Source organism: Panthera pardus, unplaced genomic scaffold (assembly GCF_024362965.1).
Source record: "Panthera pardus isolate Hobbes unplaced genomic scaffold, ASM2436296v1 HiC_scaffold_13, whole genome shotgun sequence".
NCBI classification, from domain to species: Eukaryota; Metazoa; Chordata; class Mammalia; order Carnivora; family Felidae; genus Panthera; species Panthera pardus.
The window spans coordinates 201,684,109-201,754,009 of record NW_026526688.1 but is presented as its reverse complement, the minus strand read 5'-3'; the positions used below and the strand labels follow the sequence as shown (position 1 = coordinate 201,754,009).

The window sequence follows — 69,901 nt, the reverse complement described above, 5'->3', positions numbered from 1 at the left end:
CCTTTCGAAACTTCCTTTATCTCAACTCCCCCAAGATATACGCTGGCGATCATAGTCCAAGCTTCTGGCCCCTGATGCACATCTGAAGGGTCTCACGAGTGAGGTTTTACTAAACGGTAATAAATGGCGTTTTCCTATCAACAGCCGGCCCCTCAAGGTCCCGGAAACCTCGCTTCCAAAATTCCTTAGAGACTTACTCTATCCCTGACCCCCTCCCAACCCGAAGGTATCTGATCAGTCACCCGTCACGACCCCAGGGCAGCTCTTCCTGCCCGCGGGTCCCATCCCCGGGCTTTCATAAAATCACCTTTTTGCACCCAAGACGTCTTCGAGAGTTCCTTCTTGGGTGTCAGCTCCCAACCTCCCCACCCTCACCCCAAAACTTCATCCACCTGAACAGCTTTCCTTAGTTTGTTTTTAAACTCCAACCAACATAATGAATGAACAGTGGTGTAGCAGTCTCAGATTCACACGGTAACGAGGCAACAATTCTATGCAGCACTCGATGCTCGTCAACATAAGCGTCTTCTTGGGGAGCCTGGGTGGCTTGGTCGGTTAAGCATCCGACTTCGGCTCAGGTCACGATCTCGCGGTCCGTGAGTTCGAGCCCCGCGTCGGGCTCTGTGCTGACAGCTCAGAGCCCGGAGCCTGTTTCAGATTCTGTGTCTCCCTCTCTCTCTGCCCCTCCCCTGTTCACGCTCTGACTCTCTCTGTCTCAAAAATAAATAAACGTTAAAAAATTAAAAACAAAACAAAACAAAACAAAAACATAAGCGTCTTCTTAACACCATCGCCTATTTTCCTCGTGCCCCGTTCACCTCCCCCCGGCAACCATCTCTTTGTTCTCTATAGTTAAGAGTCTGGTTTTTTGTCTCATTTTTTCTTTGTTCATCTGTTGTGTTTCTTAAATTCCACATGTGAGTGAAATCATAGGGTATTTGTCTTTCTCGGACTTATTTCGCCTTGCACGCTGCTCTCCAGGTCCATCCATGTTGTTGCAGATGGCAGGATGTCATCCTTTTTCATGGCTAAATAATATTCCCTTGTACCCGTATGCCACATCTTCTTTATCCATTCATCTCTCTATGGACACACGGGCTGCTTCCATGGCTTGGCTACTGTAGATAAAGCTGCTATGAACTATGGGTACGCATAAATACCCATAGTGGAATTACTGGATCATGGGTCAGTTCTATTTATAACCTGTTGAGGGCCCTCCACACTGTCCTCCAGAGTGGCTGCACCAGTTTACGTTCCCGCCAACTGTGCACGAGGGTTCCCCTTTCTCCGCATCCTCACCAACACTTGTTGTCTCGTGTGTTGTCAATTTTAGCCATTCCGACAGGTGTAAGGTGGTATCTCATTGTTTTTGATTTGTATTTCCCTGATGACGAGTGATGTCGAGCACCCTTCCTGGGTCTCTTGGCCATCTGGATGTCTTCTTTGGGGAAATGCCTCTTCGTGTCTTCTTCTGCCCATGTTTTAATTTGTTAAAAAATGATTATTTGTTTTTTGGGTGTTGAGAGTTGTATCCGTTCTTTATGTACTTTGGATACTAACCCTTTATCAGAAATGTCATCTGCAAATATCTTCTCCCATTCTGTAGGTTGCCTTTTTGTTTTTTGTGGTTTCCTTCGCTGGGCAGAAGCTTTTTATTTTGATGTAGTCCCAGCAGTGTGAACAGAGACAGAGGTCACATACCTCGCCAGGGGTCCCACACCACAAGCAATGCCACCTGGGGTTGGAACCCGTCCCCACAGTGAGAGCACAGGGCCGCTCTGTGGAGCCAGTCCCCCTCCCGTCTGGCCCACCCGCTCCTCGTATCCGCCTGACGCGGTTCCCAAACATCTGGTTTGCATCAAGCACTGCCCTCGATTCCTCCAGCAGCCCACTGGGAGAGGAACGCTCTGGGCCGTCTCACAAGCTGGCTCTCGGTGCTGCCCAGCCACAAGCAACCTGTGTCCCTGAGTGAGCCATTCACCTCTGAGCGGGGATGCGAGCTGGGCCGGATGCCCCTGTCCTGCCTGCCCGGCATCCAGTCCACAGTCCATGCCACAGACTTCACCCTGAGGACTCCTCCTCCCGACTGGCCACCACCTGGCTGAGATATGGGTCAGGGCCCCCCCCCTTCCCCGCCTCGCAGAGGGGGCACACAAGACCCAAGCCAGGCTACCACCGCCCTGTCCCTGGACCGTACTCCTGGGTCTACTGGGCACGGCGCATTCACGGTGCCATGGCCCCAGAAGTCACGCTGCCTCGTTCCACCTCCCTGGGCCCTGCTCCAGCCCCACCCTCCCACCCTCTTCAAAGTCTGGATCCCGGGCCTCTCCTTGGCTTCCGTTAATGGCTTCATATGCTCCCAGCACATTCTTCTTTGGCTTCAGTTGTCCAGAGCAGGCTTCAGTACTTTGATCCTCTCTGGATCTCAATTCCAGGTAATCTCCCCGCTCAACAACGTCCAATGCCTCCCCAGGGCCCACAGCTCAGACCCCACCCTTCAATTCCTCAGTCTGGGATCCCAGGCCCCCCTTGATTGCTCAAGCCCCGTTGCCCAGGACGCGTCTTCACACACCTGACTGCACAGACTCGCCTCTTTCCTGTTCCCACCGCGAGAACTTCCGTCAGGACCTTCCAAATGCAGTCCACCTCCAGAGATGGTGCCGTCTCAACCAGCACCCGGGGAGGGTGGGACCAGGGGCGAGCGGCTGGTGAGACTGAGCGAAGCAAGAGCTGGGACTTGGCCCCAGACAGTGAATGCGAAGCCTGTGCGTTAGCCACTAACCTCTACTGACTCCCCACGCCCACCCCCGTCTCCTGGTCGCCTGTGGCCACAGAGGGAGCTTCAGCTGCGTGGCCCGGGACTCCCTGTCGCCGGCCACGGAGGGGCCTTTGGGTGGTGCTGGTGCCCACAGCCTACCTCTGCTTGATCGATCACCCAGCTCCCTGCTTCTCTTCTGTGTCTCCATGGCCACGTCTTTCACTCACCTCTCCAGAAAACACAGGAGTTTTCAGGGCTGGCTGCGAGGTCCCTTCTCCTTCAGGCCCACAAGCGCATGGACCACACGGAACTCACCGTGGTTTTTCTCACTTGCCCTGTTCTTTCTCTTGTTTGCTTTACCCTCCTACAATCTGCCAGTGTCAAATTTTGTCCACATTTTTCTTTTTTTTCTTAAGTTTATTTATTTATTTTGAGAGAGAGAGAGAGAGAGAGAGAGAGAGAGAGAGAGAGAGAATCCCAAGCAGGCTCTGTGCTGTCGGCTCGAACCCACGAACCGTCAGATCATGACCTGAGCCGAAATCAAGAGTCGGACGCTTCACTGACTGAGCCCCCCAGGCGCCCTGCCCACACTCTTTTCAAGCTCGTGTCGCGTGGCCCCCATGTATCAGCAGCACAGGAAGTCTTGTCTCCTTCTGCCCTCATACCTTGGCTGTGGAGAGACTCCTTGAGAGATTAAGGCTTATTCTCCCGTTTTCTTCTTTCCTTTTCGTATTTTGCTTTTCCTGCATAAGCTGCTTTCACTGTGTTTGGCCAGTGACTGGGTTAGAGTAATCCGTGGGTGGCGGGACAGACCTTGGCTCTCATGCTCCTGGGAGTCCGGCCGACGGGGGGAGGGGTGGGGGGGGGACTGGCCCTGCACAGTCACTCGGGGCCCCGGGCTTGGGGACCCTGTGTGTCAGCACCCAGCTGGTGGAGAGGAAGAAGCGGCCCCTGCACCCCACCCCCACCCCCAGTCCCAGGGGCCACGGAACTGGATCCTGCTGGGCCATCTCGCCAGGTCACTGGGTTTCGGGGAAGGGGCACGGAGACCCGTGGCACAATCCGCCCAGGACCGGTCTCTCCCTGCAGGCCTCTCTTCCCACGGGTCCCCCACCCCTTCAGCAGGGATCCAAAATGCTCTCACAGATTAAGGCTTCCCTCCCGGATGGCACAGGCCACCCGTTCCTGAGACCCTCTCTCAGCCCTCATTCCTGTCTCCTTCTAGAAGGCAGGAGGCTTTGTCAACAGCGTCTGTTTCCCAGCCCATCCCCCACAGGAGGGCGGTCTGTCCACCGTTGTCACTGAAGCAGGGCGAATGAGCACTGATGCCCACTGCTCCTGATACCCCCCCTCCAGGGGCGCGTCCTCGGAGGGTCCCCACCGGGGGCACCCGGGGCAGGCAGGATGTTACCTCAATGATGGAAAGAGCCCCTCCTCCCTCTGGCTCATCGCAGGGAGGACTCGCCCCCATTCAGTTCAGCCTTGGGGACGGATGGGCCTGGGGCACGTGGCTTCCCTCCGGAGCCCCGGCCTCCTACCTGTGACACCACCTGCGGGGCACTGCCCGGCACCGACAAGGCCTGGGTGGCCGGCTGAGCAGGTCACAGGTCGGGTCGCTGAGTTGCTTCCGTTCGGTTATCAGAGATGCTCACGGCACGAAGCAGGGCACAGCCTCGGGATTGCTGTGTCCCCCGTGCCCGGTGCAGGGGCAGATGGGGGCTGCGTGACAAAGGGGCGGGGCCTGGCGGGGAGAGGAGGGCCCCACTGCCAAGCGAAGCCACCCCGGCCGCCAGCAAGCTGCTCTTCTCCCGTCTCTCTCCCCTCTGAGGACGCACTTGAGGCGCATTCTCGGAGAAGCAGGATAGTCGCTAAGCCCCGTCCACCAGGGGAAAGAAAGCGGGTGAAGCCTCCTGTGTGGTTCTTCTGTGCACTCGCCAGGGAGGGACCTGAGCCGTCCCCGGCTCGTCCTTCGGCTCATCCGAGCGGAATCTGGGAGACTCACCTTCTCTGGGGCCCCCTGTGCCGCCCGGCCCTGCCCACGCCGACCCGGACGAGGGGCACTCGTGTGTCCAGAAGACGGAGAAAAGTCCACGGGACATCCTCTCAGGGAAGGTTCCTTTTGTGATCGATGCTGTGGTGGTGGAACTGTCCCCCCAAAAAAGATACGTCCACATCTTTACCCCCATCTGTGACTGGACCTATTTAGAAACAGGGTCCTTGGGGGCACCTGGGGGGTTCAGCTGGCTAAGGTCCGGATCTGGATCTCGGCTCAGGTCATGATCTCACAGTTCATGGGATCGAGCCCCACATCAGGCTCAGCACAGAGCCTGCTTGGGATCGTGTCTCCCTCTCTCTGCCCCTACCCCACTTATCCTCTCTCTCTCTCAAAAAAAAAAAAAGAAAGAAAGAAATAGCGTCTTTGCAGTTGTCATCAGGCTAGGATGAGGTCATTAATTCAACGCAGCTGGTGTCCTTGTAAGAAAAGGAAAAGGCGCACAGACCCTTTCCTTTCCAGACTGCAGAGGAGAAGCCGGGTGAAGACAGAAGGAGACGGAGAACCGTGGCCACGAGCCCAGGGACGCCTGGAGCCCCAGGAGCTGGGAGAGGCGGCAGGGACCCTCCCTGGGGGCCCCAGGAGGGAGCCCGCGCCGCCCACACCTCCACTGAACGCTTGCACGTTCCAGGCAGTGAGAGTAAATGTCTGTGTGCAGCTTCGAGGTGTCCAACCCAGGACACCGGCCCAGACGCTGAACCTGGGGAGTGGGGAGGCTGAGGGGGGCCTGGGGGGTCTGTCCTGCTGCACGTGGGATGCCTGGAGGAGAGGGCCGATCCCGGGTGGGCGTGGGGCCCGGGGGATGGGCAGGGCGATCTGCCCAGGGGATGCCACGCGCATTCCTGCTCCTCCTTCCTTTCTGGAATGTTCCACAAAGATCTACCTCCCACCTCCCTCAAAGGAAAATGTTAACTCATCAATTACCTGTTGAACGCCTACTGTGTGCCAGGGGCTGGGTCATCGTGCCTGTCCTTGGAGGCTTACAGCTCTGCTCGGAGCGGGTCTAGCAAAGACTCACACACGCACGCGGAAAACCGTGACGGTGACAAGGGTGCCCGTGAGGCCACCACAAGTCCATCCACGGGGAGAAGCAAGGGCTGAGTAGAGGATAAGGAAGCTGAGGGCTGGCTTTGAGGGCAAAATCAGAGGAGGGGGGACAGGCAGGAACCCTGAGCCACCGCCCCAGGTCCTGTAGGACAGAATAGAAGTAGAACCCAGCTCTGTTCGACTGTAACCCACAGAATCCTGTCTCCTGAAGGAAGGAGTGAATGAATGAATGAATGAATGGATATCTCTCCTGGTTTCCCTGGTAGGTCAAGGACAGTGTGAGCCATTGGAAACTGCATGATTCTTAAACAAGGAAGGGAAGAAGGAAGGAAGGAAGGGAGGGAGGGAGAGAGGGAGGGAGGGAGTAAGGAAGGAAGGAAGGAAGGAAGGAAGGAAGAAGGGAAAGGGGGAGGGGAAGGGGAGAGGGAGGGGAGAAAAGGAGGGAGGGAAGGGGGAAGGAGGAGGAGGAGGGAGGGAGGGAGGGAAGGAAGGAGGGGGAAGGGGGAGGGGAAAGGGGAAGGGGAGAGGGAGGGGAGAAAAGGAGGGAGGAAAGGGGGAAGAGGGAGGAGGAGGAGGAAGGAAGGAAGGGAGGGAGGAAGGAAGGAGGGGGGAAGGGGGAGGGGAAAGGGGAAGGGGAGAGGGAGGGGAGAAAAGGAGGGAGGGAAGGGGGAAGGGGGAGGAGGAGGGAGGGAAGGAAGGAAGGGAGGAAGGAAGGAAGGAGGGGGAAGGGGGAGGGGAAAGGGGAAGGGGAGAGGGAGGGGAGAAAAGGAGGGAGGGAAGGGGGAAGGGGGAGGAGGAGGGAGGGAAGGAAGGAAGGGAGGAAGGAAGGAAGGAAGGAGGGGGAAGGGGGAGGGGAAAGGGGAAGGGGAGAGGGAGGGGAGAAAAGGAGGGAGGAAAGGGGGAAGAGGGAGGAGGAGGAGGAAGGAAGGAAGGGAGGGAGGAAGGAAGGAGGGGGGAAGGGGGAGGGGAAAGGGGAAGGGGAGAGGGAGGGGAGAAAAGGAGGGAGGGAAGGGGGAAGGGGGAGGAGGAGGGAGGGAAGGAAGGAAGGGAGGAAGGAAGGAAGGAGGGGGAAGGGGGAGGGGAAAGGGGAAGGGGAGAGGGAGGGGAGAAAAGGAGGGAGGGAAGGGGGAAGGGGGAGGAGGAGGGAGGGAAGGAAGGAAGGGAGGAAGGAAGGAAGGAGGGGGAAGGGGGAGGGGAAAGGGGAAGGGGAGAGGGAGGGGAGAAAAGGAGGGAGGGAAGGGGAAGGGGGAGGAGGAGGGAGGGAAGGAAGGAAGGGAGGAAGGAAGGAAGGAAGGAGGGGGAAGGGGGAGGGGAAAGGGGAAGGGGAGAGGGAGGGGAGAAAAGGAGGGAGGGAAGGGGGAAGGGGGAGGAGGAGGGAGGGAAGGAAGGAAGGGAGGGAGGAAGGAAGGAGGGGGAAGGGGGAGGGGAAAGGGGAAGGGGAGAGGGAGGGGTGAAAAGGAGGGAGGGAAGGGCGGAGGGAGTTGTCCTTGTTCCTTGCACACCTGCACGTGAGCAGGGACAACGTGGCTGTGCTGCACTGTTCTCCCACCCCCCCCCCGTCTACCCCCCCACTGCCCCCACCCATCCGGGGAGCTTCAGGCTGACCTGAGGGGAGGAGGGCAGTAGGCGGTCGACAGGCGAGACCCCGACTTCTCGGAGATCTCTGGGGCAAAGAGCGGGGAAGGCAGAGTGTGGCGATGCGGCTTGTAGACGGAGCTCTGCCACCGCGAGTCACTTCCTTGGCTTCTCTGAGCCTGGTTTTCCGAGAGCTCCTCCCTAAAGATGCAGCACCTGGGGGGCGACGGGGACAGACAGAAACGGCTGTGAGTGCCATGTGGGCGTGGAGGCAGGAGGGAGGGGGGAGGAGAGGAGGGGCTCCAGGGGAGGGGTGGGGTAGCAGAGACTATCTCCCTCCGGGAAGAGTCAGAAGCCTGTCGCAGAGGCACCTGCAGGCTGCCAGGTGAAAGAGGGGAGCGGGCAGGCGGGGAGTTTTCAGTCCCTGGGGTTGGGCACCCAGCGAAGGGCGCTAAGGGAGAAGCCGGGGGGCACAGGGCCGGGCGCATCAGGCGCTGGGCCTCCATCTGTGCCGGCCGGGTGGCCTGTTTCCTGCCGTCTCTGGGACCACAGCGGCCGCCACACTAATGGCGGGGCTGTGGGACCCACGGGCACCCAAAGCTTCCTCTCCGATCAGGGGAACTGAAGTCCCCAGAGCACGGGACAAAGCTGGTTGCTCTGTGTCCCATCCTGGCACCGCCTCGGCCTGCACTCAGCATAGCTCCACGGAACGTGCAGCAATCCGGCGAACCGAGCCCCTGGCCTTCGGCCCAGAAGACTGAGGAGGGGACCCCTGAGAGCCAGAAAGCCCCCGAGACGTCATAAAGAGGAAGGAGCTTGGAGCCTGACACCGCAGGGCTGTTTCTGACCCCCCAGGCCCGCCCCGGAGCTGCACACACGTGGATCTGATGTCGACAGCGTGCCAGGACTCTGGGAACTCAGCTGAGTGCGGACCACCTCTCGGGGCCCAGACTGGCCACTGGGTGGTGCACACGGGACAAACCACCGCAAAGGCTGGAAATGGACGTTAAACCTGGACCCAGGACGGCTGGTGGAAACTCTGGGCTGGACCCAGCTGGATCCGTTTCCCGTTACCACAAAAATATGGACATTCCTCACAGTGTTTAAACAGGACCCAGAGTCGTATAACATAATATCCTAAATGTCCAGGATACAATCCAGAAGTACTTGGCATACAAAGAACCAGGAAAACTTCACCTTGCCTGGGAAAAGACCACCATCAGACACGAACGCCAACATGACTCAGATGTCAGAACTGTCTGATGAAAACCTTAATGCAGCATCATAAAAATAATCCAAGAAGAATGCGTCAACGCTACTGAAATGAAAGAAAGGATTTTTTAAAAATTCCAGCCAAGAAACACAAAATGTAAAGAAGAACCAAATGAGAAATTTAGAGCTGAAAAAGGCAGGAGCGGAAATTAAAAACTCATTGCAGGAGCTCAATGGCCAGATGGAAATGACAGAAGAAAAAGCGATTGAATTTGAAGAGGGAGCAGCAGAAATTATCCCGTACGAACAAAAGAGAACAAAAGAGCTGAAAAATGATTGTGTCTCATGATTAAAAACACTCACACACACACTCAGCAAACTGGGAACAGGAGGGAAAACTTCCTGCACCCAATCAAGGAGGACCAGAGAACACCCACGGCTGCCGTCACGCTCCGCGGTACAAGGCTGGGTGCCTCCCTGAATTCAGGAGCGAGGCCACTTCTGTTCAGCGTTGTACAGGGGCTCTAACCAGGGGAGTCAGACAAGAAAAGGAAATTACAGGCTCCCAGATCGTAAAGGAAGAGGTAACATCTCAATTTACATGTGACATGAACTTCTATAGGTAAAATGCAAGTGAGGGCAAGATGCAAGTGAGGGCAGAGCTACATAAATGGAAAGACCTTGTGTGTCCGTGGACTGGAGGTGTTCCTATTTTTTTTTTAATTTTGTTTAATGTTTATTTATTTCTGAGACAGAGAAAGACAGAGCATGAACGAGGGAGGGCCAGAGAGAAGGGGGACGCAGAATCCGAAGCAGGCTCCAGGCTCCGAGCCGTCAGCACAGAGCCCGACGCGGGGCTTGAACTCATGGACTGTGAGATCATGACCTGAGCCGAAGTGGGACGCTTAACCGACTGAGCCACCCAGGAGCCCCTGGAGAGGTTCCTATTTTGTTAGGGCAGCAATATCCCCCGGAAGGAGCTATAGCTTCCGTGCAGTCCCTGTCAAAATTCCAATTGCCTGGCCTTGCAGAAATGGAGGCCCTGATTCTCAAACGCATCTGGAATGCAAAGGGAGCTCAAAAGGCCAAACCCGCCCCAGGAAAAGGAGGGGAAGCTGGAGGAGGCACACTCCTGACTTCGAATCCTGCTACTGAGCTCGCTTCACCAGGACAGGGAGCTGCGGGTGTCAGGGTGAACACTGTAGTGTGTCGGGCCGATGCACTACAATTCAGAGCCCAGAGATACAGCCAGACAGCTGCGGCCGACCGATTTTCTACAGGGGTGGCGAGGCCACCCGATGCGGAAAGAACAGTCTTTTTAATACGCGGTGGTGGGCAACTAGACATCTGTATGCAAAACACCACAAATCTGTACCCCTACCTCACACCATACGTAAAAATGAACCCAAAATTAATTCAAAGACTTTAACGTAAGAGCTAAAACCGTAAAACCCTTGGGAGGAAACCACACGTAGAAGACTTTGTGACCGTGGACTTGACATCAGTTTCGTAGATATGGAACCAAAAGCACGAGCCATAAAAGAAAGAACAGATCATTTGGACTTCATCAAAGTTAAAAACTTCTGCTGTAAAGGACATTCTCAAGAAAGTGGGGAAAAAACACACACAGAATGGGACAAACTATTTGCAAATGATGTATCTGATACGAGTCCGGTGTCTGGATCCTAACAATGAAAAGACCAATAATCCAATTTTAACACGTGAGGGATCTGAATAGAGACTTCTCCAGAGGAGACGCACGGATGGCCAGGAAGCACACAAGAAGGGGGTCCACATCCCTCGTCACCAGGGACACGCGGATCCAAACCACAGGGAGACACGTCCCCACACCCACTAGCACAGCTATCATCGAAAACAGAACGTGGCAGAGACTAATAAAGTATTCTCTAAATAACGAGAAAACAGAACGTAGTAAGTGTTGGCGAGGATGCAGAGAAATCGGAACCCGGTGGGGGGTGTAAAACGGTGCAGCCACTGTGGGAGACGGTCCCTCAAAAAGTCAAAAACGGAGTTACCGTGTGACCCGGAAATGACACCCCTACACGTAATTTAGTTCAAGGAGACTTGCAAACACGGGTTCACAGAGACACTGGCACCCAGATGTTCACCACCGCGTCCTTCACGGCAGCCAGAAGGGGACACGAGGCCAACGCCCCCCATTGTGTGTGATGTGTCCACACAATGGAATGTTACTCAGCCACTGAAAGGACACAGCCGTGGGGACGTCTTGTGGCAGAAGCCGGACACCGCAGGCCACGGGTTACACGGTTCCCGTCCACGTGAAATGTCCACACCAGACAGATCTACAGAGACAGAAGGCTGACGGGGGGCTGCCCAATCTGGGAGAGGAGGGTGGGGGTGACGGCTCATAGGTACGGCGTTTCCTTCTGGGATGATGGGAATGTTCTGGAAGCAGACACGGGTGATGGCTACACAACACTGGGAATGTACTAAAGACTGTCACTTTAAGATGTTTAAGATCGGGGCGCCTGGGTGGCTCAGTCGGTTGAGCGTCCGACTTCGGCTCAGGTCACGACCTCCGGTTGAGCGTCCGACTTCGGCTCAGGTCACGACCTCACAGTTTGTGGGTTCGAGCCCCACGTCGGGCTCTGTGCTGACGGCTTGGAGCCTGGAGCCTGCTTTGGATTCTGTGTCTCCCCCTCTGCCCCTCCCCTGCTCGTGCTCTCTTTCTCTCAAAAATAAATAAACTTTAAAAAGCTTAAGATGGTGACTTTGATGTTATATGAATTTTGTCTCAATAAGAAAATACACTTAAAAAGGGAAAAGTAAAACAAGAAATAAGAAAATAAAAAAGGAAGGAAGTGAACAGAGAGTCGCAGATCTGCGGGGAAACAGCAGAGGGTCTAAGGATTGTGTCACCGGAGTCCGGGGAGAGGGAGTGACGGGCATCGGGAGAAACGGTGGCTGACGACTCACCCCATTTGTCACAGGACATAAACGTGAAACAAGGCGCATGACCTCGGTGGGCGAACAGAGAGACAAACAAGGCCACGTCCCATGATGTGACGAACAGGGACGGTCCCCAAGGGCCTCACGCTGCGGAAGGAAGTCACCCTCCACGGCTCACTCTTCTCGGGCGACCTTTGCTGCGGCTGCTTTGGGCCTGTGTCCTGTCTTGTTCCGCCCACACGACGTCCCGAAGAAGCAGCCGTGGGGGGCGCGTCAGGGCCGGGGACAGGCGCCCAAGCGCGGCCTGAGGGGCTTCTCCGGGCGGCCGGCTGCTGAGCTTGGACAAATCTACATACGTGTTACAACCCACAACACCACACGCCAAAGAGCCAACGGCCTGTAGAGAATTGTAAAAACAAAGCAAATAAACTTAAAAACAGGAGTTTTGGAAAAACCTGGACTCAGAGGAAAGGCGTCCGGGGGCCTCGGATCAAGAAAAGGTGGAGAATCATCCTTGTTCGTATTTTGTTCTCGTAAGTCATTTACACACGCACGGGACTGCATGGCTCGCGGAACCCGGCGTTCACGCCCACTGGGCCAGATGAGTGCACATCAGCTCGCGGAGAGCAGGGTCCCTGACACGCAGCCACACACACACACGCGTGTGCACTCACACACCCAGTCACAACTCACCCCCGCACACACTGGCCACCCAGACACTAGCACACTCACTCGCACACACACTCATGGGCCTGCCCTCGCACACACTAGCATGCTCATACATGCAGTCACACGCTCACACATGCACGCACACTCAAACACACACACGTGCACGCACACTCACTCACACACGTTTACACGCACACTCATGCATGCACACGTGCACTCACACGCACACACTCGCATGCACTCTCACATGTGCACGCACACTCGTGCACTCACACATGCTCACACACACACGCACACGAGGCCATCCCGGCAGGGCTCGTTTCCCGCCTCCCAAGCTCACGTCTGCCCGCACAGGCTCGTCTGCCGGGACAACGTCACTTCTGGGGCCGTGGCTGCAGAAGGGCCCGGCCCAGGGAGGGGGGTGGGGTGCTGAGATGGGGCATTCCAGCCCCGGCCCCCACGGCCACAGGCTCTCTCCGTGCCTCAGTTTCCTCAGCCCCAAAAGTGAGACCAGAATGCCAAGATAGAAATGGGAGGTGTCCAGGGGCGCCTGGGTGGCTCGGTCCGTTAAGCGTCCAACTTCGGCTCAGGTCATGATCTCACGGTCCGTGAGTTCAAGCCCTGCGTCGGGCCCTGTGCTGACAGCTCAGAGCCTGGAGACTGCTGTGGATTCTGTGTCTCTCTCTCTGCCCCTCCCCTGCTCATGCTCTTCCCTATATCTCCAAAGTAAATAAACATTAAAAAAAAAAAAAATTAAAAAAAAAAAAAAAAAAGATATGGGAGGTGTCCAGACTCCAGCCCCCGGGGAACAAGCATCACCCCTCAGTGACTGTCCCCACGGCACCGCGCTCGCCCCCAGCCCGCACCCTCGCACCCCCCGGGGGCAGGGGGACGCGGCAGGGTCACTGCCCCTTAGCGTGTGTGTCTGCACGACGAGGCTGGCCTGGCACGGAGGTGAGAGCAGTGTCCTAGTTTCACGGCAGCGGCTTCTCCCCTCGCGGCGCGCAGACAAGGAAGCATCGTGCGCTGGACCGTGTCCCCGAGCCACTGGGGTGTGGGGCCTGCTGGGTGTCGCCTAGTGCACCGCCCGGGGCTCACCGAAGAACGATGCCCATCCCCAGGGCAGCCATGCAGACAGTGCCAGAGCAGGGAGAGTGACAGGCCGACTGAGGGCTGGCCCACAAGGGGGGGGGGGGGGAGCTGATTCTGGTGCAGCCCCCACTCAGGCGCCCACTCCCCCAGGCACGCCTTCCCACTGCTGACCTTGCCCCTCCCTGGAGCCCTCAGCCTCGCCCGCCCGTGAAATAAGAGCCTAGACGGGCCGACATCCCGGGAACACAAACCTTCCTTCCTCTTAAATGTGGAATATTTGAGATTCCACAGGACGCCCCATTGAACTTTTCCAGAAATATTTCCTGAGCAGCAAATTCTTGACCCTCCTTTGAAATGCGTCTTCCTTCTGCCCTGCTTTTCTGCTGCCCTTTGCCAATTCTGTGGCCCAGAAACCTCTCTGGTTCACGGGGAGGCCTACGTGCTTTCAAGCTGGGTTCCTGGAGGGCCCTCGATGAAAAGCCGTTGAGCTTTCAGCCTCTGTCTGTCCCAGGTCCTCTACGGAGACGGATTCGGAAGCTGCGGTCACCCCAGGAAACACCTTCCCCCCGGAAGCCCTCCCGATTACCACGCGACCTGGGGTCAGGGACCTGGCTAGAGACCTGAATTGCCCTCCCTCACCTCCTGCCCTGGGCCCACTCCTATTCATCCCTCAGCACCCAGCTGTGTGCTCACCGCTCCCTGGCAGCCTTCTCTGATGCCAGGCCTGTCTTTGGTGCCTCCTCTGGGCCCCCACAGCCCCTCTGCTGCCCACAGCGGAAACCACGTGGAAACACGATCCGTCAACACAGGTGGAAACCCTGCTTCTCTCTTAGCTGGGCGGCCTGACACAGGTTCCTTAGCTTCTCTTAGTTCGGTTTCCTTGTCTATAAAACAAGGCCGCAAAGTCCGTTTCAAGTGTTGAATAAGGTCATCTTTACAAGCTTCCGGGCACAGCAGAAGGGCTCCGTGAACGATCACGACCACCGCTGCAGCGTGACCGTGGGCGTGTAACTGTCTCTCTCTGCGTGGCCTTCCCCACCGGACACAGTGCGCCCTGCGGCGGGAAGCAAGTCCGAGCCGTGGGGCTGCCTGACTTTGCTGACGGGGCGGTGGCCCCGCAGCCCTGGGACAACACGAGGACACGGCTTCGCTCACCATAACGCGAAGGATTGTTGGAAGGCTTGGCCAGGAACCGGGGCTCCAGTCCACGTGGCCACCTCCTTCCTTCCAGAGCGTTCCTTCGCACAGTGGAAAATCAGTCCTGGCAGCCTCCCCCTGCTGGAGGCGAGCTCCGGGGAAGACTGCTCCAGACGGCCCCGGGAACATCTCGGCCGCATTCCGGCTGAGCGCGCTCTGCGGCCCGCGGTGGCCGCCCTGACCCCGCGGCACCGAGGCTCAGCGCGAGAGGCGGGTCTCCCGCCGGGGACACAGCCCGGCAGCTTGCACGGGGAGACACGGGCCTTTCGCTTTCTCTCCTAAAAGTCAGAACGAGAAGGTTGAAATGCTGGAAACCCTACAGTTCTGTCCACAAGACTTCCTTGGCCCTTTCTGTGTCCAGCCCTTGCTGGGGAGGGTGGGGGGTGGGAGAGGCTGGAGACCCGGCCCTGGCTCCATGCTGGGTTGCCATCCATGTCCCGGCTACAAACCCATCGCTAAGAGACGATCCAATGGTCTTGGGGGCCACGTCCAGCCAGCCACGGCGACCGGGCACAGAGCGGCCCCGATCCAGCCCCGAGAGGGTCCAGCCCCATCACCCAGCAAGCCGGGCACGGCCCCGCCCACCTGCCCTCCGCCCAACCTGCCTCTTTGTGGCAAAGCCTGGGTAGCTCATGGCAAAGAGCCCAAGCTTTGGCGACACATTGACCTTTCCATCATTCATTCGTATGTTGGTTCATTCATTCGTCCGCTCATCTCCCTGTCCCTCGGTGTCCTCGTCTGCCAAATGAGGATAATATCAGTAGCCCCCGCCCCCGCAGGGATGCGGTGTGAATTATCTCCGGGAGCGAAGAAGCCTCAATCATCATCTTTTGCCCTGAGCAAGATTGGTTGGAGCCACTGGGAGACGAAGTAGTCAGGCGGATGGGAGTGGACACAGGACAGTAGCTTTATTACTCAAAACAGAACCAAAGGCCGGATTCAGAGGGCACAGTGCGGACGTGGCACAATAACAGCCTCCTGACGGCAGCCTCTGGGGTGAGGCCACGGCCTGGCCGCTCCAACCAGCTGCCCCAAACCTGTGGGGGTGCCTGACTCTGCTGACGGGAAGGTGTCCACGTGGCGGGCACGGAGGGCACGGGGGGCGTGTGTGTTCGTGCGGCACGCTCCAGCAGGGAGGAACTCTCCTCCAGCAAGGGGCAAAGGGAGGCTTGAGTCCAGCCCCAGGAGGGTTGAGGCCAAGTCCCTCTTCGGGACACCAGCGGCGGGACGGCGCATTCCCCCACCCCCGTCCCACCCATCGAACAGGGCTGACACACCCACAGTGTTCGCACGGAGCCAGGCGTGCATCAGAAGCGCACGGTAACTACCGGCCGTGACGATTCTTACCTCCAGTACTTACCAAGCCCCGCGACGTGCCCGGAAGCCAAAGACGCAGCAGTCAGTGGAGCGGGCGCAGCCCTGTCCCCTGAGCCTCCCGCCCCCGTGCTGGGGAGGGGCGGGGGCTGCGGGACGTGGGGTCACGCGGTGACTTCCTGTGCCTCGGTCTCCCTGTGCGGTGGTTGAAAGGATGCCAGGAGATAATGCGCGACGCGAGCGCCTTCCTCCCTCGGGTGGTGCAACGCCTCAGCTCTGTTCTTTCTCAGCTCCTGTGGGACACTGTGGTCCTCAGCGCTCCCACACGAATTTGAGACCCGGTTGGTCAGTTTCCACAAACCAGCGGGCTGAGACCGCGCCTGGGATCCACCGGGTCTACGGACGACCTGGGAAAAGGGGCAACTCGACCCCTCGCCCGTCCTCAGACCTTCAACTTCTTCTAGAGATGCTCTGCTACGTTCGGTGAACCAGCCTTGCTTCTCCTCCATCAGATTTATTCCTAAGTATTTCACACTTTTTGCTGCTATTGTAAATGGTCATTTAAAAGTTGAGTTTCTGGGGCGCCTGGGGGGCTCAGTCAGTTAAACAATTCCAGCTTCGGCTCAGGTCACGATCTCGCAGTTCGTGAGTTCGAGCCCTGCGTCGGGCTCTGTGCCGACAGCTCGGAGCCTGGAGCCTGCTTCGGATTCAGGCTCGCCCTCTCTCTGCCCCTCCCCCACTCGCACTCTCTTTCAAAAATAAACGTTAGGGGCGCCTGGGTGGCGCAGTCGGTTGGGCGTCCGACTTCGGCCGGGTCACGATCTCGCGGTCCGTGGGTTCGAGCCCCGCGTCGGGCTCTGGGCTGATGGCTCGGAGCCTGGAGCCTGTTTCCGATTCTGTGTCTCCCTCTCTCTCTGCCCCTCCCCCGTTCATGCTCTGTCTCTCTCTGTCCAAAAATAAATAAAAAATGTTGAAAAAAAAAAAAAGAAGAAAAATAAACGTTAAAAAAAATAAAATAAAATCTGTTTCCAATTGTTCGTTGCCACCATATTAAAAACTCGATTTCACATACAGACCTCGTATTCATTCCACAACCTTGCTAAACTCACTATTCTAGCAGCTTCCAGACTGTTCCAGACTCCAGACTCCACCACGCTTTCTACTGATTACTGTGTTGTTTGTGAATAGAGACCATTCCAGGTCTTCATTTCCAATATGCATGGCTTTGGTTTCTCTTCATTGCCTCACTGCGCTGGCCAGCCTTCTGGCGTGATGCTAACAGAGGGGGGGAGGGTGCTGTCCCTGTTCTCGGAGGCATCAGTCCCGCTCCACCTGGGAGGACATGAACGCTGGGTGTCTGCAGGTGTCCTCGATCCCGAGGAAGTTCCCTTCGACTCCTAGTCTGCTGAGAGTTTTTGCCAAAACCAGATGTTGGATTCTATGAAAGGTGTCTTAGCTTCTATTGAGATGATCGTGTGGTTTTTCATTCCTCGCTTGTTAATGTGGTGAATTACGCTGACTGCTTTTTAAGTGGTAAGCCAACCTCGTGTTCCCGGCATAAACCTGCCTCGGTTGCGATATGTTATCCTACGTATATATTACTGGATTCAATTTTTGTTTAAGAGTTTTACTCTTATGTTCATAACAGAGATTAGCTTGTAGTTGTCTTTTCTTACAACATTTAGTTTGGGTGTCCAGGTGATGGATGAGGGGAACTCCTCACAGAAGGAGTTGAGAAATGCTTTCTCTTCCATTTCCCGGAAGAATTTGGGTAGAATTTTGTGATTTCTTCCTTAGAATTTTGGTAGAATTTTCCAATGAAACCACCGGGGCCTGAATTTTCTTTGCGCAGAAGTTTTTAACTATTAATTCAATTTTTTTTTTTTTTTTTTTTTTTTTTTGTTAATGGAAAAAGGGCTACTTGGGTTATCTTTTCCTTCTTGAATGAGCTTTGGTACTTTGTGTCTTTCAAGGAAATCTGTCCGTTTGCCCACAGCTAACTTGTTGAAATTTTGGCTGTGAGTTTCATACCATTCTGTATGTTTCCATCCAATATCTGTAGACTGTGGGCATCATCTCTCATTCCTGATACTGGTGGTATTGACAGGCTTTGCCCAAACGGAATCTCCGTCACTATACTAATAAGTGGACATGAGGACTTGGCTCTTCCAGAAGTTATTTCACAACCGTCCCGGAATCCCCTGATCTCCCGCCTTTCTTCCCCTCCCTTGACCCATCAGGCCAGCTTCCAGCCAGTCACGCGGGATGACAGTGCGAGGGAAGATCAGCCGGGGCTGCAGACCACAGAAAACAGAAGAAGGTGGCTGAAACAGATCGGCAGTTTACTGTCTCAGGTAAAAGAGGTCAGGAGGTGGGCAATCAGGAGATGTGAGGTTGGCAGAGACCCTAGATCCTCCTCTCTTTCTGCTTCAACATACTGTGGTATCTGTCTTCAGAGTCACGATCTGGCTGCTGTGGCTCCAACGAGCACATCTGCGTTCCAGCCAAGAGGGAGGGAAGAGCAGGGGTTGCCAGGGGTGCGCACCTGCTCTCCGTGCCCCTCAAGGAGCATTCCGGGAGAAGCCCTGGGGCGCTTCACTCACCCCCCTGCAGGCTGCGCCTGCAGCCCCCACGGTGCCTGCCCTTTCTTTCAGCCTGTCTGCTGGGGTCTCACCAAGCCCACCCCTTCCCCAGCTCAGCTCCACACCGGACTTCTGCGCCTCCTCCCCTTCCCGCCAGAGGAAGCCTGGCTCCTTCCCTAACCAAGGCTCATTCTCCATCACTCTGCAGATGGGGAAACTGAGGCCCCAAGGAAAGGGGCCGACCCAGGGGCACTCACAGAGTTAGTGACCCAGGAGGGCGAGCAGGCCGGCCAGAGCCCTTGCGGGCACACCCCGTCTGGCTCTCTGAACATGGCATCGGAGGGGATGACGGATGGATCCAGGACCACCCAGCGAGCCGGCTCGCGGCTACAGTGCCAGGCGCCCCTGAGCCCTCCGGAGACATGGCTGTTGTCCCACTTGTTGTGAACACCCTCTCGTTCCCTCCCCACACGTTCCTCTGCCCCGACACAGACCAGATGGAGCGCTGAGCACGGGGCTTCTGTGAAGGTGCCTTCTGTCTTCCCAGGAGGCACTGCCCCCCCAACGCTACCCACCGCCTTCCCATCTCCCAGGGTGAGGGCACCGCTGGCCCCTGGGAGGGCAGTTGGGTCCCCCCATCTCCTCTGTTGGGGGACACAGGGACAGATCATGGGACTTAAGGGCAAATGCCATGAGAGCATGGGCAGGACCCACCCACACCCATCATCAGGGCTGCAAACAACTGGAAAAAGCATTTGAGGAATGTAGAGCGACCTTCCGCCCATTTGACAGGTGGGCAGGCTGAGGCTCCCAGAACTGCCTTGTCCAGGCTGGTGTGGCCACAGGAGTCAGGTGGCCACGAAGCCAGCAGTGAGCAGAGCTGTGCCTGCCATCCGTGCCTCTGCTGCCTCCCAGCCACCCTGCCCCGTGAGAGTCCCTTCCAGGCCTCACTGTCCTCACGCCCCCTCGCTGTCCCCCCTCCTGGACCAGCTCCCCTCGCCACGGGCCCTCTGCCCCCTGATGCCCTCACAGGCCACTGAAGCCAGGAGGCTGAATTAGAGCCTTTTGCAACCAGCCAGTGCAGAGAAAGGGTCCTTTCAAGGCAAGAAGGCTCCTGAATGCAACTCAGTTCTTGGAAGTCACTTTTTCCTTCTCTGGAGCTGAGAGGAAAGCAGGTCCCCAGGCGCCGGCCCTCCCCCGCCTCCTGCCGGCAGCCTGTGCCTCCTGGAAACCCAGAGAGCCCGGGCTGCCTCCCAGGCGGGGCGTGCTGCTGACGTGGCCTCCAGCCTGGGCCACCACGGGAGAGCGTGGGGATCTTCCAAGGAGCCCAGCTGGGAAGGGACTGTTTGTGCCGAACTGCCTGGGCCCCTCCCGGCCTCCAACAGGCTGTCTCTAGGGACTTTCTGGGCAGGGGGCTGCCCCACCCCCACTCTCATTTGGCCCTTGGGTACTTGGACCCTGCAGGGCCTCCACTCCAGGGCTCCCCAACAGCCCTGCCTCCCCCGCCCTTCTTCCCCGAAAAGCCCGGGGTTGCCGCCTTGGGCACCCACCTTCTGTGGGTCAGGGCAGAAGAGGGTGACCCGGGTTACTCAGGAGTGCATGGCTCACCCCATAGCCTGTGCTCCCGTGCATGCCCCCCCTCCTGGCCACCGCCTCCCGCAACTGAAAACAGACTCGGTGTCAGTGTCGGGGACTTGAGGGCACCTGAGCAGGAAGGACCCAGAAGCCACCTGGCCCATGTGCAGCGCGCAGATGAGTATCCAGAGGCCCAAGGTCGGGGGGGGGGGTGTCCCAGCCTCACACAGCAGGTTGGTGACAGGGCTGCGACACGCCTGCCATGGCCTCCTAACCCCGGCAGGCCCCGCACTTCCCTTCCAAACAGCCTGGGTGCTGGAGGAAGGGAGACAACCTCACCGGGGTCTGGTTTCAACATGCCACGATCACCACTGGTGAGCAATGACTTTTGAAATAAATTTCTGGGTGAACCACGGCACCAGGAAACCTCCGAAACGGCCTGTGCCTGCTGGAGGCTTCTGTCCCGTCTCACCTGTCAAACGGCTTCCTGCCGTCTCCACCTCGAAAACTTGTAAACGATTCAGTGGCTGAAGACGGCACAAATGCCCTGCCCGCTGCCACCCCGGCCCCCTGCTGAAGGCCGCCTGGCAAGCAGGGCCCGTCGCTGAGGACCCCGCACTTTCCGAGGCTGTTTCTGCCTTGACGTCAGTTCTCGTCCCACACAGTAGCGGAGGGGGGCAGCTCCTCCTGTCTGCACACCGATCCTTCCCTTTGTGTTTAAAATCAGCTACAAGAGAAGCAGGAGTTTCAAGATATTGTGAGCGGAAGCGCCAGTTGTTATAAGGTTACATTGTTGCGAAGCCGGTAGAGATGCCCAGGCGGGATCACACAGTACCTAGCACCTGGCTGTCCGAGGTTCAACGGCCTCTTGTAGGGGGAAAGGACGGATGGATGGGTGGAAGGAGGGAGGGAGGGAGGGAGGGAGGGAGGGAGAGAGGAATGAGGGAAGAAGGATACATAGGCGAGTCGATGATGGACAGGTGGATGGATCTTTCTGGAGTTCACAGCCTGGGCGGGGAAGGAAACAAAAGCCAGGCCCCACTGCACAGCAGGAGTGCAGGAGGCACTTTGCTCGTTTGCATGAGCCACACAAGCCCACGATGCCGAACATGGGAGTGTTTGTGCCATGGACTCAGCCGTGATCAAAGTAGGGGGGACGGTAGAAGGAGCCTGCGTTCCGGGGTCTGAGGGGCCAGGCTGAAGCACCATGGCTGTGATTACTTCCTGTGTAACACAGCAGGTCATTTGCTTCTCCTGCTGTTTCTTTGTTTGTCTGATGGAAGTGATTGTCCTGTTTGTGATGCCATCCTGGGTGTTGAGTGAGAGAGAGAGAGAAAAGGAGGAGGCACTGAATGTGCCTCAGATGACAGCTTTATCCTCCCCCTGGGAGTACTGCAAACATGGGGGGGGGCATCAGCTCCACCCTGCCCCTTGAACCTCTGCTCTCTTCCTGGAGGGCCTCTCTCCGGTACCCCCACACCCCGTGAATCTCTCCACGCAACCCATGGACATCCTGTTCAAGGCACCCCCGGTGGACACCCAAGCCCCTCTCAATCTGCTGTTGGGGCAACGCTGTCCTGGGCCTTGAGAAAAGGAAGCAGCAAACCTCACTCCCCTTCCTCCTCACCCCCATTTCTCTCTTTGATCTCGCCAAAGTGGAAAAAAGAAAATTAACGCTACGGAAGGAATTTAAAACGATCAGCTCGGTCTGACTTCCTACATGGGCCTTCCTCGCTCAGGAACCCCCAACTGCCATGATCTTTTTGTCTTCAGAAGCAGGGTGTCCAACTGCAAGCCCCGTCCATGACCTCCGCCGCCTCTCGGGGCGCACGCCGGCATTGCTGCTGACCGCCCCCCACACACTGAGTGCCCGGAGCTGGACCCCTGGCCCCTGGGGCACTGGGGCTCTCTCCACTCCAGGCAACCCGCCTTCCCCAGCTAAGGACAAACCACCTTCCTGAGGCCAACCCCACCTGGCCAGCGTGACCCCAAACGTGCCGCGGCCCAGAGCCATTTGCAAACCATTGTCACCGTCAGGGAAAAACAGACGCAGAGATTTGTGTTTGTAAACCTCATAATAATCATAATTTTTAAATGGGCCTTTTTCTTTGATCTTCTAGCAGCTTATTTGTATTATATTTTACCAAAGTGCTGGTCCGGACCGACTGGAACCTCTTGAAAATGGCCCTTCCCCATAGATCATTTGAGCGGGCTGCTGGGAACACAAAGGGAAGTGGGCCATTCGTCCTGGGGGTCCCGCTATCTCAGGTCTGTCCCCATGTGGGGACTCGGGGTCTCTCGTTCTCAAACAGCACAAGGTTCCTTTCCCTCAGCCCAGCCCTCCCCACGCCGGACCACCCAGCTCAGGGACCTACCGGGAGGAAAACCGAGCTCATTCAGGATGCTGTCTCAGCGCAGCTCCCCTGGGCCTCGGCCCCCAGCGACCCTCCGTGCAGGCTGCGCGAAAGGCCCCGGGGGGCCAGAGGGGTGTGGAAGACCCGGCCCGTCATCTGTCCCCCCCATGGGAGGACAGTGCGCTGAGCCCCAGCAATCACATCTCTCCGGGTCTCCCCGCCAAGAAGCACCTGCCGGCGGAAGGAGGGCAGTTTGTTTACAGACAGAGGAAAGTGTCGGTGAGGCTGGCGGCCTCTCCGTGGCGTCGCGGACAGCCTGCGATGGATCCCTGGTCACTGGTCACGAGACCCCAGTCCAAACGGCCATGCCGGCCGTGCGGCCCGCGTGTCCACCTCCCAATGTGCTTCCCCACCTGCGGCGGTGGCCGCGGCCCCGGCCTCTTGTCTCTGAGACACGGTACAGTGCGACATTTCAATCACGCGGCCTTGCACACGGCAACATGCTTCGCTGCACCTCCCGAGCACTATTGGGGTGCCGGTTTCTGATTAAAGCAGGTGCGTGTCCCCCAACACACGGAGGAAACTGAGGCCCAGAGAGAGACCTGTTCTGGGCAAGATCACAGGTGTTCGTGCCAACACCGGGACCTAGGAATGCCAAGCAAGATCTCCGGTGATTCTGGCCGAGAGGCTGACGTGACACGGGCCGTAAAGCTGACCCGGAATGTGGGGGTCCCGGGCGCCGTGTCCGCTGGCCGATCAAAGGCCGGCTGGACAGGTATTTCTTGAGCTGCCGGGGTGAACCAGGCTCTGGGCTGGACTCCAGGGGTACAGCCGGACAGAACCCAAGCATCTGCTCCCAGAAGCAAAAGTGGGCACAGCCCGCATCATCCCACACTGGGGAGAGGTATTTGAGGTGAGGCTGAAGGGGGCAGGGAGCAACTTGGGGAAACAATATTGCAGAAAGACAGATACGCTGCTCCCCGAGCCACGAGCAACCCAGGAGCCCCCGCCTCCTACATGGCTCATTCCCAAAGCCACCGCCCCCTGGAAGCCTCCCTGATTCATCCCTCCCCAGGCTGGGTGTGGCACTCCCCTGGGCTCCCACAGCCCTGGCCCCGCGTCCCTAGCAGCCTGGGGGCAGCCTGGGGGCAGGGGCTGTGTCAGAAGCAGCCGCACCCAGAACAGGCAGTGGAAATGTCGTGTGCTCCCATCCCATCCATCATTTCAGAGGCCTGGGGCCAAGTGAGAACCCAGGATGCGGGTTCGCGGCCGCCCTTCCCTGGATGGCGAGCTCCCAGCGGTCAGCTTGGCAGGGCTCACGTGGACGGTCCACCAGCAGCTCCTCCGGGGCTGAGGCAGGACTGTGCCCCCAGCAGGTGCTCTGCGAGTCCGCGTGTCACACACGAAGCGAGAGCCCCCAGTGCACGTGGACAGGACGTCGCGCTGGGCTTCTGTTTTCTTACTGTGCAGCCGAGTTGGTTCGGGCGCATGTTTTTGGTCAACCTGTTAAGGATGACAAATATCAAGATGAACTGTCACGAAAGGGACACGTGCACGTGGCCACCGCCCAGGTCACAAGTACAGACCGCCGCCCCGGCCCCGCGGGCGCCCGAGAGCGCCCTGGCACCTTCCGTCTGGCGGGTGTTTCGCGAGAGTGCACTGCAGGCCAACTTGCGTCTGCCTGAGGGCTGATAAAGTTGAGCAGCTTTTCATGCGTATCGATCATCTGAATGTTCTCTTGGGAAGTGTCGTTTCAAAGTTTTTTAACCCACTTTCCTGTTTTTTAGACTCAAACGCTCGGTCAGTCGCAGGCACGGCCATTAGCTCCCGCGTGCTGGAGCCGGCTGGCTGGTTGGTTCTCTCGACGGCGGCTTTGATGGACTGACACCTCCAGCCGTCTACGGTCCAGTCGACGGCGTGGTCCTTCGTGACGCGATCGCCTGTGTGCTGGCGGGGAACCGTTAGCCGGGGTCATGAGCACCCCGTCCTGTCTCCTCCCGAGACTTGGCGTCTCTCCTTCAAGTCCGAAACTGCGATCCTTCTAGAATGGAGCCTGGGTATCTGCGGTAGACAAGGCTCACTCTCCCCACCGCTGACCCCAGCCAGCGGCCTCTCATCCACCCACACGGGTGTGGACGCTCCCACGGCTGTGTTGCCTGCCTGGGGTCCCCCCTCCCCGTGTCCGTCCTGCCGCTTAGGGACAGGTGTCGGTGCCGGGCGGAGGCCCTCCAGCGAGCTCTGCCCCCTCAGGTCGGCTGGTCTTCGTTCTCCAGGTTTCCACGGGGTTTGCAAGCACCTGCCAGGTCCCCCCGAGGAAGACCCCGCTGGGGTGTTCCTGGCAGTGCCCTCCTCCCTTCCTCCCTGCGCTTTGCAGAGGCGGTTCCGTTCCCAGCACTCCCGGTGTCCCTACCGCGGACGAGGTGTTCTGCTCCCCCCTCATGGGTAAGACAGCCGAGGTCACAGAGGACACCTTCACCTGCCGCTCACACCCAGGAGCGGGGAGGGGGCCCCACGTGCGGGCTCCTGCTCCCCCCCACCCGGCCGCTACAGCCCGTCACACCGCTTAGCCCACCAGCACCGCGCAGGGCCAACCCCAGCTGCCTGTCCCGTTAGAAACAGATGTAGATACACGCGTGTGACGATGCAGACCGCCCTGCATTCAAGCATGTGGGTGTATGCGTGTGTACATGCTTTTACCTATGGAGGAATCTATAGATACAGACACGTGTGCTGCTAGAGGTAAGCCTCTGTAGAAATGTGTAAGTTCATGTACACACATGTCTGTACATGTTTATGTAAATGTATTGATTGATCTAATAAAATTACTTTTAATTCTGTAATAAATTGTATTTAAAAATATATTCGTTACTTACGTATGCAATTCTTTACCTAACTACACGTTTATTTACAGATTTGCATATATGCACGTCTATACACACACACGTTCAAGAACCACCGGAAACAGATACACGTCAGAGACACAGTGGTCCTGCCTCCCTGACCGACCCCGACAAGGGGCCACTGTGTCAATAGGGCTTCTTCGATTCTTCATCTATGAAGTTAAAAGTGAACGTAGGTGGATGCCAGACCCCCCTCAAATTCCCGCAGTGGGTAACACAAGACAGTGAATAGCGGCCCTGCCCATCTCGCTGTTTCCAATAAAACATGAGCTTATGTTTAATAATTGTCATCAAAATTAATTTTCCTTGTACTTACGTGGTTGTGGTCAACTGGGTTCTAATAACAAATGTAGGGATAACTAAAGCCAGAAAAAAAAAAGTAAGGTATTAGAATATAAATAAGGATCACAGAACTTTTCTTTTTGAATCTGTTTCAATTTACCTCATTTTGTGCATCACAGTGGGTCTGAAGACTCGTAAGTCATAAACAGCGCACAATTTCCAATTCAGCAGTTGGAATCTGGATCCCGTGTGATCTGGTTTGTACCAGATGAGGACAGATACAATTTCCTGCATTATTTTAAATGTCAACATTTAAGAAAAAAATTGTCATATTACCATGCAACACTGTTTAAACTTGGGGTGACAGCTGGGAGCCCCGCTTTAAGATGTGTGAGGAAGCACCAGGGGCACCTGGAGGCTCAGTCAGTTAGGCGTCCGACTTCGGCTCAGGTCATGATCTCGCGGTCCGTGGGTTCGAGCCCCGCGTCGGGCTCTGTGCCGACAGCTGGGAGCCTGGAGCCTGCTTCGGATTCTGTGTCTCCCTCTCTCCCTCTGTCTGCCCCTCCCCAACTCTCTCTCTCAAAAATGAATAAACATTAAAATTTTTTTTTTAATTTTTTAATTTTGTTTCCACACTCACCTGGGGGGCAGGCAAGAGGGAGAGTCAGGGAGTCCTGCCCCGGGCCCAGCCGTGGCCAGTGAGACCCCCATAGCACATTTGGGTTATTTAAACTGCTAAGAGTGGTGATTTATCATAGCACAAGACCCCGCTGCACCGTTTCTGCCCGGGTGGCACCGAAATGCCGTGCCTGAGTTCCAGACGCGGGTTCCCACCGCCCCTCCGCACGGCCACCTCCCACTCTGCACGCCCACAACCTACTTCTCCACCCACCCCACAGCCCGGGGCGGCGACAGCGGGGACAGAGCACCCCTCCGGCTCAGCAGTGAGACCTTCCCCGTGGCCCCGGCGGTCCTGGGCACGGCTTCCACACTAATGTGGAGGGGCTGCAACCAGCCTCAGAGGCGTTGGGGGGGTGGGGGGGGCGGCACACAACAGCCTCCTCCTTGCAAGAACGATGTGTGGGGCAGGCACGCCCGGGGCCGCCCTGCCTCTACTGCGTGTGGGGTGTGACCTGAACGAGCCCCATGATCTCTCTGGGCCTCAGTCTCTTCACCTGTGAAATGGGAACGGACACACGGCCGCTGCAGGGACTGGAGCTCCCTGACCAGGCCCCGCACGCCTCCCCCAGCGGCCGGAGGATCGGGCTGACTCACCCCCACAGCTGCCCCTTCAGAGGAAAACGGCCCTGGGCCAGCGCCTGCCCCGGGGCTGCCCTCTCCCCCCAAATCCAGAGCACCCGCAGGTACACGCTGGGCCTGCCTGGGTGGCTTGGTTCACACTCAGAGCTTCTGCGGTCCAGGCCGAAGCGTGACTCCGGCAGAGACCCTGCCCTGTCCTGGGAACGTTCCCAACAAATCACACAGCCACAACCCCTGTCTCGGGCTCTGCTTCTAGGGGACCTGGGTCCAAGAACAGCCGACACCTGTCCTGTGTTTTCCGAGTGTCATTTGCCACGGGCGGCCCAGGAGCTACGGCCCGTTATCCCACGTCCCTGGAAATGTCTCGGGGTGTCTGATAAGGGGCGCAGGCTGACCGCAGGCACCCGGCTTCTTCCCTGCCTCCTCAGCCACCCTTTCACGGGGGGCACCTCCACACCGCAGAGAAAACCCAGCTCCAGTGGCTGGAGTTAGATTTACGATTTCATTGTTTTCGGTTACTCGAGAGTTGCGATTACAAAATCTCCGAGTTCTCTGTGTTCTGTTTTCCAGCCTCCATGGAAACTCCACATGTCTGTCATCAGCTCCAGGGAGGAGTGGCTGGCTGGGCGCCCCCAGGCCCTGCCCCTGCCCGCCCTCAGGGCCCTGTGGGGCAGCAGAGGCTGGGGAGGGAAGGGGCCCCGAAGCAGCCGGTCAGCCCAAGGACACAGGAGTCACTCACTCAGAGAGGGACATCCCCACTGTACAGGTGAACAAACTGAGGCTCAGAGAGGGGAAGAGACTTGCCCCAAACCCAGGAGACGAGTCTCAGGACCCACCGCAAAGGGGACCACGTGGGCATGCCACCCGAGGTGCGTGGCACCTACTTCACATTAGAGCTGCTGTCCGTGTCCCTGCAGCCACGTGGCCACAGCCAGGGTCGGCCAGACCCTCACGGCCGTGAATGCTTGAGGGACGGGCTTCCCTCCCATCCACTCTCACTGGGGCTTCCTGAGCGGCTGTGTGACACAAAGGGGACACGGGGCGGCTTCAGGTTGGTCAGAGGCCTCCCGTCCAGCTGGGATGCATCCAGGGACTCCAGTCTGTTCCGACAATGACCTACAACCACAGGCAGGGCCAGTGGCCCCCAGCCGGCTAATAACGGCACAGACATTGGGAATGTGCCCTTCCTGCCTCTCCTAACCCCAGTCACCCTGGGGCCGCCTCGGGGCCCCTTGAAGACAGAGCAGATGCCCCCAACTTCCGAGCGCATGCCAGGGCCGGGCATTTCTGCAGACAGGAATCTGCATCCCGGTGGGTCCCCAACTGGGGGACAGTGCTGCGGGGTGGGGGAGCCCGTGCGGACCGTGGTCACTCGGGCTGGCTCTCGAGCCCTCAGAGCCTGAATTCTTCTGTACACTGAAGGGCAGCCCTGTTCTGGGTAGAGTAGCCTGGGGCAGGACCCAGGACCCCCAGGCAGGGGGCACCTCCCACACCCAAGTTAACTCTTTTTTGATGCAAGAGAGACCAACTCTACCTGCAGCCAAAACAGAGAGACAGAGAGAGAGACAGAGAGAGAGAGAGAGAGAGAGAGAGAGAGAGAGAGAGAGAGAGAGAGAGAGAGAAGCTCTTGTCACAGAACCCACGGCCAGGGATGTGTTCCTCGGGAGCTCAGGAACCTTCTAGAACTAGGCACTCTAGGAACCCATGGGACTCTGTTTGCTTAGGTTCCTCCCAGGGTTTGGCCTCATTCTCTCTAGATTGAATCCTAGGGCAGAATAAGTCACTGGCACACGACCCCGGGTTTCTGACGGGCCGGTCTGCCCCCAGCCGGGAACACAGCACAGCCTGGGTCAGGGCACACAGATGAGCCTGGGAGAGGCGTGGGGTGGAGAGACTGCCACTGGGGGGCACAGTGAGGGACCCCGCCTGCAGGCCCGGGCCAGGTGGGCTCCAATGGGGAAGCTCCCTGGGGCCGGCCCAACAGGAAGGCCAGCCACCCTGTCTCAGGGGCTCCATCGACAGGGCCCCTGGGTCCCCAGCTGCAGCAAGGCCCTCGGAGAGCCCAGAGGGCAGGCTGCCTGGCCGACAGCAGAGTTTTTCACTCAGAGCGAGAGGGAGCTTGAGTTACAGTGTTTCTTCCTGCCCAGAAACGGCTCCCAACCCTCCACGCTGGGCCTCTGCTGAGCCTCGGCGGGGCGGAGGAAGTGCACACGCAGCACTTGGCCAGTGGTCCAAGCACAGCGCTGGCTTCCCGGGGGGACCGCCCCCCCCCCCCCGGCCGAGGGAGGGACCTGCCGGCTCCCGCGGGGACCCCGGGGTGGAGCAGAGCCCGAGCTCGAGGTTAAATGGGGTGAACCGGTGCCGAGTATGGCGCTGGGCCCTGGCTGCAGAGAACAGTCCTCACTCCCGTCCAGCCTGGGCAGCGGGGCTGAGGGCCCCGCTCCAGGCGTCCGGCCTGGTGATTACACAGGCTGCTTAAGAAACGGGGCATTCCAGGCCACGTTCTCCGGGGCGGCTGAGGTGTTAGAAGCTCCTTTCGCTTCACCCCTGCTGTGGGAGCTCTGGGCTGGGTCTGCCATCGGGGGTGGCTCACGTGGAGCTGTGGGACACCCCCCGCCGTGGCTCCAGATCTCGGCGGGGGGGGGGGGGGGGGCGCTTAGGACATTGCTGGGGCCCCATCTCCTCGTAAAATACCCACAGGAGCAGTGAGAGCCCTTCATCCTTCCTTGTCCCGGGTGCACACGAGCCAGACAGCCCGGGGTTCCAGCTCTGGGGCTGCCATTCACTGTGTGGCCTTGGGCAAGTGTCTCGACCGCTCTGTGTCTGATTCCTCATCAGTACAGAGTGCCAATGAAGACGCCCTCCTCTGGGGTTGCTCAAGGATGAACGGCAACCAGACGGAGCGGGGGACCCCGTGACCTCCGCCCACCCCCTCCTCCACCTCCCCTCCCCCCACTGCCTCCAGGGCCACAGAGGAAACCTCGGAGGATCCCCGTCCACCCGAGATCAGCCCCGCCATCTGCAAGTACAGGGCGGAAGACAGCGGGCAGCAGGGGCCACTCCCGAGGCAGCCTTCTCTGCTCTTTGCCAGTGCCCTTGCACGTCCCCTCTGCTCAGGGACCCTCCACCTGACCACCAACTCTGCAGATTCCCACCTGAGCGTCTGGTGCTTTGGGCTGGCTCCCGGGTCCCATCTGCCGGGCTCAGGGCTCTGTGTGGGCAGGCGTGATGCTGTTTCATAGTGTGAAATACGTTTGGTCCTCATCCATCCTGGCGCAGAGCTCCTAAAACTCTGGGGCTTCTTAAGTGATGACAGTGACAAGGTGTCTTATGCGAGTGAGGTGGCCTCTGGAAAGCCCCCGAGGATGGGGGCTGGGGGAGGAACCGACCATGTGACTGGAGGGTCTCCCCCTCCCGCCCCTGCACCCCGGAGGGAACAGGGGCTGCAGACAGACCCCTCGGCCAGGGCCAGTGATCCGTCAGTCGGGCCAGGGTCGTGAAGCCTCCGGGACCCACCCCCCAGCCGACCCGGGGCCGCGTGGGAGGGCTTCCAGGGCGGTGAACGCGGAGCCGCGGAGGCCACGGGCCGGGGGAGGGCGGGGAGCTCCGCACCTTCCTGTGCACCTGCCCCACGCATCCCTCCCGTCCGCTCTTCCAGTGACAGACATCCTCTCATCATAAACCAGCGATCCAGTGCGCGACACGTTCGCCTGAGCGCTGCGAGCCGCTCCGGCCAACGATCCAAGCCGAGGAGGGGGTCATGGGACCCTCTGCTCCACAGCCAGTCGTCCTGCAGCCCGAAGGGGAGGGGGCGGCCCTGGGGACTGAGCCCCCGCCCGCGGGGTCTGACGCCATCTCCACGGAGCCAGAGTCGGACCGAGTCAGATCTGGGGGACGCTCAGCCAGGGTCCCCGGAGAACTGAGTTACTTGCTTGGTCGTTCGGAAAACAAAACCTCCACTGATCCCCCTGGAAGGAGGGTGGCGTGGACGCTGGGGGACACTTGTGTGGCATCTCGGAGCCGGGCCGAGCCCCACTGCCGCTCGTGGATGAGGAGCAGAGACCCAGCAGGAGGCGGCCTGCCCGGGGTCACACAGCAGGTAACGCAAAGCCCGCTCTCCCGCCCCTCGCGTCGCGTGCAGGGGACGGGTGTGGGGGGCGCGTCTGACCCCGTCCGTCGATCCTCATCCCGATCTGCTCGGGCCTGGGCCCTCGCGCCTGCGTGTGACTGCGGGCGCGTGTGTCTGCGAGGGTGAGGACGGGGGCGAGCAGGCTAGCGGCCCCAAGGCCCAACCCCTGTGTTCACGCTCTGACCTGCCTCCCCCGGGTGTGGGCGGGACCCACACCTGACTTTTCACCGGCAGGGTCCACGGGGGTGACGGGCGGCCGCGTCCAGGGGAACGCCGCGTGGGACCGCGAGTGGAGCAGCTCGCGGCCGTCCCCCTCGCTGGCTCTGAAGAAGCAAGCGGCCCGGTCTGGAGTGGCCCCCCGCAAAGGGCCACAGGGCAGCGAGCCGAGGGCAGCCTCCGGCCGGCCGACCGACCGCCAGCAAGGAGCTGAATGCCGGCAACGGCCGTGTGCCTGGAGAAGCAGCTGCCTCCCCGGGCGAGCCTGAGCGGAGACCACGGCCCCGGCCGGCCGGCCGCGGGGCTGCGCTCAGACTCCTGACCCAGGGCTGCCAGGAGACGACTCGCAGGCGCCGCCTCAGGCCGTTAAGTTCACTGCAGTTCGAAGCGTCCGTCACGCAGCCGCAGGCAACAGAGTGCACGCACCTGACAACCCGCCTGTGGGAAACACGCACAGGCCGTCCGCCAGCGCTGCGGAAAGAAGTCAAGACTGCCCGTCACGGGGACTGCGCCACGGGGACGCTCGGGACGCGGGGAGTGTTCTAAAACGCCCCCAGCCTTTGTCACCCGTGCACGGGATCGCGTTTTACAGGTCGAGCCATTCTGGAGACGGCCACGTCAAGACTCATCACAACAAACCGATGGTCTCTGGGAGGAAAACGTCCACGGCCCCTCTGCCGGCACATCCAGCTGCCGTGGGAACACCCGGTGGGGTTTCCTTCCGGGAGCGGGGAGCTGCCTCCCCGAGGACTCTGCAAGAGGCAGGAAACCCGGCTGTCTGGGGTGGGAGCCGTCCCCCCCGGTGCCCAGACCTGGGCAGGGAGCACTGCCGACGGCCGCTGCAGGGGCCGCCCGTGCAGGCTTCCGGTTTCACAGGTGGAGGGCCTGGAGCCCAGGACGGGCGAGGGGTTCGCCTGCGATCACACAGCTGACCGGAAGCACGACAGGGAGATTCCGGATCTCGGCAGCCAGGCTCCAAGACCCCTCCAGCCCCAGACACAGACCAACGCAGGTGGCGCTCTGGAAATGACGGAGCTCACACCCCCCTCAAATAGCAGGGACAGCCATCGTCCAGCATCCCTGCCGGATAATCCTGCAGCTTCCACTTACATTACCCTGGTGACAGGGTGCTCGCTACCCAAAGGCAGCGTGTTCTACTTCTTTTCAGCTGTGCTGCCCCGAAAGTGTTTTCTTTTACGGACTGAGCAGAAATCCGTGCCCAGTCTGGTTCCCGCACGTCGCAAAGTCTCACTACGGAGGGTGGCACAGAACGAGCTGTTGTGTCCTCCACTTGAGGCCCCTGGGACTGCCTCTCCTCCCTTACTTGAGCCCCGACATTCAGCCCCGGCCGCTCCTTCTGGGCACGGCTGCCTCCCCGGCCGCTCCCCGGCCCTCAGGGGCCCCCAGAGCTGCGGGGAGCTGGCAGGCCCAGCATCCTCCCTGAGACGCCTACTGCCTGGTGGGGGGGCGGGGGGAGGGTGGTGGGTGCTCTCTGCACCCCACAGCCAGAGGGACCTGGAGAGGAGGGGCTCAGACAGGGCAGGGGCCCCAGCACACTGAGGGTGCCCAGTACGTGTGGGTGTGTGCGGAGGACTCATCAGCCAGGGAAGATCGATACCTTACCTGGTGCCGTCTGCACAGTCCTGCTTCCCGTGGCAAAGGAGCAGAAAAACAGACTCTTCCTGTCTCCCTTCCTGCACTCCCAGAGGTGAAGAGGACAGAGAAGTTTGCCAGAGATGCAAAGCACCATGTCCCAGAGACCTGAATGCAACTTGCTTCTGAGCTTCCTAGCAGCCCTTGCAAAAGAGGGAACCGCGAAAAGCTACCTGCCGCTCACATCCTGAGGACCCGACAGGCAGTCCGGGCTCCCACGCGCTCCGTGAAAAGCAGTTTGTCACCTGCATCCTGGCTAGGGTGTCACACAGGGACAGAATGGCCGGGACTTCTCCGCAGGCAGAAGCTGCCAGCACAGAGCTCAGGGGAAGGCTGGGCCGGGCGCTGGCTGGGGTGGAGCAGGGCCCAGGGGGCGGACCCCACCGGACGGTGGAAAGGACGCGCGGGTGTCCGCGGAGGCCAGAGGACGCGCTTCAGAGCATGGGCGTCGGGGTGTGTGGGACCCCTGGCCCCCCGAAAGGCCTCGCCCCACCCCCGCCCGCACACACAGCCACGGGGCCTCCATCACCCCCGGCTCAGAACCCCCAGCTGTTATGGAGGAATCCGACCAGTTCTCCCTGAGGTATCTCCTTGTCGTGCAGACCAACGTCTGCATTTCTTTACTCTTTCTATTAAACAAGAAACCGGTATTTTCATTCAAAGGATGAACAAAAAAAAAAGGGGGGGGGGAGGGCTCTTGAAAGGAAATTTGCCCAAGAATTAAGCCCTACTGACTACCCCAAGAATTTCCAAAGCTTAAAACACCGGCTACAAAGCAAAGTCCTGGGGCAGAAATCGTGGGCGGGTGGCGTAGGCACTGCCGGTGCCTGAGTTCTACCGGATAGTCCTGAGTGCCAGAAAGGGGCCGCCCCCGGCCGGGGACTGGAGACGAGGAGAGGACCACGGCCGGCGTGAGGAGTTCGGCAAGGGGGCCGAGGGGGGGAGCTTCCCTGGGGGCTGGATTCCTCTGTGTTTTGAAGGGCAGGAACTTGCCAAGCAGAGAAGAGGGAAGAGCAGGTGCACAGGCCCAGAGGCGCAGCATCTCGGCCACACACACCAGCTGGACAGCAAGTAAATCGCAGCCGCTGAGCCTGCTGGCCCCGCCCCAGGTTTCTGCCCGCGGGTCTGCGGTGACCCCGCAATTCCGCACTTCCCGCACACTCCCAGGCAAGGCCGACCCTGCGTGTCAGACCACATTCGGAGGAACAAAGGTCTGGAGCTCCCTGTCCAGGGCACTAGCCACCAGCCATGTGCAGCTATTTCAACTTGGACTACAACTGCATGAAGCCAGAAGTTTGGTTTCTCAGTCACAAGGGCCACTTTTCAAATGGCTAGTGGCCAGGGGCCACCACGCCACACAGTGCAGGTCTGGGGCAAACCCCATTGTTGCAGAAAGTCCCGTTGGGCGGAGCAGGTCTAGAGAGTTCAGGGGGGAGGAAGGAGCTGTCCAGGCTAGAGTCCTGAAGGGCAGGACCGAGGGGGGGCGCTGAGCTCGAGGGCTGGCCTGGTGTGGAGGGCCCCACAGAGGGAGGGTGGACTTCACCCAGGGGTCCAAGGATGACTGCCAGGCATCACGCTCTGGAAGCTGGCCATCAGAACGGGAGGTCACCTGCGTAATCGTTTCCTTCTCAGCTCACAGCCCAGGGCCCTGGACGGCAGCGATCGTGGAGTTAGTCTACGCGGGGCAGACTCTTCTGCTAACAACTATAAACTGCGATACAAAGAACAAGTGCTCCCGGGTACCGGAGACGGGTCAGAACCAGGTGTAACTGGAAGGTCTATCCCTAACAGAAGGGGAGGACACTGCCCGGGCCGCGCAGTGCGTGCGGGTAGAGATCAGGCAGAAAGACGCCGTCTCGCCGCCCTGAGGAGCCCACGGACGGACTTCAGGGCTGCCATACCAACTGGAAACTGAGGGGCAGTCCTGGAGAGAAGGGACCACAGAGGGAGGTGCCCCACAATCTGCCTATGAGCCCCCCTGAAACCCTGGATGCCCCCTGAATTGCACCGAAGCAGGCTGAGGGAAGGAAGGCTCTGGACAGGAGCTAGAAGGCGGCTGAGCATGGCCCACAGCCACCACGCGCCTGAGGGGAGAGCGTGTGGGATTCAAGTCCTGCAAGGCACCCCCCCCCCCCCAGAAAGTCCCATCTTAGAAGTAAGACCCATCCCAGGACACCAGGGGGTGGAATGAGGGCAAACCAGAAATAGATCTGCCTTAACAAACTAATGCCAAGCCTCAGGCCTCCACCAAGTCAAAGTGATCACTGATAAACGGGTGTTGACTCAGCACTCTTCACAGGACGATAACAGGATTTATGATCTCTAAAACGTATCATCCACACCATCTGTTATACAGTAAGAACAGAACAATCCAGTCGTAGGAGAAACGGGAAAATGTGATTCATGGTCAAGAGAAAAACCAGTCAATAAAAACAGACCCATAGATGACCCAAATGTTGGGCTGGCAAAAAAGGACTTTAATTTTAATGTTTTTAATGTTTATTTATTTTGAGATTGAGATCGAGAGAGAGAGAGAGAGAGAGAGAGAGAGAGGAACAAGGACAGAAAGAAAATGTATAGAAAGTTGGCTGTTCTTTCCCAAACTTGATCAAAAACAGCAACCCAGGGACTTAAACAGTTCAGCAAACCCAAGCAAGATAAAGAAAACCACACCTCACGCACATTATACAAAACTGCTGAAAACCACAGATGGAAAAAAAAATTCTTAAAATCAGCCACGGACAGAGGGCCCATCACACAGGAAACAACAGTGAAAACCATGATGAACCTCTTATCAGAAACACAGGCCAGAACAGGGAAAAACACCTTTAAAGAGCTGAAAAAGAAATACTGTGGAGCCAGAACGTTACGGGCAACTAAAATACCTTTCAAACACAAGGACCAAATAAAGATGTTTTTCAGGCAAACAAAAGACAGACGGTCAGATCCCCAGCAGACGCCTACTGCGAGAAATGCTACAGGAAGATCTTCAGGCTGCAAGGAAGTGACACCCGGCAGAAATTCACACGGACAGGAAGCAAGAGGGGAGTACGGGAAATGGGAAGTATGCGGGTCAACACGAAATGTTTTCGTCTTAACGTTTAAAGGTTAACGGACTCTAGGGGCGCCTGGGTGGCTCAGTCGGTGAAGCGTCTAGCTGGATTTCGGCTCAGGTCATGATCTCCCTGGGTCGTGAGTTTGAGCCCCGCGTCCGGCTCTAGGCTGACAGCATGGAGCCTGCTTGGGATTTTCTCTCTCCCTCTCTCTCTGCCCCCCTCACCCTTGCTCGCGCTCTCTCTCCCTCAAAATAAGTAAATGAACTTTAAAAAAAAAGTTGATAGACGGTTTCGAGGACAGCAAGAGCAGTGAGCCGTTCGGTTCACGAGAAGTAAAAGGCAGTATGACGACAGCCCAAGAGCAGGAGGCACGTGAATAGACTTACACGGTTGTGAGGCTTCTGCCTTCTCCAGAAGCGGTTTCAATACTGATCTGAGGTGGACACTGACACACGAAGGGCACGGACCGCAAATCCTGAGCGAGCGCTACCAACGCGACCCACGGCTCGCACCTGTTCCGCGAGCGGCCCTTTCTCCCCCCACAGCGCAGCCGCCCAGGACGGCCCGTCTCCCTGGAATCCAGCCGGGCCCCGCCTGGATGGGGCCCTGCTCCAGCACCACCGCCCGTCTGAGCCGACGCGCCAGGGCTCCCTGTGCGTTCTGGATAGCGCCACCGCGTGCCCAGTGCCAGCACGCCCGGCCCACCACACGTGCTCTGTGATATTTGCTGAGCGCGAGGGCAATGCTCTTAGCTCCGACCAGGAGTGTGCCCCGGCCATCCTGCGGCGCCCCCCCCCCCCCCCCCCCGTCCCAGCCAGCGAACGTCCCATTCCCCTCACTGGGCGGACGGCTCCGGGGGCGGAGAGCAGCCCCGCTGCCCCTCACCTGGATAAATCACCTGAACGAGAGGGGGCTGGAGCCCTGCCGCCAAGGCCGCTGTGGCCTCTTCGGATCAAAAGTCCCTAGACTCCTAATTACCCAAGGAGCCCTGGGAGCCAGGTCCCCCCAGAGCGACAAAGGCCGGATGGATTACCGTGTGGTTTTAACTGACCTCCCAGCTCTGTGGCCCCGAGCCACGCACTTGCGCTCCTCACTAGAGAAGCCACGGGGTGGACCACCCCCAGGCCCAGGCCTTGACGCCCTGCTGACGGACGGCGCCGGCCGCACAGTCCGGCTCCTGCTGGGGCCCAGCCGGCTGGCCCTGACGCCTGCCCTCCGTGCTGCTGCTACATCCCGGGGTCCGCAGACGAGGGTGCCGAGGCACCGCCACCGCGGCCCAGGGCGGGGTGGCGAGGAGGTCAGTGGTCTCTGACCTCTGCCAGAGGTTGAGACGAGGATGCTGCCTGGCTGCAACTCTGGAGAAGTCACAGGGCAGGGATCTCCGGACGGGGACGATCTGAGGACACCCATCCACACACCAGCTGAACGCCAACTACTGAGCACATTCGTTACGGGGACGGGCTCATCTCGAAAGCTGCCTCAGCACCAACGATAGTGGGCAGCGCCGGGGCCCCAAGGGGTGGGACGGAAATCAACGCCCGGCCGACTAAACCCCAGGTGTCTCCTCCAGTCAAGGGCTTGCCGGGTTTGAACCCTGACCCTGGCAGCCACCAACCATGACTTCTGGTAAGTCGCCCAGCCTCTGGAGACAGAGTTTGCTCTCTAGGGCACCAGGTGACCCACGTGCCACGGGGAGGCGGGGCTTACACGCGACAACACGCAGGCTCCATCAAGCACCAAGCACGACAGGACGCGAGAGACTCACGGGGCAGACACTCCCGACCCGGGGCCTTCCAGAATTCTGGCCTCGTTCACTGGACCCAGGGCTTCGTGGGGGGGTGACCCAGGTCATTCCAAACAGCCATGATAACTGCTTCTTGAGCTATGGCCATGTTTGCAAGAACTCAGCCAGGAGCTGGGACGCCCCAAGATTCATCCGTTTTCAATGTACTTTCTCGTGAGCTGCCTCTTCCCTAAGGACGGAGCCCACGGGAAAAGCACCCCAGGGAGGTGCCGGCCAGAGCTGAGTGGGAGGAGGTTAAAGGGCGCTCTCGGCCTCTCCGTGCTGGGCTGTCGTCCCCCTGCGCGGTGACCCTCAGTGGACGGTCACCCCAGGAGGAGAGAGGGACAGAGACGCAGTGTCGCCTTCCAGTGCCCTTTGAGGGGGTGAAGGGTCTTCGACGGGAAGGGTGGACGGGGGTCACCTCCAAGGTGGGAGTGGACCCCTGCCACCCGGAACACGTGGTAGGTGGAGGAGGATGGAGAGGCTGGGGGTACGTGGAAGGTGGACCACCTGACCCGACCAGAGGCCCCTCCCCTGCCCACCCCACCCCCAACCCTGCACTGACCGCAGCCCACAGCCTCAAGTGCACCAGACAGACTCCTTCCCACCAGAGCACCAGGCTGTCATCACCCAGCCCTCAGGACACTCGGGTCAGCTGCCGTGCCGTCCCCGACCGCCCCGTTGCTAGGTTAACCGCTCCGAGTTCCCCAGCACCCCTCCTCTGTGGCAGGTGGGGTGAGCCGGGCTCTGGAGAGGGGCGAGGACGGAGCCTGCCCGGGCAGAGGCTGCTCTCTAAGGGCGTGACTGCCTGCCACGCACGGGGTAGAGGGCTGGGCGCCCGGACCGGTTCACCTCCACCGCTTGTGAGGCACTCGCGGAAACCCCATGTTCCGCACCTGCTGAGCTGTCCCCCTGGCGCGTCCTCGGAGCAGGCCCAGGCCGCCGCCGACAGCAATCATCTGGCCACATACCCCCGCAGACGCGCGTGTGGTGCGCCTGGCGACCCCACGGTGAGCGTAATGCCTGCCGCTAGTGGCCTGGGTGGGGGCACCGTGGTTCTCGTAGCCAGTAAGAAGTGGCAGCTGGAACCAAGAGGCTGGATCCAGGGGACGGGCCTACCCAGGCATCTGTGCCGTCCTGGGCGGCATGTAGGGAGTCTGCGAGGTGTGGTGAGTCAGCACAGCACGCGGTCTGGCAGGACCCTTGGACGCCCACCTCAGGACAGGGGTCTCCCAGGGCACCCGCGAGAGGGCACCCCGACCCCAACGAACACACGTGGCGGAGAATGCAACCTTGGGATTCTTCAGGGCGAACCGTCCGTCCCAAAACTTTGGGGGGCAGCCCATTTTCCCGAGGGCACCTCACCCACTCTGGGACTGGCAGCTCCGGGGCCGGGGACAGAGGCACAGACCACAGAAACCGTGGCTGTCGTGGTTTCGCTCCCTCACGTGGTAATTAAAGCGGGAGCTGCCCCCCTGGCCTGGCTGGGGCCACCCGCCTGTGCGGGGAGTCCCGGGCTCACGTCTCCCTGTTAGGAGGTATTCTCCTTTCGAGGGGAGGGAAAGGAGGCTGCTTCGGGTCTGATCCCACGGCAGGGAGGCCGGGAAGCTCGTCTTGACGGGAATCGTCCCACACGTGCCAGGCAGCGAGTTAAGGGAAATCTCAACCCACCGGCCTCACTGACGAAGGCACCTCATCTCCGTGACAGAGGCCAGAGATGGGGAGGCTGCGGCCCCAGCGCTGGGACCCCGGGCCTTTCTCCTTCCACTCTGCCAGGCATGACTTCCCACACCAGGCAGGCATGTCCTGCCAACGCGGCAGGAGGGGGCTCCGCCTGCACTGGCCAAGCCCATCAGAGCCCGGGGGGCGGGGGGGGGGGCATCACCGTGGCCGCTCAGGCCACCCAAGAACCTCACGCAGGGAGAGGCTGGGGGCGGGAAACAACGCAGCCCCTGGGGCCCATTGGACGCTCCTCCCACCCCTGGCCAGGCCGGCCAGGCACTTCCCAGGCTGCACCAAGCTGAGGCACCGCTCAGGGAAAGGGAAGAATTTACTGTCGTTGCCACAGGCGAACCATGAACACCCACACGACGAAAGGCCACCAAGGTACATACGTACACTGTGCGAAAAGTGAGCGGCAGGACCGTGTGTGTCGATGTGGCCTTTCACGTAAAACCAAAAATAATTTTAAACACAAACACGTTGGATTTTTTTCCCAGAATACAAACAATTACTAACAGCACTTGGGAGAAAACCTAGCAGGGAAGGAAGGGCAGGGGCAGTTTTTGCCTTTCTGTGATAATTCTGTTTTCTGGCCTTGCTTTGTATTCCTTAGGGTTCTTTTTTCACGTCACCTAGAGCGACCTAGCCAAAGAAATGAGGGCCGTTTCTTGTTCTCTGTAACTAAAAATAACCTGCTCAACAATGTGCTACGGCTTTTCCAAAATACCAGCGTGGTGACCGACCCCCGGAGCAGCTGAATTTCCAGCGCAGCCGGGGGCGGCAGGAGGGCCGCGCTCCGTGGGGCAGGCCGGCCGTCACACAGGAGGAGTCAGGCGAGCCGGGACGGGGCCCCTGAGAGGTCCGGGCGGCCAGGCACCTGCCCCACCTCCACAGTTAGATGCGACAACAACTCCCGTACGCTCTTCCCCAGGTAAAGGTGCTGGACGGTTAGGGGCGACCTCGTTCACAACGCAGACCCAGCACTCAAGACGGGGTGGCGGCGTGAGTGTCTGTGACACGGAAGGCCACGCTCCGGCGGAAATCCGGGGGCCGCTAACCCGGCCCGCTCGGCCTGCTGTCCCCGGAGGAGCCGGCGCGCTCCCCGCGCCCTGGCCCCCCACGCCAGGCCTGCACTCGCAGGGCGGAAGAGGCTCACAGAACCTGCTTCCTCCTAGGGGTCTGGGCCGGCCGCAGCTCCTCAGGCCCGTGGGCAAACGGGCAGCAGTCCGAGGGCAGAGCGCAGCCGTCGGGGTGGTGGCTGAAAAACCAGCACAGGCGGGTTTTGAAAGCTTCCGAGAACAGTCTGCGTCTCGCTTCCGGCTGCCGCTGCTTCCGGAGCCTCTCCTCTCTCCAGTCGCGAAGGTGAACTCGCCCGCTCCGAACTGTGGTTCAGGACAGAGAGAGAGACACGGCCCAGGCGTTACCCTCCAAGTCCACCAGCTCACCGGGACCGGTGCTCACAGGGCCCGACTCTGGGGCGGCGGCGCCCCAGCAGGGGGAGACCAGGCGTGGAGATGGCGAGCCGGGCCGCAGCCCCGCCCGACACACCAGCAACGCGGCCTACAGGGGAGCGCTGGAGGCAGAGCCCAGCAGGGAGGTGTGAGGAGGGGGCCGAGGGAACAGGCAAGGAGCGAGGTGGACGTATGCCAGGGCGAGGGCGCCTGCAGGGGCCAGGGTCAGGGGTCAGGAGCCGTCAGGAGGCATGAGCTGCTCACCGGGGGCAGGGGTCACCGGGGGCAGGGGTGAAGGGGCATAGGGAAGCTGAGGGTCTGCTGCTGACGAGACCCAGGACGTGACCACGGGGACAAGCGGCGGGGACGGCAGCAGGATGGGCCTGTGGGAAAGGAGGCGGAGCACTGGGAGCCCGCGGCGTGAGAGCGGAAGTTGGGGAACTGCGCTGCCATCTGTCCCGGAGAACCTCACCGCTGCGCGAGAGAGGAAACAGGCAAGGTCCTTTCTGGGCAGGCGAAGAGGAGGGTTTGCCGGTGCCCCCATAACCAGAGCCCCCAAACGCAAACAGCGGGTCGGGGAACAGCGGGTGGGGGACAGCGGCCGCGTCAGCAGGGATTCAGAGGCCGGCCTGGAACGCGGGGGGACAAGGCCCCAGCAGCTGACCGGGCCCCGCACCGAGCTGCCTCCCGAGCCGGTCAGCACCGCTCGGGCTTTCAAGGGGCCTTTCTCCCCCAGACGCCAGCAACTCCACAGAAACACGGCCAAAGCCGCTCACTGCATCCTGGTTTTCTTGGAAGCTGTGAGACCACTGGAGACAGAAAGGCTCGGGGAGAAATAAAAGAAGCCTACTGAATAAACCTGGCTCTCCAACCGCTAATGAGACCGTGAGAGCACAAATTAAAGCTCGGATTTGCTTTCAAATCACCTCGTGTGATTGCAACACGTGCTCACAGACTGCCGTGTATGAACCATCTGCCCTTAAAGCAGAGAAAGGGCTGTGGAGAGGCGCCTGTGCACGGAGGGGCTCACTGGAGGGACTCCTCGTTGCGGGCAGCCGAGGGCACCTACTCCGGGCCTGGCACGACCGTCCCCCTCCTCGGAGCCGGCCTCCTGCCTGCTCCCCACAAGGCTGATGCCTGGGATCAGTCCGGGAGCTCAGGTCAGGGGAACGTCACTGGGATCCGCTGAATGCTCCCCCAGCCGAATGCCACGGCCCCAAAGATGCCCCGAAGGAGCCTTGGAGGCAAGACTCCCACCAGATGCCCGGGGTGTGGACCCCAAAAAGCAAGGAGCCCTTGGCCCGGCCCAAAGGCTCGGATGTGTTCAACAGAAACCTGGGGGAGAGGGAGGGGCGTGGGCCCCGCCTCCACAGGGGTCCCTCCCCTGAGGACAGGCTGGCTCCCGACAGGCGCTCCACAGTGGTCTGGTGACTTAAGAGGGCACCCAGCCGCATTTCTGGAGCAGGGTCAGGGGAAGCGGGGGCCCAGCCAGGATTTCTTTTTTTTTTTTTTTTACGTTTATTTATTTTTGAGACAGAGAGAGACAGAGCATGAACGGGGGAGAGGCAGAGAGAGAGGGAGACACAGAATCGGAAGCAGGCTGCAGGCTCCGAGCCGTCAGCCCAGAGCCCGACACGGGGCTCGAACTCACGGACCGTGAGATCGTGACCTGAGCTGAAGTCGGACGCTCAACCGACTGAGCCACCCAGCCGCCCCTTCTCAGCCAGGATTTCTAAGGCCCGAGGAGCGGGCACTGATGACAGAGGATCGGCCCTGGCACAGGAGGGCGACACGCTCCCGCACACCCCCAGGACACAGGGTGGCTCCTGACACCCCCCTCCCATCCCGGGTCGGCCCGTGCGGGGCACCTGAGGGCGCTCGCGGCCCTGGCTGCACACACGCTCCAGCCAGCCCACGGGTCAGACCACCAGCGGGATTCCCCACGTGGAAACACGCCCCCGACGCCACCACGGAACCCCAGGAACAAGGTGCTCTCCACCCAAGCTCACTTATCCGACGTCTGTTTCCTCCTGAAGCTTCGCTTCCTCGGAACCCACTACTGGTCCATCCCCTCCCGCTCCTGACAAGCAGACGCTGCCATCATCAGAACGCTCCGGGGAACGGGCTGTAGACTGTTCCCGAAACCCCCGAGGACGATCTACCGGAGCAGTGCCCTGTGCTCGGGCCCTGATCACACGCGCCTCGGGTGGCCAGTCCAGCCTCAACATTCAAGACTCGGGGCAAGCCCCAGAGCTCAGCTGCGGCCACATGTTCAACACGGTCGGCACCGTGAGCACAGACCACTCAGTCGGTACCACGCCCGCGACACCCCCGGCAGGCCTTCCTCCCATGGCGCACGGCGCCGGGGGAACTGGGGGCATCCAAAGTTGATCCTACCCCTCGGTCCCGTAAACACCACCAGAGACTAGCCACCCTGGCTTAAAACACCCTCAAGAAAGTAAAATAAAATAAAACATCCTCAGAGATAAGACCGGCCTCAGTGCATATTTTCGGCATGACTGCAAGCAGAATGTTTACTCAGAGCTCAGCCCCGAAGCCGCCTACTTGGAAGTATTTCCAAAAATAAACGTGCCCCCCGACGTCAACTGCACAGAAAGCGATGGTATGCACGCATATTTATAATGGGGAAAAAAAGGTACAATTTCACGAAGGCAAACAAAACAACGCACTGGGAAATACAGGAGAGCAGCCCTTCCCGGTTACAATAAGTATTTTAATTGACAAAAGCCTCGTGAAACAGCAGATTCCGGGCCGCTGGCCAGAGCCCAGCTGGAGCAGGAACTGCCAGTTCGGGAAGGGCCGCCCCGCTCCCCGCTTCTCCACCCCCAGTGGGGCTGCCCGTCCCGGGGCCTCGGCTTTCGCAACCACTCCAAATATGGGGCCTCCAGCACTGCTTACGAGGCCCGATGCCATCATGAGCATTTCCCCAGCAAAGTCAGGCCCAAACGAAAACAGTCTAGCTCCACAAGGGCAACCAGGCCACCCAAAGGCACTGCAGGGGCGCACACCCGAGCTCTCCCATGCACACGTAGGGGGCGCGAACACCCCAGCTCTCCTATAGGGACCTCACACACCGGAGCTCTCGCATGCACACACCCAGGCAGGGAAGAGAAGGTGGCTGTACTCAACTCCCTTAGGCTGGGAGTGGACAGAAGTGCCTCCGTCAGCTGTGGCCACCTGCCCCGAGTCGCCACCCGACCACCCTCCTCAGCAGCAGCACAAAGGTGGGGCTGTGGGGACTGGCCCAGATCCCGGGGCTCAGACAGCTGCCCGCATCCCCCTCGACAAGGCCCTAGGGCCTCCTCTCGTCCTACCTTGAGCTCTGCTCACGATGGCACCGCACGGACTGGGACTCCGGGACGCAACAGTCTGCCCCCAGTCACCACCCCCTGCGAGGAAGGATCGGGTAGGCGTGCCCTCCTCACGGGGCTACTTTCCCTTCTTCAACCTGAGACATGGGCTCCCAGCTGCCTCTCGGGCTACGGAGCAGCCGGGCCCATCCACAGGGAGCTCACGGTCTATCCAGTTGAGGCAGTGAGGTGACCGAATACGGGAGGCCGTGTGACAGAAGCTCACGCAGACTCTGGGAGCCCAGAGAGGCAGGACTGGGTGGGGCGGACGGGCAGCAGTTTAGGGAAGATGCCCGGCTATGGTCCGGAACTATGGCTATGTCACCAGAGAGGCCAGGGCCTGACGTGGGGGCGGGGAGCAAGCAGGCAGCCTTGGCGGGGAGCCACGTGGGGGGGCCGGAGGGGGAGGGGGTTGGTTAGTCTGGCAGAAGCGGGTGGGGCCGGGGTGGGCAGGAGGCAGGGACGCCGCGTGCAGCCCTCCAGGAGCCCCACCCGGCAGGGGAAGGTGGGCCCGGGGGCACGTCGGCAGCCCCTGCCGGCCTGGTCTTCTCTGGCCCTCACGTCCTCAGCACGTGTTCCCGCACCTCCGCCCGGAGCCACCACTCTGCACATCAACCTGCCGTCTGCAGCCCCCTGCACCCCTACACCCCCTCCCAGAAAGGAGCGCGAGCCCACACCAGCCCTTCGTGGGACACCTCACGGTGGAAACAGAACAAAAGCTGCTTCCACGTAGGAAGTCCTGAGGAGCCGGACGCTGCGCCGCGGGGGGGCCTGAACAGGGCCCCGCACTTGGCCTCGAGGCTCCGGACACGCCACAGAAGAGGCACACAGCCGGCGACGCCGCAGCTGGACGGGGGGTCGGCCACACGGGGTCACCGCTCCCCTGCCGCCACGGAGGCCAGACCCTCCCCACGGCGCCGCCTCCCCCACCCCTCCGTCATCACACCGCAAGCCTCCTCCTCCCCAACTCAGAGCCTTCGCGAAGGCTGCTCCTGGGCCTCCTGACCGAGTCCCAGCCGAGATGTCCTTTCCCGAGCACAGCCTTCCTGACTCCTCCTGCGCAAGCGTGCCCATGGCACTACGGTGGTGCGAAACGCCACCACCTTCAAAGGCACTGGCTGAGGCGCTCGCAGGTTAAGACAGCAGGCAGGCCGGGACGCGCTCTAAAACGCTTCCATAAAGATCAAGGGAGGAAGGAGATCTCAAAACAAAATGTAACAAGGTATCAACCATCTAGACGATGGATGTACGTTTGCAAACTCGAAATAGGGGCACCTGGGTGGCTTAGTCAGTTGGGCTTCAGCTCAGGTCATGATCTCACGGTTCGTGGGTTCGAGCCCCATGTCGGGCTCTGTGCTGACAGCTCAGAGCCTGGAGCCTGCTTCGGACTCTGTCTCCCTCTCCCTCTGTCCCTCCCCTAGCATTCTCTCTCTCTCTCTCTCTCAAAAATAAGTTAAAACATAAAGAAAACTCCAAATAAGGGAACTTCTTTTAACCCCGAGCACCCATGTGAATGCTTGTTCTGTGTCCCCACCCACCCACCCTGCCCCCCGTCAGACCGCAGACCCCAGGAGGCAGGGACGGCAGCTGCCCGAGTGAAAGAGCGCAGGCCCTGGGCCCTCGTCCTCCCGCCGGTCCCGGATGCCCGGAGCCCCAGGGCAGGAGGGCAGTGCCAGCCTTGCTCCAAGGGCACAGTGCACACGTGACAGTAGGGGAGTGGACAGGAATCGGGGGCTCCCTCCTCTATCTGCCCAGGGCCCAGCTGGGACCCCGGGACGCTTCCAGTCTGCAGGCGGCCCAAGGCCAACGCAATTAGCAACTCCCCACCCAGAAAGTCCTCCAGTGGCACGGAGCCAGCAGGCTTCCGGACTTGGTCTTCCTTCTGTGTGAGGCGTGAGCACTCACACAGGCAGGTAAGGCCAGGACTGGGGGCGGGGCGGCTGGACCAGAGGGAATCAGAGAAGAGGCGTGGCTAATGTTCCACGGGGCGGAAGACGCTGAGGCAGGCGCAGGTCATGGGCAGAGAGAACTCTGTTCTCTTTCTCCCACCTTCCGAGGAATCTCAGACTCCTCTAAAGTGAGCTTTACTTACTAGAAAAAGCAGCGGGGGGAGGGAGGCGCCTGGGTGATTCGGTCGGTTAAGCGTCAGACTCGATTTAGGCTCAGGTCGTGAGATCGGGCCCTGTGTCAGACTCTCCTCGCTGAGTGTGGAGCCTGCTTGAGGTTCTCTCCCTCTCCCTCTGCCCCTCTCGCTCGTGTGCCCGCACTCTCAAACAAAAAAAAAAAAAAAAAAAAAAAGGAAGACCCGAACCTCAAGGCTCAATCCCTTTACCTTCAAACACCTGATGGTTGTTTTTGAGCAGCGTCTGCAGGCCTCCACATTCCCGCTTCAGCCTCCGCAGGGTCTCCCCGTCCAGCTCACTGGCTACGTCCGCCAAGGAGAGGCTTCCTGTGGAAAAGCGGGTTTCCCCGACACCAACAGAAAGGCCGTCAGGAGCCGTGAAACCGGCTCGCCGCTGGCCCTGCGCGCGGCTCTGGTTCCGTCCGCTCCAGCCCCTGGCGCACGTCGGCGGGAGGGACCGCGGGCTTTCGTTTAACCCGGGCACAGCCATCGCCACCGGAGATGCGGGGGCCGCCCACCCGCCAGGCCCGACACCCCGGGGCTTACCTACTCCCACCAACGACTCTGCAGGAGCCTCCCCCACAGAAAAGCAGCGCTCCGGCTCGGCCCAGCCCCGGGCGCCCAGGGGAGGCGGCCGCCCTGTGATTCCACCTACCAAAGCCCAGCCGACCTTCAAGATGCCCCTCTCAGCCGCCTCAAACCCACTCAGAGCCAGCAGGGATCGGCCGGGACAGCCCTCCTGCCCCTCCTGTGCCCCGGCCCTGCACACGCTCCCGGACCCTGATGCTCACGCGCGCTGCTCCGCGCTGCCTCCCAGTTGCTCATCCTCAGACGTGCACGCGCCTTGACCCAACCGTGAGGGCAGGGACCACCCCCTCCTGCCCTGTGGCCCCTCAGCCATGCCCTGCAGAGGGCAGACCCCAGACTGAGATCACTCAGGTCCAGGGGTCTGACCCACTCGTACATCACACAGGCGCAGGCTGGAGAGGTCGCTAAATTCCAGCACCGAAAGGCAAGGGGACCACCTCGGGCTGAGAGGCCAAGGGCACACGTCCAACCTCAGCGGAGCGTGGTTCTCCCACAGGGCAGACGGGGCAGGCACAGGGGCGGAGGGACCACCTCAGGCCAGCCCCAGACCACGGAGACCCAAGGGGCTGGGGGGGGGGGGGGGGGGCGCACCAGCCCTGCCGGTGTTTCCGACAGGCGGGCAGGCCCGTGAGCCGAGGCCCGACGACCAGAGCCGCCTGCCGTCCAGCCCAGAGCCCGGGACAGAGCCGGGGTGCTCACGGCAAGGGTCCGTCCCCGGCACAGGCCAGCGCCTCCTGAGCTCAATCAAGCCCAGAGGACCCAGCAGAGGACAGGACTATCCTGGGGTGCGAAGGCCAGGGTTAGGGTTAGGGTTAGGGTTAGGGTTAGGGTTAGGGGAAATTTGCCCGAGGGTCTCTGTGGCCCCTGCCCCCCTGCTGTGGCTCCCTGCCCTTCGAGGCCTGGCCAGAAGCACCCGCCCCCCCGCCCAGCTTGCCCCCGCCTCAGCAGGGCGCACCGGGAAGTGAGGTGCCAACCCACACAACGGCCCACGGCCCCTCAGGGCTTGTGCAGGTTCACGAACGGTCAGCAGCTGGAGTGGGGAGTGGGTGTGGTGGGGTGGGGGGTTCTGGCCAGGACGGCCACCTCATCCCTCGAGAGGCTCTTCTGATCAGACGCCACCAGGGTGGGGCGACCCACAGAGCAGAGGAGGCGCTCCGGGGCGCTGCCGCGTGGCAAGGTCACAACGGCCAGGGAGGCCGGGACGGCGAAGACACCAGGCAGGACGTCACGGGCGAGGGAGCCCGGGCTCGCCGCCTCTCCCTGGCCCCCCACCCACGGGGCCAGCCAGGCAGCAGCCCCCCTGGCGGGCTGAGGGAGGGCTCCTCCAGTTCCTCCAATGACCCCAAAACCTCACAGGCAAGTCTCAGGCGCCGCCGGACCCAGCCAGCTCCACAGCGCCCTCTGGTGCCGACCGCCAGCGTCCCGGTCACAACTTTACAAAAATCCTCAAAACCCACGCTTTGCTCCTTCTCTTGAACGCCACTCGAGAACAATCAGATGTCATTTTCTCCCTTTTATCGTGTCTGATTTTTTCCATTTGGGGGATTTCAAAGAGAACTGCGGTAACAAACCACAACATCTCCAAAACGGTACCTTATATTCAAGAGGACAGCACGCTTTTCTGGCATTCGGAAACCTGCTTCTGGTTTAAATAATTTCCATAGAGGGAAAATGAGTGGCTCTACACCCAGAAGCCTGGACACTTCGTAAAGGTTAATCATGGGTCCAAACACTACCACTCTGCTCTCAGCGCCTTCCTCTGAGGGAGCGGAGTCCCTGATGTTAAAAGGAACTGTAAGAAAAAATTCTAAACAAGTGTGTAGGTGGCCTATTCTCGATATCTCTTCAAAAGATACGTAATCACAAACAACCACAGGGTTCCAAGTTGGTCCCAAAGGAGGGCCGCGCCACCGCCCGAAACCCGGCAGGCACGCGGCAGGGTCCCGGGGGCCTACCTCCTCGGTTCCAGGCCTTCAAGCTCCCGCCCGGAGCACTTGCTGCGCACGGCCGCTCTGCGTCCAACAGCAGGTGTCCCACTTGCAAAACCACCTGGTCAACAAAGTCTCGAGGGAGGGCAGCGCAATTCCTCACGCGCTCGGCTTTTTCTCTAGGGCGAAATCCAGACAGCCAGAGTCCGGCGGCCCCGGCGGCCAGGGCCTGGCGCCCGTGGGGGCGACCCGCACGTGCCACAGCGGCCCGGGGAGGAGGACGGGGAGGCTCCCGGCCGGGCGGGCTCACGGGGCGGCCCCGCCTGCTATTAATGTACCGGGCTCTCTGCTCCTCCATGGGGGCTTCTCCGGTGGGGGGGTATGTTCTGCGTTTCCCAATGAGACAAACCTGCATGTGAAAAAAGCGGAGTGTTTTACCAGGATCCCGCGGCAAGTCACGTTTTCCATTCGCGTCTCTCGTCCTGCGGTACAGATTACGTTCAAATTTCAGACGCTGATCGTGAAAGAAATGCCTACTTTAACAGCCAATACCAATACCAGTGTCCCAAATAAACCAAGAGCCAAAGCCCACGAAGAGTCTCGCGGCTCGGACACTCAGAGACCTACGAGGCGCGTACGAGTGCACGCGCACCGAGCTCCCAGCCGTGCCTGTTCTGAACACGTCGCTCGTGGGAGCCTTCACCCGGCGCCCCCTCCCTCGGGTGCAGACACGGACGGCACCCAGAGCTCTCAAAACGGGACGTCGCTCTATCGACCTTGCCAGAGGGGAGGCAGCCCTTGGCACGGCACGGACGTCCGTGCCGTGCACTGTCCTTCCTGCGTGTCCACACAGGATGATGACGGCTGCCCGCGCACTGGAGCCCCCGGGCGAGGACGCTGCCCTGAGCACGGCATCTCTGGACTTCCTCCTGGCCACGAACTACACGGCCAGCTTAGGGGCAACGAAAGACAGCGAATCTAATTACACGAGAGCCGCCCCTGACCGCTCTCCGGCTCTGCCACCTGCCAGAGGCGTGATCCGGGGCTCGTTCCCGGACGTGCCGGGCAGGACCAGTCCTCACCAAAGAGCTGCCACCTGTGGACATCTGCCCTTGTGTTTGCCCCCAGAGCCACAGGGTGACGAGAAAGCTGAGGCTCAGAGAGATTAAGGACTGGTGCGTGGTCTCCAGCAACCAGTACTGGAAAGACCAGTGCAAACACCTACCCGCGTGACCCGAATTCGAGCAGTTGGCAGAATCGATCCCAGCCTCGGCAGGGCGGTTTGCCCAGGCAGAGGGCATTTAGGAGAAGGACATCGTGGCTCTGAAGCAGGGTCCCCAAGAACGCTCTCACGGTGACGTGAGCAGTGGCAGCATCGGCAGCAATGACGTACCTGCGGCCATCGTGGGCCCCTCTCGGCCACCACAGAGCCCTTCGACGAAGGCACCGTTCTATCTAGTCTGTGAGATGAGCCCAGGAGGGGCCCCCCTCCCCCCCGGACAGACGAGGGCACGGATGCAGTGTGCAATGTGCCCCGGAGTTCACGCCCAGGCGGTGCCAGGGCCGAGAGTTCACCTAAACCTGTCCTGGATCCCTTGTGCCACATCGAGCGATCAAACTCACGATTTGGATCTGACGGGTTTGTGCTTTGCTGATGGTAAGAAGCCTGACCGCCACAGAGTCTGGTAAGAGGAAGCTACCGACACGAACACGCGCTGACGGTGGCACCTCCCTCGACTTCTACAGGGGGCTGGCCCGCTGGCAGGGTCACAGGGGGCACGTGTGCTTCAGTCACAGACTGTGGCAGGGGCGGCGCCTGCCTGGGCAAATCGCATTGCAGGTACGTCAGAATTACTGAAGCGCGGAACGAGACGTTGAACCGCTCTGAACCTGGAACCAAACTTCAGGTTCGGCCCGTGACTGGGAAACCCGAGGACCCCGGAGGTGGTGAGCAGCCTCGGACAAACTAGCTTAGGACGTTCCACACGAGTCCAGCTGACGCCCACTCTGGGAAGGTCCCCTAGGGCCACTCAGGTTTCTGGGAAGGAAATGAGGGTTCGGTGAGGGCTCCCTGCAGCGCTGCTACGGGCCTGGGGAAGGCAGTCCCAGAAGGCCTTCAAAGCGGGGGTCGCGGGGACAGAGCGAGCCCTCTGACCCCCACCAGTGTCCGAGATGCCGGAATCGGCACAGGCTTTCAAACATCACGGGGTCCCCTGTGGCTCTGCGACACGGCCCCGGACCCTCCCCCCAGAGGCCAACGCCGCACCGAGGCCACCGAGGACGCCCCAAGCGGTCAGGACGCACCCTTTTGGTGGAGGGAATGCGCAGGCAGTCCTCCTGGACGTGGAACCCGCAGGCCAGCCCCACCTCGGTCACGAAATCGAGGTACTCTCGGTACTGAGTCTTTCTGCTCTGCCTCCGGGCGTATTTCCCCACGAAGTCAAAGAAGCAGCAGGGAAGGACAAAGAAACGGCAGCTGTAATGAGACCTTCAAAAACAATCCCAAAAACAAAAACACTCAGCGCAGAGCCACGTGGCCGTCGTGCACCAGGGTGAAACAGAAGCATCCGCTGCCCCCTGGCTGTTCCAGAGCAGAGCCCGAACCCGAGCTGTCCCTCGCTCTGCTCCCAGAGACGACACGGCGTGGTCTATCCCTCCTACGAACCAGGAGACTAGCTGCCTGTACAAAGCACGTTCCACTGAGGTTGTTCTCACTGACTTGAAAAGTAAAACTTCCCAAAGGGTTTTGGGATGTCGGCTGGGAGCGAGATCTCAGAGGTGGGCACGAGAAAGATTACGTTAAGACTTGCTCCGTGAGCTGCGTGGCTCCTCGAGAGCTGAAACAGTTCACGAGACGCCTGGATCAGGAGCCACGGCAACAAAATACCCGGGCCGCCACCGTAAGCTGCGTGTTCCCAAGGTCCCCGCTGACCCAGGGGCACGGCCACGGGCGCAGCCCCCCTCTGTGAACATCAGTACTGCTGTGAGGCGTCTCTGTGTTGGCAGATTTTCCCTCTGGAGACACTCACTCCCGTTATCAGAAAATAACTTCCAAAACATGACCTGTCTCCCTGGACAGAAATACTGCAGAAATGGTCAGCTTTCGTCAGCACTATTCAGATGTACTTTGATGTTTTCTAGCCATATCTCAAACAGTGAAATAAAGCAGTTAGATGGGGCGCCCGGGTGGCTCAGTCGGTTGTCCAATTTCGGCTCGGGCCATGATCTCACAGTTCCTGGGTTCGAGCCCCACGTGGGGCTCTGTGCTGCCAGCTCAGAGCCTGGAGCCGGCCTTGGATTCTGTGTCTCCCCTCTCCCTCTGACCCTCCCTGGCTCACGCGCTCTCCGTCTCTCTCTCAAAAATAAACGTCTAAAAAATTTTTTTAAGAAGCAGTCAGAATCTAACCCTAAACCAGCACGTTTGGCACGTTCTCATCCCCACAGTCCGAACGAGCTCCGTCTCCAGTGCTCCACAGCCCCAAGTGGCTACTTCCGGACAGCGAGGTTTAGGCAACAAAATCCCTCCCGCCGCCCGCCCTGCTGTGCGGGACACTTACTCACCTGGCCGCGATCACAGGTATCCACGGTGTCAGTTCATCGGAATGGTTACCAATCACCCAGTCAACGTCAGGGAAAAGGGTCTCATCACTGGGTGTGATTGCACCTTCCTAAAAGAAAAACGCAAGATGAGACCACCGTTTAGTAGAGCAGCACGGAGCTACTGAGGCAAAGGCCCGGAGGAACCGCAGCTTGCTTGGGGTGACCTCAGCCCCTCGGGGCCCCATGGGTACAGGCGTTCCCCTGAGCACCGGGCCCGCATCTGTCCAGGGGGCATGAAATACAGCAACTTACTGCAACATCACTAGAGAAACTAAAAATGCTGATTCCTAATCTTTTGGATCCTTAACAACGTGCTTCTCAGGGCACCTGGGTGGCTCAGTCGGTTAGGCCTCCGACTCTTGATCTCAGCCCAGGTCATGATCTCAAGGTTCGTGATACACGGCCTCGAGCCGGGCTCTGTGCTGACAGCGCAGGGCCTGCTGGGGATTCTCTCTGTCCTTCTGCCCCTCCTCTGTTCTCTCTCTTTCAAAATAAATAAGCAAACTTAAAAAAAAAACTGCTTCTCTACACGAACATACACTGGAGCTACAGGAGAGGGGACACAGGAACTGTCTCCACGTGGGCAGAATACGGGGGCAAGAGAGTGGAAGCAAGCTGGCCTGAAGTTGATTTGCTGAGAACCACAACGCGTCCCACAACCTCCAGACCCGTGAAAAGTGAGGGTGAGGCCAGAAGAACTGCTAGAGTTTACGTAGAAACAACAAATAGGCTGCTATCATGTGATTATCTTTATTATAAACACCCAGAGGCCAAGTAAAATCCCACTGAGGAGGCGTGTTAACCGTTCTGATAACCTCTGTAATTAGGCTGAAAACAGCTTCATTTTGTGACTTAGGAACTTGACATAAACACCCTGTTCTTTCTGCTAAGCAGCAGACCATCACCCATGATTCAAGTCAGGGCCCAACGGCAGGTCTGTCGGTAAGAGCTGAAGACAAAAAAGATACACGCGACCACTCAAAATCCTCGTTGTTTTAAAACTGAAGAACGACTCCCCGAGGGAAGGAGGCACACCTGCTACACCCCCCCCCCCCCCCCCCCCGGCCAGAACAAAGCGGGAAGACATCAGGACAACACTCCCGTCCAAGGCCGTTCCTTACAACAACAGAACCACGCGTCTTTTGCAGACGTGACGTATACAAAAGTAGAATTTGAACTCTACAATCTTTCTGGTTCTTAAATTAAGCATCCGTGCTTCTATTTACACACATATTAAAATTCGTGTATTTCTGTTTAAACGGCCTGCGTTAACAAACACGTGGTTTACAGTTCACGACTGCCATCATCACGGTTACAGCCACTGGCCAGCGGCACGTCAGACGACGAGGCCTGTTTCATCAACATCTTGAACACAGCAAATTGTAGCAGTTCCCCTTCCTACACAGCATCGTAACACAATTAAGACGTTTTGTGATCCGTGCAACATGTTATTTAAAACAGGTGTTTTGGGGGCGCCTGGGTGGCTCAGTCGGTTGAGCGTCTGACTTCGGCCCAGGTCAAGATCTCGCGGTCTGTGAGTTCGAGCCCCACGTCGGCTCTGTGCTGACGGCTCAGAGCCTGGAGCCTGCTTCCAATTCCGTGTCTCCCTCTCTCTTTCTGCCCCTCCTCCGCTCATGTCCTGTCTCTCTCTCTCTCTCTCTCAAAAATAAATGAACATTAAAAAAACTTTTTTAAACTAGTGTTTTTTTCTTAACAGTCTCTTGCTTACAATCAAATAGGGTTTTTGGAAGAAGCTGTAAACTCATGCTCAGCCATTGTACAGACTGTCCCTGTTCGTGGCAAAGACTCACACACCAGGACATATATACAAACACTCGTACTCGCCAACAAAAGCATGCTCATTTCTGGCTGTTCCCCTGCAGCAGGTGTAACAGAAACGTGGTCAGCATCCACCCTCACGCTGCACATGAGAACAGGCAGGACTCAACACCACGACTGAAGGTCCAGGTGTAATAAGATCCACATGAGATTAGAACCCAGAACCTTCTGAGCAGGCCTGGAATGAGTGGGCTGGGGCAGTTTCCCCCTCCACAGAAAAGTCGGGGTGCTGGGGAACCTCAAATAAAGAACTAGAACCTTCTCCCCGTTCTCCAAGGGGCACCTCATGCCAGCCAGCTCTGTCCTAGGGTCACGACTAAACAGAGGGCCTGTTCAACTGCTGTTTGAGCTTCTTACCCAAAGAAATTATTCTGCGTTTTCACAGAACACAGGGACACAGGGAATTCTGAAACCAACCACGTAACTCGTGTGGCTCTGCTCATCAGCCTCGCACTAAACCCAGAGCCTGACTGACCAGGTGACACATGGTCTGTGTGCACCTGTCTGCACGTCTGCAGAGTCCCCCAAGTCCGTCGCCCGGCTCCTCAACTTTCTTCAAACCTGAGGTTTCTCTCAACGTTTTAACCTATTTTGATGTATGAATGTCTAAGCAAGTGCAAATTCTTACATTACAAAGCAAAACACAAACATACAAGGAAAACATGAGCGAAGCCTGCAATGAACCTCCCTCCGGAGGCGAATCCTTTTTATTTTTTGCAGTATCTTTTTCAGTATTATTCTCAACTTTAAAAGTGAGGCAGAGAGAAAAATTTAGAAATGCTGTCAGTTTTATTTCCTATTTGCAGATGGAACGACAGAGCTGAGCCCTGCCTCACGAGGGCAGCGGGGCCGCGGGAGGGCTGAGAGAGTACCTGCCGAGGCCGTGAGCTCTGGGGCGCCAGGCTCTTCTCCCGGAAATCAACACATGAAGAGTCCTGTCGGCGCTCTGCCCTCTGGGGAGGAGAACCCGTGTCCCGTCCCGCCCTGCATTTAAGTCCAGGACGAAGGCCTTGAGGCAACCGGGGCAGCTGAGCAGAGCTGGGTGGCGGGGAGGAGCGAAGGGCGTGGACCCCACCGCCGAGCACCCCGCCGGCCGGCCAGCTCGGAGGCCTCGACCAGACGCCGACACCATCCGCACCTGACCCCGCACCTGACGTGGGAGTGCTGAGGGGGCCGGTCACTTTCCCCCTTGGGACACATTCTGATTGGTAGCAGGGCGAGGGAGCTACTCCAGAGCAAGGCGGGAGTGACCTGGGTTCACCCTGGCCCCACAGGCATGGGCTCAGAGCAGATGTGCCGCCCCTGTCCGCGGCCCCCCAGCCGGCTGCATTTGACCTTCTCTCCCCGGACTTCTCACCACCAGCCCTCCTGCAGGGCGGCCCTCCTGGGGCCACCACGCACACAGCAGGACCTGCCCCGCTGTGGCGCCCTCGCCCTCCCCGCCCTGCTCGGGTCTTCAACCCTGCTCCACACGTCACAGCTGGAGCCCCGTACCCGCTGTACATGGGGGCGCCTCCCACCCCCGTGAAGGGAGCATGTGCATCAACACCTGAGAGTGCCTGGCAGGAAGACGGCACCCAAATATTTGGTAAATATGCAAATCTCTAGTTTTTTCTGTCTTCCTGAATGCGTATCTTACGGCATGCGAAATTCTTCCTGAAATGAAAGTGTCTGAAAGAAAACCTTTCTGAAAACCATCATGACAGTATCATTAAAAACGTTTTAGGGGCACCTGGGTGGCTCAGTCGGTTGGGCATCCGACTTCGGCTCAGGCCATGATCTCATGGTCTGTGAGTTCGACCCCCGCATCGGGCTCTGTGCCGACAGCTCAGAGCCTGGAGCCTGTTTCAGATTCTGTGTCTCCCTCCCTCTCTGACCTTCCCCTGTTCATGCTCTGTCTCTGTCTCAAAAATAAATAAGTGTTTAAAAAAAAAAAAAAAGGTTTTAAAGTTCAGCCTATGACAGACTTATCTTACGTGGATTAAGGTTTATTACCTAAGATTTCTGCACAAAGATTTACATAATGTAACTTGTCATCCAAAAACACGGTCGAGAACAGGAGGTGGGACAAACAGATATGCGTGTGTCCTGCCCTGCGGGCGGCGGGGACAACAGGGGATGGACACCCGGCCCCGTGTGAGGACTGGGTAACACGCACCAGGCCCCTGGACACTCGGCAAAACAAGGGTCACCGGGGGACAACCTGCTGGGCTCAAGCAAGTGAACAAAGCCAGTACCTCTAAGCAAGTCTGCGGTCCATACACGTCCCAGATCTTTCTTCTTCGGACATCAATCCCTCTGCCTGGGTGCTGAAATGATTTCAGAAATCAAAGGTTAACGGCAGCGCATTATTACAAATTGGCAAGAACAAATCAGACTCTGCAGGTACTGCCACCGGCATGAAGCACAAGAGACCCTTAACCTCCACGGTTAAGGCGCCCGCAGTTTCTCGGCAATTCAACACACACCCGTGCCCCTCCAAGGCACAGGTTAAGAACCTGTGCCCCGCTAAGGGTCACCGGGAGTCTTCACGAAGGGGAAATGCAGTCAAGGAGCAGGCACACGTCCAGGGCCAGGGCCCCAGAGTCAAGTGCAGACCCCAGCACGTCTGCCCCTCCAGCTTGCCGGCAGGCAAGGCTCGTCCTCCTCAGCTGCTCCTTACCAGGCACGCCGTGCCCGCGCCCGCCAGCTCTCCAGGGCCACCGTGCTTATTTCCAAGTCAGGCGGAGAAGGGGATGCACAAGGAACCCCGTCCTCCTCACCCACCAGCCTGCAGTCACCACCTGATGTACCGACATCCCACAGACAACTTGGGCACAGCTGTTAGAATTACGAACTCAGTTTTCTATTTTTGTTATTAATTTTTGTTTATTTTGAGAGAGCGAGCACGTACAAGAGGGGGAGAGGCAGAGACAGAGGGAGAGAAAGAGGGAGGGGAGGGGAGGGAGAATCCCAAGCAGGCTCCGAGATGTCAGCACAGAGCCCAACATGGGGTTCGAACCCACGAACCGTGAGATCACGACCCGAGACAATATTAAGAGTCAAATTAAGAGTCGGACGCTTAACCGACATAGCCACCCAGGTGCCACGACCTTGTTTTTTTTATAGGGCAATTAAAAGTACATTGTAACAGCCCCGTTTTAAGTTCCTACAGTTGTGGACAGAACGTGTCTGAGACAGGAAACAATGCTACCCTCAGAAGAAATCAGCTCAATCAGCTCACGGGGCGGGGCGCCTGGGGGGCTCAGTCGGTTGAGCGTCTGACTTGGGCTCAGGTCATGATCTCACAGTTTAGGTTCGAGCCCCGCGTCGGGCTCTGTGCGGACAGCTCAGAGCCTGGAGCCTGCTTCGGATTCTGCGTCACCCTCTCTCTGCCCCTGCCCCACTCACACTTTCTGTCTCTCTCTCAAAAATAAACATTAAAAAAAAAAAACAAATCAGCCGTGGTCCCCGTGACGAAGTGTGAAGCTGCCAAGCTAAGGCGACTCCGCTCGGCGACTCCACAGGAAGGCTGACGCCAGCTGGAAGCACCAGCCTGGGCGGGTCGTGGCTCGCACTTACGCGGAACCGCTCCCGGAGGCGGGGGCTGCTCTAAGCACTTCCTGCCTTTACTTCACGGGCCCAGAAAATGGTGCAAGACTCGGTATGGCAGTGTTCCATCACAGCGTAAAAACTGTCCTCCGAGCTGGACTCAAGCTTCTGGAGGGCAGAGTCCACCTTGCCTTCCACTCCCTTCCACTGCCTTGACTCCCTTCCACTCCCTTCCAGTGTCCCGAAGAGGCACCTGACAGCAGAAACCGCCGTGCTGCGGGCTCTGTCGTTCTACAGGCGCGCCCGCGAGCCCTGTTCTACGTGGCGCGAGGGCCGCCGGCTCTCCTCAGTCACGAGTCTGACAGCCAGGCGGACTCTGGATGCGGCTCGTACCGGCAGAGAAAGAGCTCAAGGGCCCTTGTGCTGGACCGGAAGACACTTTAGAAAAGGAGCCAAAACGGCCAGGGAAGTGCACTTTACCCCCTCAGCGCTCAGGATGTGAACCAGGAGACCATTTCCGCAGCCTAGGTCAACAAAGGACTGCTTGGCTGTCAGGCCCAGCTCAGCTCTCTCTTCTTCCCACAGAATCTAAATTAAAAAAAAAAAAAAAAGAGAATCAGTTCCTGATTCACTTCTTCCAAGAGTCATTCAGACACAAACCCCACGTGGGATTACAAATCACGCTTCCAAAACAGGTAGAGAGGCCTCGTCTGTGGCCCTGGGCTTCTGTGCGCGTGTCGGACAGGTGAGCGGAGGGAGCGGAAGGGGTGTCGGCCCCTGCTCTTGCCTGATGCTGTGGGGGCATCGAAGCTTTCTTCTTCCATCAAGAGTCCACAGGAAAGTGGTCATCTCTGGGCAAGAGCTTTACAGATTATTGTTTGTTGGTGTCCTCATGCTTTCTCTATGTTCTTCAAGACTATCTACTTTGATGATCAGAGCAAGATATGCCGTTTCTAAACGGGCGATGAGAATCACAGAGGAAAGGAAACTGGAAATTATCTAGACTAAAATCAAGACCATCAAGTCAGAGGGCACATTTTGGAGCCGGTGAGCTAGCTAAGGGAAGATTCAGGACTGGAAGGCAAGTGCCTATCACATGGGCCCCGCCAGCAGCGAGGGCCACCCAGCGTGTCCACGGCGACGGTGAATCAAGCAGGCACCTGCTAAGCTGGAGTCCCCACAGCTCGGCTTCCCACGACTCAGACTCGTTCCACACTCACGCAAAATCCGACCGCTGCACCTGTTACCAACCTGGCAAGCAGAACCAGACACGCCCCAAGGTAGGGAATTCGACACGTGCGGTTCCCTTCGGTACGTGCTGTTCCCCGCTGACAGCTTCTGCCAGTGGCGACCTTGCCCCGCCCCACAGGAGCTTAGATGACGACAGCGGTCCTTACCAGCAGGTAGGCAGCAATAGCCACATCTTCATACACAAACTTTTCAGGATCAGTAACTTCAGGCCACACCTGAGAAATCGGCAAGAGCATACGTAAATTGTTCTCCCAGCACCTAGCCATCTTGCCATACTTAAGTATCCCCATAAGGCACAAGTCAAACTCATCAGGCTGTAAAACTTAAAAAAATAAGCTCATTGCAAAGCAGACACTTAGGATCACTCTGCTGCAGTAAGAGATCCGCATCAAGACACATAAAACTTGTACCCTGGATGCATCACAGGACCCGTCAAGGGCAATGCCGTCCGAGGCAGGATTTTCCAACAAGGACAACACACGTAAGACATTCAGATGAGACCACAGGACATCAGGGGAAAGCTCTCGGCCATGCCTTCCCTGACGTTTATGTAGATGAGGAAAATGAGCAAGGCGCCGGGCGAGGAGAGCGAAAGGGTCAGGAGGTCAGAGCTCTAGCCCTCTAGTCTGTTGGTGACTGGCTGTCAGCTGGTCCCCATCTCCCTATCTGTAAAGCAGGGACAAAGCCTGAGGGGAAAACCTCAGCCGCCACACACGACAACGGTCAGGTGCTCTCAAAAGCTGTGCAACACCAGCTGCACGAGCATGACACCCCATCGTCGAAACTAGCAACGTGCAGAGGACATCTGGCAGAAGAGGAAACACCAACGACAAGGTTACACATTCTGTCCTGTTCTGGATTCTGTTTCTAGGCATGGGGGATTAGGCAGGGCAGTCTGTGTGACTCAGGACAATTTCAAAGGCTGGAATAACAGAAGGTCCTTTCTTGAAAGAACCCAACAGTTAGTAAGATAATGAAGGCCTCACAGACCAGCATCTGGAAGAGGAGGGTCCCCAGCTTAGGTCGGCCAGGTGCCCTAATGAAGGGTCACTGCCTCCAGCCTGTGACCTTTGGGGCACCCTGTTTTACACGACCACAGGTAACTGAGAAAAAACCACACGTGGAAAGGACAGGTCGTGGTTCCTTCCAGGAACAGGGCCGGACCCTGGCAAGGGCACAAGAGAAGTTCAGCCCCATTAGTGAGGCTTTATTTCTTCCTCTGGGTGTGAACACAGACGTCTGCTGCTACCTTCTTTTTATGTCTTCAATACGCAGTGATAGACATGATCTGAAATGTATCTCCTTTCGGAAAATATACGCTTTCGTGCTTTGAGTTTTTATGTATTCTCCTTCAACATCCTTAAGTACGTCCTAAGGAAATGTGGCAATTTAGTAACTAATCTTGAAGTAGTTTCAATTAAATATTCCCTCTTATTCGCTTGGAAAAAAATTCGCAAAGCGCAAAAGAAAAGATCCCTCTCCGTAACACATCTGTCAGTATTTTTGCGGTTCGCATCCATGCAAATGTCGAAGTACAGCCCGCCCGCAGTGGGGGCCCGAAAGTGGGGATGTTCCGCCGTGATGTCTGCGTCGGGATAAACTGGAAGGTCTACGGGAGAAACGACTTGACCCGCCTGACCTGTTGTCTGGTCACTGCCACCCGTCGGAACAAGGGAGTCACAAACGTTTTCCCCAGAGTTACCTTGACCATGTCTTTATGCTTCTCCTTAAGCGCCCGGTAAGTCTTGCTGTATTCGATGATGGAAATGAGGGACAGGGTGCTTTTAAACCCACTTTTCTTGCTCCCCACAGACCACCTGGCCAGCCTGGCCAGCAGCTCTTCCCCCAGCCAGGCGGGTTTGGGGTAAACAGTTCCGTCTGAATGCCATCTTTCTGGACAGAAAATTAAAATAGATATGAACCTTTAAAAATAAGAGAAACACGAATAAGCAGGGCTGGTTTCAAGTCCTATTTGTACGTTAACCGTTTACCCCAAGAATAGAGGGCATGTTAACACAACGATTGGACCTGAAACCCAAAACTCTGGAACGAGTTGCAAAACTTTCACCCAATGGAGAAAAACGCACGTTTTAAAAGCAGGAAGACTTCTCCTGCCACCAAGGTTAAAGATGCCTTTGCCCATCCCACGAATCCCATCACAAGGATCGACGACCAATAACAAAGCCCCTCTTACCGTCTGCCTCACACACTGACTAGCCAGCTTCCCAACGTCCAAGGATTCTCCTCCCATTCTCATCTTCCACATTTTCACAAGGGCAACTCAAATGCGAGCACACCGGTCGCTAAAACTCACTGGCCGAAGAGCTGAGTGCTCAGTCGCAAAGCTAAGCACAGGCACAGCCCCGGGCAGCTCACAGGTTCACCGTCTCCGCGTGTCTCGGGGCCCAGGCCAGCCCGCAGCTCCGGGTGCGGGGACCCACGGCACACAGGCCGCACAGCAGGCCCTCACCGTCTGCGGGAACACACGAGCAGAAGCTCACAATACCCCTCTGAGGGCCCAACGCTGGCGGCACAACAAAGGGGAGGGCAGCACGGAGCTGGTCAGGCAGAGAGAGAAGGGGCCCCTGAGGGTAAGCAGAAGCACAGGCAGCCGGATGAGAGGGGCAGGGCTGGGGAGGGCGCGAGGGGACAAGGGCAAGCGGCCAGCTGCCCCAGAGGGAGCAGGGACCTGCGGGCTTTTCGCCAGCGTGTGCGTCGGAGGGACACAAGTCATTCCTAAGTAGCAGGCCCCGATTCTCCACGACAGATGCACCCCTGCGAGGTCACGATGCGGCGAGAGCCTGGGCAGGACTCGGGCTGCACCCCTTTTCCACTCCCTTCACCTTGGAAGCTCTCCCGCTGGGGCCCGCACACCTTGCCAGGCCCTTCCCTGCTCTTCCCTGGGCCTCGTGCTCTTTCCCTGGGTGTCCCCAGAGTCCCCACGGCCACTCCCTCATCCGCTCAGGCCTCACGTGCGACGTCCCCTCCTCGGAGGCATTCCCCACGCACCCTGCGTGGACCGGATACGACACCGTTCCCATGTCCCCTCGTTAAGGAAGGCAGAGACCCACTTCACCTGTTTTATGGTACTTCGCGGCACTCAGCACTACCTGGTGGCAGAGCGTGTAGATGTGTCGCCCCGCGAGACCCGCTCACCGCTCTACCCAGTGCTGAGCACGCGGCGGGCACGCGCCAACACTGCCGCGACGGAAGGTGCCGGTGGGGAGCACGTGCGGCGGCCCCACCAACTCCCACTTAACTGACGCTCGGTATCTGGTCCCAGTGCCCAAGGGGATGTGAGGGACGGCTGCCCGGTGGGGCAAGGACAGGAAATGCCAACCTGGAAAGATGGGGAGCGGGCAGCCGAGTCCGAGTCCTCAGGACGTCAGCCCAGAACGTGACCACGACGCATCACCTGCACGGGGCACTGCCAGGGCCGGGCCCCGCTGGGCGCCCTCACAACAGACCCGAGCAGGAGCCTTCAGTGCTCACCTAACAGCTCTGCCATCAGCACCCCAGGCGACCGCCACGGGAGACGTGGCTTTCCCCAAGGCGCCTGCGCTCGCTGAGGCAAGGGCCTGGGGCCAGGTCCCTCGGGCAGTCTCTAGAAAATTCAAAGAGGCTTCACCCGTGGTCCTTGAGGAGGGGGGCTGATGTGGCGGAGAAGTAAGGGGATCCACACTTCCTGTGTCTCTCAAAGAAGTGCTGAAGCCAAAGGACTTTGAACCCTAAGAGTCTGGCAGGAAAAGAGACTGAAACTACCGGGAAGAAAATGGGGAGACTTGAGAAACCGTAAGTGGGTGACTGTGAACTGGGGGAGATAAAACGGGCCGTGTAGGCACGGAGGGGAGGGATCCCCTTCTTCCGAGGGACAAAGGGAACAGACAGAACGGCGGGGGAAGTGTAGGGCTGTATCTGGACAAGAGAGAAACCTCGGGCCGGGACTCAGAGGGGTCCCATCTCTAACCGCGGGGCTTTCATCGGACTGGGGCCGGCTCCCTGTTCACGCACCTGGGGAGGAGGGGAGCCGGCCGGGTTCGGGGTCGGTCAGGGGCGCGGTCCGCAGTAGGAGAAAGCGGCCCCCTCCCTGGAGCGCTGTGGGAAAAGACAAGGCCCGCCCGCGTCCGCCGCCCCCGGGGTTCGGTGGGGAGGCTGGTAGCGAGGTCCGCAGTAGAAGGCGGTCCTCCCTGAAGCGCGGGGGCACAGACACGGCCAGCCGGGACCACGCATCAGGCCGCATGGAGAGGCGCTTCCCCGGCACCAGAGCACACGGAGCGGGACTCTGAATCCTAGCCAAGCGCAGGGTCAGGGGAGTTGGCGGAGCGAGAAGGACCGCCCCATCTGCGCCCGTGGCACAGTGAGGACGACTCAAACGGGGTCTACCGGGTCCGCGGAGAAGAGACTGGGGGATCGCCGTCCCCCCCCCCACCCCCCAACCACCACCACGGCGGGGCCTCAGGGATCAGTCCTGGGGCCCACGGTGAAGGCGGGACCAGCCTACACCAAACCACGCCCCTCCGCACTGGGTGACCGCGTATCTCCCGGAGCTGGACAGACCCTGCGGACGGTTCCCCCAGCCCAGCGATGCAGCGTTGCCTGGATTAACTCTAGGTCACTTCTGGATTTGGAGCTATATTCTTGCCCACCCCCCCATTTCTCCTCCTCGTCTCTTCCCTCCCCCAGGCTGGTTACTCTGGTTATTGGTCTGTCTAAACAGACAAACTTAACGCATTCTCTTGACACGTTCCACACCTCCTTCTTTACGCTCCTTTCTCTCTCTGGAATAATCAAGCCGTATAGTTTCTCTGTCTGGGTAACCGTATCTTCCTTTCTTTTTCCCCGCCTCCTTCCTTATTTTCCTCTCTCTCTCTCTCTCTCTCTGGACTAAGCCTTTTAGTCTCTCTGCCTGGTCAATGTTTATCCCCCCCCCCCCCCCCCCCCCCACTCCTGTCACTTCTCTCTGTTCTCTTCTGTCAGCACCTCCACCCTGTTCTTTACTTGTGGTCGGTGCTTCTGGTTTTCTGCTTTTGGATCGTTTTCAGTTTGTTTTTTGTTTTTGTTTACTTGTTTGTTGTGTGTGTGTGTGCGTGTTTTTGTCTCCTGTCTGTCTGTTCTCCTTTCCAGGGCTACTCCAAGGAACAAATCAAAGCACACCTGGTGGAGGGTCCAAACCATCACTACGAGTAGGAAATAAAATAACCAAGGTCACAACAACAGAGAGCAAGTAACAATCTCCCGAAGAGACACCTCCTGAAGGGCCAGGCCCCGGAAGGCGTGGGACCCTCCTTTCATACAGCAGTGCCGGCACGGGCAGAGCACACAACAAGCTTTTAAAAGGCAAAAGGGACAGAAAAGTAGCCGAAACGATGAAACGGAAGAATTCTCCTCAAGGGAAACTCCAGGAAGAAGTGATAGCTAACGAATTGATCAAAACAGACTTAAGCAATATAACTGAACAAGACTTTAGAATAATAATCATAAAATTAATTGCTGGGCTTGAAAAAAGCATAGAGGACAGCAGAGAATCTATTGCTACAGAGATCGAGGGACTAAAAAATACTCCCGATGGATTAAAAAATGCCATAAATGAGGTGCAAAATAGAATGGAGGCAGCCACAGCGTGGACTGAAGAGACAGAGGGTAGAATAGGGGAATTAGAAGATAAAACTATGGAAAAAGAGGAAGCCGAGAAAAAGATTAAAAAATCCAGGATTACGAGGGGGAGAATTAGAGAACTAAGTGATTCAATCAAATGGAACAACATCCATTATCATAGGAATTCCAGAAGAAGAGAGAGAAAAAGGGGCTGAAGGTGGACTTGAACAAATCATAGCTGAGAACTTCCCTGATCTGGGGAAGGAAAAAGGCATTGAAATCCAAGAGGCACAGAGAACTCCCTTCAGAGGTAACTTGAATCGATCTTCTACACAACATATCATAGTGAAACTGGCAAAATACAAGGATAAGGAGAAAATTCTGAAAGCAGCTAGGGATAAACGCGCTCTAACTTATAAAGGGAGACCGATAAGACTAGTGGCAGACCTGTCTACTGAAACTTGGCAGGCCAGAAAGGAATGGCAGGAAATCTTCAATGTGATGAACAGAAAAAAATATGCAGCCGAGAATCCTTTATCCAGCAAGTCTGTCATTCAGAATAGAAGGAGAGAGAAAGGTCTTCCCAAACAAACAAAAACTGAAGGAATTCATCGCCACTAAACCAGCCCTACAAGAGATCCTAAGGGGGATTCTGTGAGTGAAATGTTGCAAGGACCACAAAGGACCAGAGACATCACTACAAGCAGGAAACCTACAGACATCACAATGACTCTAAACCCGTATCTTTCTATAACAACACTGAATGTAAATGCACTAAATGCTCCAATCAAAAGACATAGGGTATCAAAATGGATTTTTTAAAAAAGACCCATCTATTTGCCATCTACAAGAGACTCATGACACCTTCAGATTGAAAGTGAGGGGATGGAAAACTATCTATCATGCTACTGGAAGTGAAAATAAAGGTGGAGAAGCCATACTTAGATCAGACAAACTAGACTTTAAAGACTGTAACAAGAGGGGCGCCTGGGTGGCTCAGTCGGTTAAGCGCCCGACTTCGGCTCAGGTCACGATCTCACTGTTCGTGAGTTCGAACCCTGCGTCGGGCTCTAGTGCTGACAGCTCAGAGCCTGGAGCCTGCTTCACATTCTGTGTCTCCCTCTCTCTCTCTGCCCCTTCCCTGCTCATGCTGTGTCTCTCTCTGTCTCAAAAATAAATAGACGTTACAAAAAAAAAAATTAAAGACTGTAACAAGAGATGAAGAAGGGCATTATATAATTATTACAGGGTCTATCCATCAGGAAGAGCTAACAATTATAAATGTCTATGCGCCAGATACGGGAGCCCCCAAATACATAAAACAATTAATCACAAACATAAGCAACCTTATTGATAAGAATGTGGTAACTGTAGGGGACTTTAATTTTTTTTTTTTTTAACGTTTATTTTTTATTTTTGAGACAGAGAGAGACAGAGCATGAATGGGGGAGGGTCAGAGAGAGGGAGACACAGAATCTGAAACAGGCTCCAGGCTCTGAGCTGTCAGCACAGAGCCCGACACGGAGCTCAGACTCACGGACCGCGAGATCATGACCTGAGCCGAAGTCGGCCGCTTAACCGACTGAGCCACCCAGGCGCCCCAATTGTAGGGGACTTTAATACCCCACTTACAACAATGGATAGATCATCTAGACACATGGTCGATAAAGAAACAAGGGCCTTGAATGATATATTGGATCAGATGTATTTAGAACTCTGCATCCCAAAGCAACAGAATATACTTTCTTCTTGAGTGCACATGGAACCTTCTCCAAGATAGATCACATACTGAGTCACAAAACAGCCCCTCATAAGTATACAAGAATTGAGATCATACCATGCATACTTTCAGACCACAATGCTATGAAGCTTGAAATCAACCACAGGAAAAAGTCTGGGAAACTCCAAAAGCATGGAGGTTAAAGAACACCCTACAAAAGAATGAATGGGTCAACCAGGTAATTAGAGAAGAAGTTAAAAAATATATGGAAACAAATGAAAATGAAAAATTAAAAATAGACCTACCCTATGACCCAGCAATAGCACTGCTAGGAATTTACCCAAGGGATACAGGAGTGCTGATGCACAGGGGAACCTGTACCCCAATGTTTATAGCAGCACTTTCAACAATAGCCAAATTATGGAAAGAGCCTAAATGTCCATCAGCTGACAAATGGATAAAGAAGATGTGGTTTATGTATACAATGGAATACTACTTGGCAATGAGAAAGAATGAAATCGTGCCATTTGCAGCAACGTGGATGGAACTGGAGAGTATTATGCTGACTGAAATAAGTCAGGCAGAGAAAGATACCATATGTTTTCACTCATATGTGGATCTTGAAAAACTTAAGAGAAGACCATGGAGGAGGGGAAGGGGGGAACAAAAAGTTAGAGAGGGAGGGAGGCAAACCGTAAGAGACTCCTAAATACTGAGAACAAACTGAGGGATGATGGGGGGTGGGGGAGAGGGGAAAGTGGGTGATGGGCACTGAGGAGGGCACCTGTTGGGATGAGCACTGGGTGTTGTATGGAAACCAATTTAATAAATTATATTTAATATAAAAACAAAAAACAAAAACAAAGAGGCTTCACCCAGGTCCTAAGAATTCCCAGCAAGCTTCTCTGCCTGCAACAGGTCCCCAGGAAGCCTAGGCCCCTCCTCAGAGGTTCAAGAATTATTAAATCCATTTCACAGACGGGAAAACTGGGAGCCACAGAGGCGACATACCCAAGGCCACACTGCTAATGGGGAAACCCAGCCCTTTCTGACCTTTCTGACTGCAAAACCAGGCTTCCCACTCTACTCCTCTCCTTTCTACAAAGCCATGTGCAAAGCCCCGTCTGATGAAACAGACACAATCCTCAAGGCTGTTCTGGAAAGTATCTGTACCCTCCAGATGTGGCTCTCAGGAAAACATCAGCGGCAGAGCGGTAAGTGAATTTACCCTCCCTCTGACTCGGTCATTTAAAAAACACCAAACAGAAGTCAACCAGATTTCACGCTTGCTGGACAGGCCCAAATGCCACACGGAACTAGGGGGTCCTGCTCAAGTACCACTTGTGTGAGAAGCACCACTGGGTACCCACTCCATCCAAACCATGGGGGAGCCTCAGCAGGAAGGAAAAAAGGAAGCTTACACTCACTCAAGTTACCAAGTTGCAAGAAATAAAACGAAAGGATTTGCAATTCTTTGACTTGGACACTAAAACCGGTTGCTACTAGTTCTCAAGGCTTCACGGAACGCGAAGAACACAGACTCAGGCCAGGCGGTGACCGCCCCACCCCCACACAGGGGCCAACGAGGAACAAAGTCTCCCAGGAAGGTTCTCACACCGCAGCTGCCCCTTCAGTTCTTGCGGGGCCTGAATCTTGCAGCTGCTCAAACACCCGCCTGGAAACAAAGTGCCAGAGGAGGAAGCCACTGCTCAGTTCTTACCATTCTTCTTTGCTCCCACTGAGCCGGATTTGATACACGTTGTTTGTGTCAACCTTTACGTTCCCTTTGTCATCTTCCTCCAAAGGTAAAAATGTTACAGTTCCGTTGAGGACATCTGGGGGAGCGGGACACAGGGATAATCAATGAAACAGTTTGTCAGCATTTTAGCAGAAGCATCAAGAAAAACAGTAATAAATCAGCAGCCTTCTGCTCTCCCATGGCTCTTCCTCGCTCTATTTACCATAGCGCCCAGGAGGTCAGACATGCTCATATGTCCCATCCACTGCTGCATCCCGAGCCTGCACGGTGCCGGGCGCACAAGGGAGAAAGCAGTCCTAAAGCCGGCAGTCCTGGGGCGCCTGGGGGGGCTCAGTCGGTTGAGCGTCCGACTTCAGCTCAGGTCATGATCTCACAATCCGTGAGTTCGAGCCCCGCGTCAGGCTCTGTGCTGACAGCTCGGAGCCTGGAGCCTGCTTCGGATTCTGTGTCTCCCTCTCTCTCTCTCTCTCTCCCCATCCCCCTGTTGTGCTCTCTCTCTCAAAAGTAAACTTAAAAAAACAAAAAACCCGGCCCTCCTTGTAGAGGAGCCCTGCCTCTCCCCTGCAGCGAAGCCGATCTGGTAACGCTGACGTCCAATCTGAAGGCCTCAGGGGCACGACTCACCCCAATCCTCTGTCTTTCCTTAACTGTCACTTCTCTCACTCTGCGGAGCCCCACCACCACCCCCTACTCCCTCCCTCTCCCTTTCAAACGCCGGTCAACTCTGCACAAATGCAGGTGGAGCTCAGTTCAGGCCCGACACCTCTCCCTACTGCAATAATATATGTGTAATTAAAATCTGTAGCTGTCCTTGCCGCTTTAACTGGCGTCCGCCTTGACCTCGGGCACCTCTCGCTACCGGAAACACTCCCACCTTGCACGACAACTTCTCTCCTCGGAGCAGCAAGCGGGCAAAGCGGGCTTGTTTTCGGGATGACGGTTCTGAGAACCACGTCGAGCTCGCTCGGCGCCTCTGGCTGCGATCCCGCACGGGCCCCGGTGAGGAAGGCCAGCAACTCGTGGCTGCCGCCGGCGAGGCTTCGGGAGAAATCGTCCCACAGAGAATCCAGATCCCAGGCGGAGAAATCGCCCTCCCCGGCTCCTGCCTTGTCGGGCTGCCCGGGGCCCTCTACGAGCAGGGGCGCCGCGGCTGCTTCCCCGGGGCCTTCCCCTTGCTGGCGCCGGTGCCGGGACTCCTCGGGCCCGCGACCCGGGCCCCCCTCGGGGGGGCGCGGACCCCGTCCGGCCGCTCCCGGCTCCTCCAGCTCGGGGCCCGCGTTGGGCCTGCGGCCGCGGGGCGACACCCAGGGCAGGGCGGCCCTCCGCCGGGCCTCCAGGCGGACGCCACACAGCCGCTTGTTGGCCACCTGCGGCTTCTCCAGCCACACGGCCACCGCCTCCCAGAAGCCCCCCGGGAGCAGCTCCCCAGGGTCGCGCACCGCCGCCCGGCCCACCTCAGCCATAGTCCAACCGCGCCCAGCTCCCGGCGGCGCGCCGCGATGACGCACCCGGCGGCGCGGCCTGTGACGTCACGGGGCGGGGCGCCGGGAGCGCGCAGGGGCTAGCGCGCGGCCACGCGCCTCTTGCAGGGCTCCTGTCCTGGGCCTGCTGGGGACGGCCGGTCCTCCAGTGTCGCCCGCGTGTCCCCCCGGGAGGACCCGGGCCCGCCGAGGGGGACCCACATCTCCAGCAGAGCCTGCAGAGTCTGTGCCGTTACCAGAAGCCCCAGATAGCCCTCGTCCTCTGTGGGCTTTCGTCCCTCTTGTTGGGACTTTTGCCCTTGGCT

The 69,901-nt window shown here is 58.2% G+C and overlaps 1 protein-coding gene across 2 annotated transcripts; it reads right to left on the bottom strand.

The window, feature by feature from the left end:
• Nucleotides 1–39,820: 39,820 nt before the first annotated feature.
• TRMT44 (tRNA methyltransferase 44 homolog) lies at nt 39,821–69,610 on the bottom strand. Of its 2 annotated transcripts, XM_019453810.2 has the most exons (12): nt 68,990–69,610; nt 68,077–68,191; nt 60,744–60,963; nt 59,188–59,256; nt 58,271–58,378; nt 56,497–56,568; nt 52,382–52,488; nt 51,125–51,308; nt 49,159–49,229; nt 48,848–48,999; nt 46,515–46,631; nt 39,821–40,742 (listed from the first exon to the last, which is right to left on the bottom strand). In XM_019453810.2, exons 1-12 carry the CDS (start codon nt 69,576–69,578, stop codon nt 40,513–40,515), a joined length of 2,034 nt encoding a protein of 677 aa, XP_019309355.2. In that variant the 5' UTR covers nt 69,579–69,610; the 3' UTR covers nt 39,821–40,512. The 2 variants fall into 2 exon arrangements, with proteins under 2 accessions (XP_019309355.2, XP_019309354.2); XM_019453809.2 differs by having other exon boundaries at nt 48,848–49,229.
• Between the last annotated feature and the right edge of the window lie 291 nt (nt 69,611–69,901).

Excerpts from the sequence above, each read along its gene's own strand:
- TRMT44 (XM_019453809.2), bottom strand. The coding sequence starts at position 69,578 with ATGGCTGAGGTGGGCCGGGCGGCGGTGCGCGACCCTGGGGAGCTGCTC. Across the intron at positions 60,964-68,076 it reads AGTGGGAGCAAAGAAGAATG|GTTCATATCTATTTTAATTT; the intron begins GTAAGAACTGAG and ends TTATTTTTAAAG. Across the intron at positions 46,632-48,847 it reads GAAGGCCTGGAACCGAGGAG|GAAGCCTCTCCTTGGCGGAC; the intron begins GTAGGCCCCCGG and ends GCTTTTCCACAG.